A 72,089-nucleotide genomic window follows, 5' to 3' on the forward strand; every position below is an offset into this window, starting at 1 on the left:
ACTGGAAAAAAATATAGAGCAAAGTTGTAAGTCTTGTAGGTTTTGCTGTGGTGACCTTCAGATTCGAAATACGGAAATTGTTTATTTTCAGAGTATGGTGGGGCTCATTTTATAGAGCTTAGAATAAATTAGAATGTATGCAACATCATGAATGCTTCAGACAAAAACCCACAAATATTAATTTGTGTTGGAAGGGAGGGACACTGCTTTGTGCAATGTTATACACATCTGTTGTCTGCCCTGCAATCTTCCTTAAAACAAACTTGAATTGTTCTTATTTTCTTTTTCTTTTTTCAAACCATCTCTTTCATGTTCTGCTTTATTCCTAGCTATTAGCCTTGACTGTAATCATAAATTTACTTCACCTACTGATGAAATGTATCTTATGATCAAAAAATATTTGGGGATGAAAATCAGGCTCCACAAATAGTCAGCAGTCAGGAATCAACTTACCCAATCTCATCATGATGTAAAAATAGCATGCTAAAAAATACATACAGTGAATAATTAAGAAAGAAAGAGAAAAGGTACTGTCACAAGTGAAGTATTTGTTGGAAATCAAAATGTGAACTTTATGATTTGCTTGGCCGAATAATTGGAAACGTAATTGAAAGTGAGTTAAAAGACCAGCCTCACTTAGAGCTTTTAGATGAGTTGGGTATTTTAAGTCACTTGTTAACAGCTGCCATGATGTGTATTTTAGGTATGCTTACATACACAGATATTAAAACTTCAAATTATATATATAACTTTCTATATAAATTGAAAGCACACATTGTGTGTGTATATATATGCTTTCAATTTAATGCATAACTCAAAAGCTACCAAATCATTTATATCAAAACAATAAAAATTGTTTCAAACCTCTTGTGAACCTTTTTGTGTTTAACATAGTCTTTTATTTCCACCAGTCTTCCTATGCAAGGGGAAATGAATGTGGAATGCCAGTGTCATCATTTAATGCTTTTGACATGTAGCAGTCTCTACCCATATATTTGGTGGCTTTCTATGATGGGGCTACAGAATTGATGGATAAGGGTAAAGCAGTTGACGTCATCTACCTGGACTTGTGCAAAGCATTTGACACTGTCCCACACAACATCCTTCTCTCTAAACTGGAGAGATATCAATTTGATGGATGGACCACTCAGTGGATAAAGAACTGGCTGGACAGCCACACACAAAGAGTTGTGGTCAATGGCTCGATGTCCAGCTGGAGACCGGTAACGAGTGGTGTCCCTCAGGTATCGGTGTTGGGACCGGTCTTGTTTAACATCTTCGTCGCTGACATGGACAGTGGGATTGAGTGCGCCCTCAGCAAGTTTGCCGATGACACCAAGCTGTGTGGTCCGGTTGATATGCTGGAGGGAAGGGATGCCATCCAGAGGGACCTTGACACGCTTGTGAGGTGGGCTGATGCCAACCTTATGAAGTTCAACCACGACAAGTGCAAGGTCCTACACCTGGGTCAGAGCAAACCCAGGCACAGCTACAGACTGGGCAAAGAAGAGATTCAGAACGGCCCTGCAGAGAAGGACTTGGGGGTGCTGGTCGATAAGAAAATGAACATGAGCCCTCAGTGTGCGCTTGCAGCCCAGAAAGCCAACCGTATCCTGGGCTGCATCAAAAAAAGCATGACCAGAAGGTCGAAGGAGGTGATCCTGCCCATCTACTCTGCTCTTGTGAGACCTCACCTGCAGTACTGTGTGCAGTTCTGGTGTCCTCAACATAAAAAGTACATGGAACTGCTGGAACAAGTGCAGAGGAGGGCCACGAGGATGATCAGGGGACTGGAGCACCTCCCGTATGCAGACAGGCTGAGGAAGTTGGGGCTGTTCAGCCTGGAGAAGAGAAGGCTGCGTGGGGACCTCAGAGCAGCCTTCCAGTACCTGAAGGGGGCCTATAGGAATTCTGGGGAGGGACTCTTTGTCAGGGACTGTAGTGACATGACAAGGGGTAACGGGTTAAAACTTAAACAGGCGAAGTTTAGATTGGATATAAGGAGGAAATTCTTTCCTGTTAGGGTGGTGAGACACTGGAATCGGTTGCCCAGGGAGGTTGTGAGTGCTCCATCCCTGGCGGTGTTCAAGGCCAGGTTGGATGAAGCCTTGTGTGGGACGGTTTAGTGTGAGGTGTCCCTGTCCATGGCAGGGGCTTGGAACTAGATGATCTTGAGGTCCTTTCCAACCCTAACTATTCTATGATTCTATATGCAAAGATCAGGCGGTGGTTTTTTTCATATACCTATTGTGTTCTTTTCTAATAAACCTTTACCACAAAATACACATTACAGCAAATTTTTTTAAATATTATTATATATTATCTGTCTAACAATCTGACATAGACACTTAAGATTAAAAGAAAGACTTAGAATCTAGTATTTTCAAAAAATTTTCTTAATTCTTTGTATTACTCTAGTCTGTTTTAAATTTCTTTTGCTTTGCAGAATGTGAATAAGATGATTTGTATTAATTGTCCTTACTATAACAAAGAATCCCATATTGCTGATATTTCAGGAGTTTATATGCAGTCTTGATTTTGATTCACTGAATCTCACTCATTTTGTCTTGTGTCCTAAATGGAATCATATAAAGAAACTGCTCATGAAGACCTACAACCCACCTGTACATAACTGAAATTATTTGACTTAGAAGAGTGTAACTTAACAGTGTAGTGGTATACATATAAGTGAGAGCCTCAAAATCTCACCTACATAGCTATACAAGTATAGCTACAGTTCTTAAATAGCTGTTATTACCACAGAAGTGGAATTTTGCAGTATAAAACATGATGTGTCATAGGTATCTTGAATATTACCTTTATTAAAACATATCTTAAAATAGAAAAAATCGCAGTTTATAACACAGTGGATGTCAGAAGCTACATTAAAGAGTTTCATATTTCTTACGCATTTTAACCATGTGGGCCCTTTTGCATTATTTGCAGCTTTTGTGTGAGCTGACAGAGTAGGGGCAGAGTGGAAATGGAGATTGCTGAGGCGTTGGCAGGATAACTGCTACTTCACAAAATGATGATGTTGCATCTGCTGGGGCAGCGAGTTTGCTGCCTCTGTGGATGAGCCTGCAAGCCAGCCTTTTCCAGAAATCCTTCACCTGCTTGGCAGGTTGGAAGATGAATGCTAGCCCTGATTTTCCTGAGAGGTTTTTAACAAAAGTAGCTTTCATATAAGGCTTGATTTGTTAACAGAATCAGAATTACTGTGCATAAACCAGTTGCTGAGCATATCACTGCTTTGGTAGAGCCTAAAATCTCATTTTTTAGCTGCATTAGGAAGATGCTTTAAGCCTCTCTTTGATCTTTCTTTTCCTTTTATGCTTTCTTGTTTTGCCATCTCTAGAGAATTGTAGCTATCATCCACCATGTTTCTTATTACAACAGAAAGAAAAATGGAGCAGATCCCTTTTCTTCTCTAACAATGCCTACATAATGACATTTATAAAAGATAAATCTGGAATTATACACCCCAGCTACTAATAAGGGATTAAATATATTGCCACATGCAGAACTGTATTGTAAAGTGTCATTTTTATGCTAAAGTGCTCTTCAGAAAAGTTCAGAACAATTCAGAAATTGTTCATATACTTCACAAATATCATACCCATAGTAATGATTTCAGATATTACAGTACAGTGGACACATTGCTTTTTATCATGTGAACAAAGCATCCTGTGTTCAAAGAAAGCATATATTTGTTCAATATTTGGTTGGGGCACACACTGTCAAACACCTTTTTAAAGATCAAGTACTAGGAATGCAGCAGCAGTTCAAATTAAAAAAGACAAGCCCAAGCCCCCAAATCCTCAAAATAAGATTCAGAGCGGCCCTGCGGAGAAGGACTTGGGGGTGCTGCTCGATGAGAAAATGAACATGGCCGGCAGTGTGCGCTCACAGCCCAGAAAGCCAACGGTATCCTGGGCTGCATCAAAAGGAGTGTGACCAGCAGGTCGAAAGAGGTGATCCTGCCCCTCTACTCTGCTCTTGTGAGACCTCACCTGCAGTATTGTGTGCAGTTCTGGTGTCCTCAACATAAAAAGGACATGGAACTGCTGGAACAAGTGCAGACGAGGGCCACGAGGATGATCAGGGGACTGGAGCACCTCCCGTATGAAGACAGGCTGAGGAAGTTGGGGCTGTTCAGCCTGAAGAAGAGAAGGCTGCGTGGAGACCTCATAGCAGCCTTACAGTACCTGAAGGGGGCCTATAGGGATGCTGGGGAGGGACTCTTCATCAGGGACTGTAGTGACAGGACAAGGGGTAATGGGTTAAAACTTAAACAGGGGAAGTTTAGATTGGATATAAGGAGGAAATTTTTCCTGTTAGGGTGGTGAGACACTGGAATGGGTTGCCCAGGGAGGTTGTGAGTGCTCCATCCCTGGCGGTGTTCAAGTCCAGGTTGGATGAAGCCTTGCGTGGGATGGTTTAGTGTGAGGTGTCCCTGCCTATGGCAGGGGGGTTGGAACTAGATGATCTTGAGGTCCTTTCCAACCCTAACTATTCTATGGTTCTATGATTATTCACCTTAAAGCATATCACAGACCTTACAGCTCATGGAAAATGAGAAAGCCTTTTCTGGATCAATACCAGAGGAAAAAGAGATTGTAGGTCTTATCTAAGTTTGTCATATTAATTGTAAATTGTAAAGCTTTGCAAAATGAGAATACTTCAGTTTGTGGCACTCATTTTATGTTCGTAAAGCTGCATTTGGTGTATAAACATTTAACACTGGGACTGTACCATTTAGACTCTCTGTAGGCGCTGCCAGTGTCTTCTGTGAGCTGATCTTAAGTAGGCGCATAGTGAGGGGGGGGGCACAGCAGTGTATTCCCACTTCTGATATCTGGATGACAGAGTATGAATCATCTCTTAACAAAATCCCAAAGGAATTTTTGATTTTCAAGTTCATTGGATATTTGGGTTGCAAAAGAAACTTGGAATAAAGATATTCTAAACCTGGGAGGGGGACAGTCTGGAGAGGAGGTGTAGCAGTGCTCTGTCAATGCACAGGCAGATCTCAACCCCCAAGGACACAGTCCTTCAGCAAAACCGGGGTAAACCCCCAAGGTGTAGCTTAACAGGTAGAACTCCATGTGTTTCTCAGTGAGGTCTCTAGGATGGAGACACAGTACACTTAGTATCCATAGTAAGAGTATGTCCTTCTATATATTTTTAATTATTTACATTTGGGAATCTTAAAATGTGGGCATATTTTGTGATTTAGATTTTGTGTGTAGGAAAGCTTCCATATGGTCCTTCTTGTTATTGTGGGCAAATACTGATATGGCAATTAGTTTGGTTATTTAAATGGGAAATGTGTGGAGGATTGGCTTGTCGAAAAAGGTCAAAAGGTCACGTTCCCATCAACGAGCTGAAACAAGACATCTGTGCAGAACATGGTGCAAACCTCTCACACCAGATAATGAGGAAATGAAGGACACCGGCAAACAGCAACAAACTATGACCAATCACAGCCAAGGCCACTAAGTGATAAGTGCATGAGAAGGAGGATGGTGGGGGGGTGCACGGTGTAGCTGCAAAAATGTAGAAGCTATAAACCAATGATCTTGTAACATGTAAAAGCTATAAGCCAATGATCTCTCTGTAACCAAACTATAAACATGCAAGCAAGGTATATAAGTATCCATCTGCTTAGCAATAAACGAGACTTGTCGGTCATCATCTGATGAGCTCGTCTCCCGGCGATTCCCACAGAAATGGTCCTTTGAAGTGGAAACGGATAAATCCAGAGAACCTAAGCATCATTTACTATGAGTTGTTCTTGTTGAGTTTTAATCTTTCCAGATTAAAAAAAAAAAAGGTAAAATCCCTTTCAGGAAGTCTGGATTATTTCCCCATAACATGCCATTACAGATATAGAATTCAGACGATGTTGCAGTTTTAAACTTTTCCTATATTAAAAATGTAATATTCCTTCCAGGAGGTCTGGACACTTTACTCTTAATGTGCAACTGCAGGTATAGAATTCAGAGTGGGTTGTATTTGCAACCCTTGAAGGTCCTGAAGGACCTGCACTTTTCTGATACCGATAGGAAGAAGCAAAACTCCTTCTGTACTATTTAGCTACGAGGCATGGAGTGATCTTTTGTGATATCCAGTACTTGACTTGGAACACAAAAAGTAATTAGAAGCAGATAGAGATTGGTTTTGTCTGCATATGTTCTTCTACCATGTAGATAGTTTTGAAAGGGGTTGGAACTAGATTATCTAAAGATCCTTTCCAACCCTAACTCTCCTGTAATTCTGTGAATCAAAAATGTCCCATGCAATCACAAAAGTGCAAGTTCAGAAGGGTCTAAGAGCCTATGATTTAAAACGTGCTCAGTATGACAAACTGCAACATTTAACTTCAAGCTGAATGAATGTGTCTTCTGAGCTAAAACTGCTCTTCATGAATTGCTAAAGTTAGCTGTCATTATTTGCTTTTGACCTGCCAGAACTACCAGTTGCAACAGTATTACACAGCTGAGCTTCGTAACATCTCCGAGATGATCCATAATGTTGTAGATGAAGGTTTAGCTAGTCTGGTTTCCTCAGTTTGGGACTGGAAGAGTAAGTCATGGCTGTTGTGTCCTCTGTCTTTAGAAAGATTTTCATCCGTACATGAACTGGAAATTTTAATTTATTTTTTTTTTTTAATAAAAATCAGAAGACTGAGGAATTGCAATGAAACCATAGAACACACCTGCTTCATCAGAAGAATTATTTGTTTCAAGACAATAAAGCTTAATCTGTATCTGGAACATTTTTAAATGTGAAAGTATGATGAGTCAAATCTAATTACAGCATGACCCATTATTCAGTATTATTAGGTTTTATTAGCCCTCATTATACGCTCAATGAAACATCTGTAGCCTAAACAGCAAAATTTGCTTGAACAATTATATTGTTTAAAGAATGTACAACTGTGTAATCAACTTTTTGTAAATCTTTCAGGAAAAATAGCCACTGACAATTTGTTGGCATTTAACTCATCCACAGCCTCTTTCCTTTTATACAGAACATTAGTCCTAAAAAGGTTGAAACTTAGTCAGTGACCCGCACAAGTTTTTTTCCAAAGCATTTAAAAATCTTTAAAAGGTCAGAAAAAGAATATATCTGATGGCAGATTAATTAGCTAGTGTGAAAAAATAAGCAGCTGAGGATTTACTAAATTAATTGGGTAAACAGGGCAGTTGTAATACCTCTTGAAGCCACATGCGTTTATAGTTTAAAAGTGTAAGCATATGGAATTTCAGTAAATCTTAATATTTGCCATAATATGCCAAGATGCTTGAAAAGCAACCATTTCAAAGTTAAGGAAAATGTCTGAAGAACAGAAATAAAGAGTTACTTTGTAACAATCATCTTCTGCAGGAACTTTCTGGTTCAGGCACAGTCCCCATTATATGGCTGTCTCCCTGGCTCACCCCTGGTCACCAAAAACCCATCCCTCGGTAAACACTTAAAAGGATGTCCTGGGTTCAGCAGTAGCAGTCATTTTTCTCCTTTTTAGCAGCTAGTGCAGTGCTATGTTTTGATTTTTTTGGCCTGGGAACAGTGCTGATAACGCCGATGTTTTCAGTTGCTGCTCAAATGTTTGGTCTGGCCAAGGACTTTCTGAGTCTCATGCTCTGCCAGGGAGGAGGGGAAGCTGGGAGGAAGCAGAGACAGGACACCTGACCCAAACTAACCAAAGAGGTATTCCATACCACAGCACGTCATGCCCAGGATGTAATGGGGAGTTACTTCTGAAGGGAAGGGACTGCAGGTTTGGACAAGGTATCGGCTGGTGCTCGGCTGGGGGGAGTGGGGCGAGTTACTGGTCAGCTGGTGTTGAGGTGTTGTATTCTTTCCTCTTGTTATATCCTTTATCATTATTATCATTGGTGGTAGCAGTAGTGATTTGTGTTATACCTTAGTTACTAAACTGTTCTTATCTCAACCCGTGGGAGTTGCATTCTTTTCGATTCCCCTCTCTGTCCCTCCAGGAGCAGGGGGAGGGCAAGAAGGGGGGGGAGTGAGTGAACGAGGTTTGTGGTTGGGTTTAAACCACAACAAAGGGGAAGTGGCCAGGTGCAATCTTCCTCTCCAAAACATTTTTACTTCTACTTTAGTCAAGAGACAGAACTGTTCCTCCAACCAAAATAACTACTTTTGCCTTCACTTTTTTCACTCCCTTCAGGAGTTTTATGACACCTGATGTCATCTCTTAGAGATGTTAGATTTGAACTAATTTAATCCATTACTTTCTTAATGAAGGTGGCCTTTCCTCATTCTTCATCTACTGCAATGGGACTCCTTCAAGATCAAGACTCTCCATGAAATTTTATATTCTATTTCATTATTTAATTTTGACTATTTTAAAGTTTTCCAGTCATGAACCAAATGTCATGGAAAGCTCTCTTCCTTTCTTTTGGATAATGATTGTTAATTATGCTACATAATTTACATAAACAGTGAAAAAAAAAAACATGATTAGTAACTTAGTGGTACAGTAGTTAAAACTGCTTTCATACATACATACATGTATGTGTAATTTTAGCAGATTATTTTTAGATTCAGATGCTGCAACAACCTAAATTTAAATATAAGTAATAAATTAGTTCTGAAGTAGTCTAACAGTTGGTTTTGTCTTGGACCCTTTTTGGAGTATCTAACACTAACAAAAATTTTTACAGTCAATGATTATCTGGAAAAAGCAAGATAAAACACTGACAGGCACTAAAAGCTGGGGGGAAAAAGTCATAAATGGGAGTTTCTAAGCTCAGTTCAATTCTTACTGATGTCAGTAAAACCTTTTCACAATGCTGTGGAACAACCTCCTTACCAACAAAAGAAATTGAGATTAAAGATTAGATAAAAGATGTTTTTCTGAAGGGAATTGAGATCATTATAGCAGAGGACTGTGGAACAGTTTAGAATGCTTAAACTTTAGTAGATGTAGAAAATTTGAAACTTCCAGCAACAAAGAAGGCTACGAAAACTTTACTATGGATGCATAATACTGGCATAAGATTTTTGCAGGACAGTTTATTTATCCAAGACTCCTACTCACATCTGTGTTTTCTACAGAGCAATAGTTGATTAAATACAAAAACCAATACAAAATTGCTGCATGAATCTGGTGTGTTTTTCTATTACCTGGGCACAGAAACCAGTTAATTTTTCTATTACAATAAAAGTTCCAAACCTAGACTTTTTTCAATAAGATTTTTTTTCAATAAGTTTTGAAAATATTTAGATGCAGTTTCTCAATTCCTGGCTGAACTGTGACAATTTTGCTTTATCTTGGGTAATTTCCTTTACAATACTCTTGATACTATTTCATTTTTCACTCAAGTTTTCAAACCATTTCAGCAACTGCCCCTGTGAAGTAGGTTTTAATGAAGGTAGCAGGCAAAACTTCATAGTTCTAGGGATTGACTCAAGTAATGCTGCATTTTCTCAACATTATTTGATCTTCAGCTGAACTTTTACTTTAGAAGTTATTCATTTCCCTCTCCAAAATGTTTTTTCTAACAGCAGCAAAACAGTCATCCAAACACTGGGTATTTGAAAGAAGCGTTTTCCCTCTCTCATTCTGTCTCCATTGTAATTAAAATTAAATAAATAAAATGAAGCACAGCTCACATGCCAATGAATACATTTGAAAACATACATAATGGCCTCATAATGAGTGGGAAAAAGCAGTTGGCAGGACTTTAAATGAAAATAATAAGCAGAATTACTTGATTATGGTATCAGTCACTCAGAATCTAATAAACATTATTACCACCTTATATATAAATTAAGATTGAAACAAAAATGCCCAGAATACTGTTTTGCCCCAAACAGCAGCTCAGTCCCTAGACTCTCTCTGCATTTGCTGGAGATAATTTAGATCCAGGAGAAAGCTGTTCAAAGCAGGAATGTGATTTGGGCAGTTTGTATTACCTGTCATGACTAGGGAGACAAGAATATCATGTCACAGCTGAATTTTGATAGTGGGATTACACTGGTATTCTCTCCCAGATAATTTAAGACAGAAAAATACTATCTGGCTCCTGCAGAAGACAATAGGAGTTTTTCTGTGACAGTATTGGGAATAGCAATGTTTAAAGTGGTGATTAATCCTGCAGAGCGACCAAGAGATGAGTTTATTCCACACTATCTATCATTTCTTATTTCTGAAATGCAGTTTCATAGATTGGAGTATTGCACTCAATCCAGATTACAAATTTTTATAATTAACACAAGCTTCCACCAGAAAATGTAAAATTAGTTACTTTTGTTTTTCAAGAGACTGTCTTCAACTCTTCGGGTTTTCTTCCTTTTCATTTTCTTGGCATACTGCAAAAAGAATAGATAGACTACCCTGATGTCCTCATTGTCAGTACAGACCCATGCAGCCTTTCATATCAGTGTCCTGGAAACTGCAAAGAAATATAAATTGACAAAGGAGCTCATGCTGCACTGTAGTTACTTCTCCTGTTGAACTCGTTGGGTGAGTGATGCTGTCTTGTATTTGAAGGACCCAACAGTTTATATGCAAATTATTGTTTAGCTTTGCTTGTTAGTTACAGGAAGGAAAGGAAGAAGAACTTGGAAGCAGAAGGATGTAATCGTAATGAACACATGAAACAACAGAACAAAGTTTCTTAATAGTATTTTCGATAGAAAGCAATGATTCTAAAAATGTTCCCTGCTGTTGTATTCACCTTCTAAGAAACAAGGTTGTTTCAATAAACCTGAATGGAAACAATGTAGCTTAGAGAACTACTCAGAGAGGATGTATTCATAGCTATTGAAGTTATTCGCAAGGTAACTGCGTGTGCCTGCATTTTATTTCCTCTTCTTTCTTATGATTTTGATGTGGTTTGGTTTTGTTTGTTTAGAAATTTGATCTGGTTTTACAATTCTCAAGATAATTATGATGTGATATTCAATGCAACTTTTCTGGATGTTTAATGCAGTCAGTGATTCTCAAATAAAGATGAAAGGTTACTGATCCTGCGTACTACAGGATTTAAGATGCATACTCTTATCAAAATAAAGAAATGCAATTTTCTTTCATATTGTCAGTGGTATATATCTGTCTGTGTAATCGTTGCTTGTAAATTTGTCTAACACATTATCCCTTAAATACGACTCTCTCCTTGTGGATTGTTGTACTGGTTTTGGGTGGGATACAGTTAATTTCCTTCATAGTAGCTAGTGTGGGCTATGTTTTAGACTTGTGCTGGGAACAGTGTTGATAATAGAGGGATGTTCTAGTTATTGCTGAACAGTGCTTACACAAAGCCAAGGCCTTTTCTCTTGTGAATATAAGAATGAAACCTCTAACAAAAGTGTGTCTTTCTTTCTACCATACTCTCAGTGCAAAGAGCAAATTCATTTATTCCTTTAGAGTAGGCAACTATCATTCCTCTCCCAAACACTGATTTCAGGATTGATCTCTGTTCTAAGATGTTTCACAACTATGTTGCTAAGAAGGGTTTTCAATTACATTTAAATCAAAACCAAAACAAAGACCTGAAGGGTGATGTGATTGCAATTGAAATCACTGAGGTTTATCCGTTCACAATCATTTTATACTAACTTTACTTTCACAGAATCACAGAATCACAGAATCACAGAATCCCAAGGGTTGGAAGGGACCTCAAAAGATCATCTAGTCCAACCCCCCCACAAGAGCAGGGTAACCTACAGTACATCACACAGGAACTTGTCCAGGCGGGCCTTGAATATCTCCAGTGTAGGAGACTCCACAACCCCCCTGGGCAACCTGTTCCAGTGCTCTGTCACTCTTACAGTAAAGAAGTTCTTCCTGATGTTAACGTGGAACTTCCTATGCTCCAGTTTACACTCATTGCCCCTTGTCCTATCACTGGATATCACTGTAAAAAGCCTAGCTCCATCATCCTGACACCTACCCTTTACATATTTGTAAACATTGATGAGGTCACCCCTCAGTCTTCTCTTCTCCAAGCTAAAGAGACCCAGCTCCCTCAGCCTCTCCTCATAAGGGAGATGTTCCACTCCCTTAATCATCTTTGTGGCTCTGCGCTGGACTCCTTCAAGCAATTCCCTGTCCTTCTTGAACAGAGGGGCCCAGAACTGGACGCAATATTCCAGATGCGGCCTCACCAAGGCTGAGTAGAGGGGGAGGAGAACCTCTCTTGACCTACTAACCACTCCCTTTCTAATGCACCCTAAGATGCCATTTGCCTTCTTGGCCGCAAGAGCACATTGCTGGCTCATGGTCATCCTCCTATCCACCAGGACCCCCAGACCCCTTTCCCCTTCGGTCATGAAGAGAGATATGAGCCAAGTCTTTAGCCTGTTCCTGAAGGAATATTCTGCTTTTACACATCTCATGGAATGAAGCTCTTTTAACTTTACACCTGAATTTGAAAGTAAAGCACATATGCCAATTTCCAGCCTGTAATGCCTAGAGAGGTTAGTTGGTCCAGACTGCATCATCTCAGTTCTAAGGCTGCTCATGAGGAGGCATATTCTGGCTTTTTCCCACAAGGCTGCTCCCCAGGACACATTTCCAGCTACTCCTTATGGTGCAGATTATTTTCTGCCTTTTTATCACTTATGTATGTGCCACATTGCTTTAAATGGAGAAATGAGTTTGATATTCAAATAAATACATCTGTACCCTCCAATACAGTGTCTGGTGTCTGCACTGATACAGAGTTTTTCCTGATACATACCTAAGGATAATTAGCTAGTCCTAAGACTGTTCCTTCCAAGAATGACTGGATAAGGACCAATATTTTATATAGTGTATTGCTGTGTTTGGTGGCTGAATGCAAAGCACAAGTTCTGCCACTATACACATCTGAAACTTACTGGCTAAGAAGCCAAGACAGATTTTTTTAAAAGTGTGTAAGTATTTGGCAAATAAGGTAGTATTTTGATTTGCCTACCTTCTTCTTTAGCTAGTAAAAGATCACAGCACAGAAAATGGAGCATTCGAAATTGTAAGAACTTTTTCCACTTTTTGCTCACAGACTTGTTTTGAAGCAAGTTTAGAGGTGGCTTTAAAAGGTATTGGAGACACTACTTATAGCTGAAGACACGAAATGTAGAAAAAGCAAAAGGCTTTCTTTCTTTGATATTCTCCTGGAAGAGATCATCAGTACTTCTACAGGAAAGTTATTTTTGTATCATGGAATATTTTGAAGAGAGAGGTGGATCGACAGGTCTCAATCATAGATTCTGAAATACTTATCTGCCTACTAACTTGTAGGCAGACTTGCATGCTCTGTTTCCTTTCATAACATGAAGAATCCAGAGCCTCTATCAGTTCTACAGTTTTGTAAAACATTTTCTATGGGACTGGATGGATAATTGCCTTTCTGCTTATTCTTTTTTTTATGAACCAAACAAACCCCAGATGTAATCTCCTTCACATAACCAGTATTTCCACTTATTTAATTTACTTTCTTTCTAAACACATAAGGAGCAGACTGTGCAAACAACGAACACAGAACTTTTCCATTTTTAATAAACAGAATATTTTGGAGATAAACTGGAGGCACGGGAGGCACCCAGGGACAACAGTGCCTGGAGGTAAATGATTGAGAGGTATATTCTTACAAGGAATCTGTGGTCTTGCAGGTAAAACAGCTCAGAGAAATATATGTTCAGTTGTCTGTGAGGTTTACCCAGTGCTGTCTGAGAGTGAGATGCATGAAATTTCTGTCTTCGTTATCACTGAAGAAGGAGGAGCAGAAATCCTGTCCTTGCAGTGTCATTGAAATACACAAGAGTTAAAGGTTTAGCATCTTGATTAAAAGAGTCAAAGATAATTGGTGAAACTAAAGTATGTTATTTATGTATATAATGATATTATACCTATCTATCTCCAAATCCTGTGAAAATTCTGATTTATACTAGCTCAAAAGTTTGCTGCATGTGGAGGCAGGCAACAGCAATGAATGGACCTAAAACATGGAGTGTCCGCAGCCACCATAGAGACAGGGCAATGCCCACACTGTAAAGGTCTTACATGAAAAAGAACTTAATTTTGTTGGGTTTTTTTTTTGTTTTTGCATTTTTATTTAGTGACATGTCATTACATCTTTATTAAAAATTTTATTCTAAAAAAATGCTAACCAAACATTATGTTTGATTTCAAAACAATCACATTCTTATATTAAACATAATTCTATAATTTAGACTTGTGTACATAATAGTTTGTTCATAACTTCTTTAAACATTTTTGGTTTTGTCAGGGTGCCATGGCCACTGGTATTTGTTTTCATGAAGTTGATCCCGTCTTACCTTCCAACCATTTCAGACAGTCACATTTCAGTATAGAGATCCTTCTTCCTAAGGGACCACACAATGGCATTAAGGAGAGAATTATTTCATCTAACTAAAGATATCAACCAAGTTAACATTTATATTTGAGTGATTTTTCTATGTTTCTTGAAGTACCCATGGTCAATAAGAGCTTCTAGACCACTATCACACCTGCTTTAGATACCAGCGTGAGGTGGATCACACTTGTCAAGTGCTTCTAGTTTTGTTTTGGTTTTGTTTGGTTTTTTTTTTATAAATAGCTGAAGTGCAGTTAAATAAGTAGAATGAATAATAAATAAAAAGTGAAATGTAAAGTGTATGCTATATGGGTCATGAAAATGTAGTTTAAATGAGAAGGAGAAAAATAGAATCATAGAATCATAGAATAGTTAGGGTTGGAAAGGACCTCAAGATCATCTAGTTCCAACCCCCCTGCCATGGGCAGGGACACCTCACACTAAACCATCCCACAAAAGGCTTCCTCCAACCTGGCCTTGAACACCGCCAGGGATGGAGCACTCACAACCTCCCTGGGCAACCGATTCCAGTGCCCCACCACCCTAACAGGAAAGAATTTCCTCCTTATATCCAATTTAAACTTCCCCTGTTTAAGTTTTAACCCATTACCCCTTGTCATGTCACTACAGTCCCTGACAAAGAGTCCCTCCCCAGCATCCCTATAGGCCCCCTTCAGATACTGGAAGGCTGCTATGAGGTCTCCACACGGCCTTCTCTTCTCCAGGCTGAACAGCCCCAACTTCCTCAGCCTGTCTTCATACGGGAGGTGCTCCAGTCCCCTGATCATCCTCGTGGCCCTCCTCTGCACTTGTTCCAGCAGTTCCATGTCCTTTTTATGTTGAGGACACCAGAACTGCACACAATACTGCAGGTGAGGTCTCACAAGAGCAGAGTAGATGGGCAGGATCACCTCCTTCGACCTGCTGGTCACGCTCCTTTTGATGCAGCCCAGGATACGGTTGGCTTTCTGGGCTGCGAGCGCACACTGAAGCCGGCTCATGTTCATTTTCTCATCGACCAGCACCCCCAAGTCCTTCTCTGTAGGGCCGCTCTGAATCTCTTCTTTGCCCAATCTGTAGCTGTGCCTGGGATTGCTCTGACCCAGGTGTAGGACCTTGCACTTGTCGTGGTTGAACTTCATAAGGTTGGCATCAGCCCACCTTACAAGCGTGTCAAGGTCCCTCTGGATGGCATCCCTTCCCTCCAGCATATCAACCGGCCCACACAGCTTGGTGTCATCGGCAAACTTGCTGAGGGCGCACTCGATCCCACTGTCTGTGGAAGATTGGCTTGTCGAAAAAGGTCAAAATGTCACGTTCCCATCAATGAGCTGAAACAAGACATCTGTGTAGAACATGGTGCAGACTTCTCACGCCAGATAATGAGGAAATGAAGGACTCCAGCAAACAGCAACATACTATGACCAATCACAGCCAAGGACACTAAGTGATAAAGGCATGAGAAAGAGGATGGTGGGGGGGGGGGTGCACGGTGTAGCTGCAAAAATATAGAGCTTACGCAATGCCTTATTTGTGCCAGAACCGATCAAGTGCCTAGTATTTGCATATTTACTGTTATATTAACCGAAGGTAGAAGCCCAATAAACGAAGTTTGCTGTTAACTCATATTGAGTCGTCCAAGTCTTCCTTTCACGACAACTGTCCATGTCAGCAACGAAGATGTTAAACAAGACCGGTCCCAACACCGACCCCTGAGGGACACCACTCATTACCGGTCTCCAGCCGGACATCGAGCCATTGACCACAACTCTTTGTGTGCGGCCATCCAGCCAGATATTGAATAACTACTTATTTAGCACCTAAACCACTAGGATTAAATTTGGTTGGGTATTATTATTTCTTTATTTACAAAGTATCTGTTCATCATGTCTCCATTATTTTATCTTACTCCTGACTCCTGGAACTGCTCCTAGATTAAATTAATGACAGATTTTTAATTTCTGATTGTTTTTATTCAGAACAGTTGTCCTGAACTGAAACCTTTCCTTATCTTAATTCTTGTGAGTGGTGTCTCGTTTGTCTTGAAAATTAAAAGTCATCCACTAATGTAATGAGTAATCCAAGTAATCATTTAAGCATGAGTATCTATTAGCACTATGGGACATTATTAGCATCAAAATGTGGCCTGTGCTTAATGTTTTGACATAGTTTAGGACCTACCTTAAAGAAAATACTGCAACATGCAAAATGTCAGTAAAGCATTTAACTGTATATTCACTTAAAAATATATTTAAACATATTTGCTTAGTTTTACTGATTTTTAGTAGAGATGTACTTAAGAAGCTTCTATGTGCTTTGCAAATGTAACCAGATATGACCTTTTTATTAGGAAATAAAACAAGAAAAAAATGTTATGAAAGATACTAGCTTTCCTAGTTTTAGAAAGACTACATCCTAGTTTTAGGCTGAATCATAGTTAGGGTTGGAAAGGACCTTAAGATCAACTAGTTCCAACCCGCCTGCCATGGGTAGGGACACCTCCCACTAAACCTTGTTGCCTAAGGCTCTGTCCAACCTGGCCTTGAACACCACAAGGGATGAAGCATTCACAACTTGCTTAGGCAGCCCATTTCTGTGCCTCATCATCTTCACAGTAAAGTGAGACATATAGCTCAACAGCATATATTTCATACCCTAAATGATTTGCAACTTTCATACATTAAATGGTTTGAAAGTATTTCTTTAAAAAAAATCTCAGTGTGGAAAAGTAAGGCTAGACATAGGTTTCTATCTGTTTGAAAAAATATCTATCTTAGTAAAAATTCAATGAATTTTATTTATTAAAAAAAAACAGAAAAGATTTTTTTTTCATTTTACTTATAGAGAAATGGTATCTATGTTTTGATTGTGAGATAGTTTTCATACTAATAGGATCTACCTGTTTACTTTCCGTGTAAGATGGAAGAGAAGACAAGCTACTTTGAAAAACAAAAACAGAATATATGCCCACGTTTTTCAAAGTGGTGCAGTTTTATTAGCGTGCATTGAGGACTGAATGATAATTTTAGAATCTCTAAGTTTAATAGCTTTGTAGAAATAAAAAGAAACTAAAAAAGGTTAAGTGCCATAGACCCTTGTTTGTGGAACTCCTAAGCCATTATTTAACTTCTAATAACATTTACAATAGCTTACACAAGTTCTGTTCCTTTTATTCACTGAAGACTTCGTACAATATATATTACTGGTTGTTTGTTGATAAGCATGGAGAAATTAGTTTTATGTGTGTTTGCAATCTGTTGGATGTGGGGATGGATAAGTGTTGACAATGTGTAATAATGTACGGGATAACATATTTAAGAAACAGGAAGTGAAACTGGGAGAGAAGAATGAGAATATCTGAGAGCAGCAGCTCTGCAGACATGAAGGTCAGTGCAGAAGGAGCGTAGGCGCTCCAGGTGCCAAAGCAGACATTCCCCTACACCCCCATGGTGCAGACCATGGTGAGGCAGGCTGTGCGCCTGCAGCCCGTGGAGGACCCCACACAGGAGCAGGGAGATGCCGGAAGGAGGCTGTGGCCCCATGGGAAGCTTGTGCTGGAGCAGGTTTGCTGCAGGACTGGTGACCTCACAGGGGACCCAGGCTGGAGCAGTCTGTGCCTGAAGGGCTGCAGCCATGGAACGGACCCATGCTGGAGCAATGTGTGAAGAACTGCAGCCTGTGGGAAGGACTCACACGGAGGGACCCCATCCTGGATTAAGTGGAAGAATGCAAGGAGACCTTCCCTGAGGAGGAAGGAGCGTCAGAAACTGCATGTGATGGACTGACCATAATCCCCATTTCCCATCCCCCTGTGCCACTCGCAGTGAAGAGGTAGAGAAATCATGACTGAAGTTAAGCCCAAAAGAAGAGAGGGTTGGGTGGAGGTGTTTTTTACATTTTGTTTCATTTCTCATTATCCTACTCCAGGTGTATTGTAATAACTTAGACTAATTTCCCCAGGTAAAATCTGTTTTCCCCATGATGGTAATGAATGAGTGATCTCTCTTTGTCCTTATCTTGACTCATAAGACTTTTGTTGTATTTTTACTTCTCTTTTGAACTGAGGAGGGGAGTGATAGAGTGGCTTTGGTGAGCACCTGGTGTCCAGCCAAGAGCAACTCACTGCACAGTGTTTTGCTATATATAGCTATAAATCAGTGCTGTAAGAAGTAGCAAGCCAAGGACATCAACCCAATTTACAAAAGACAGCTATGCTAAACTGAATTAAGTTTAGGGTCAGGAATCATGGAGCAGAATAATGCAAACCAAGCTACTAGACCCTTCTGTTTCACTTAATCTGTGATGATAATGAGATATTACTGAATGTTAAATACATGGAAATTTGGGATTGGAAGGATAGCTCTCATGCTTTTTATAGCTTTAACAGAGACACCCAACAATTCCATGACCCATATGTTTACTACCACAGAAGACCTTCAATAGCCCCTCAATCTCAAATTAAAGGTAAAAAGAGTTGTTTTTTAAAATTTGGTGTCACAATGAATCCTTTTCCAGTGCAATCATTGCTCATTGCTGAAAATAATTTTCTTGCACTCATTCTTACCCTTCTTAGTTATTTCCTGAGTCTTAAAAAATCTGTTTTAAATTTAGCCTCATGAAGAACCATTTCAGAGCAATCACTGGATGTTGTTGAATATAATTTTCCTGCAGTCAGTCTAATTTGCGACCCTTCATAGCTATTCCTCAGTACTTTCCAATAAATCCAGTCCCACTACTCTTTGTTCCATTACTAGTATCCAAAAAGTATTAGAAACATGTTAGACTTCAAGTAATTTGCATTGCAAAATACTTAAATTGTAGGGAAATACATTTCTGAGGTATGTATTTCACAGAGGTTTATAAGCTAAGTAATAATGCAAGTGTCGTGAAAAAAAGAAGCAATTGTTGCTATATTTTGCAGTTTGTGTTAAGGTCTTTGTCTTCCTTCTTACTCCTACACTGATCTATAGTTACACAGTAGAACATTGCTAATCAGGACTTTGCTCATCCCCATACACTGCAGCTTGCAAGCACACAGAGAAATGATCTCTTCATGCTTTTCAGAAAAGATATAGCAATGCATAAAGATTTAGGAATTTGGTGCAGGCAAAAATACACTAAAAATATTTATATTCTAATTCTATTCACCAGGGGTTTATTGTTTCTTAATAGGTAGCTATTTTTAAATTTCAGTTTCTCTACACAAATATGCATCCTCCTAGGTGTACCATCTTGCAGATAGAGCTGGTAGTCATGCACACAGTTAAAATTAGTTGTCAATTCCCTATGGCTTCAGGTCTCACACTTTCTCTAGTCATTGTATCTAACAACAGTCATAACAACAATCATAACAAGTTTAGCAATCCCATCAGCATATTGTCTTTCACAGATGACCTATATTAGGGTTAAAATAACATTTTCAGTAATATTTCTGGTGAGGATTTTCCGCACTGAACTGGTCATACTGTCACAATAGAGTATTTCAAGGCCTTAGAGCAGAATTTTAGTAGGATTTTATTTTGGTGAAAAAGAAGTCTAGGAATCAAAGCAACACATTTAAGCATCTAAAAAAACTCACATAAAACTTATCAAATGGAAGTCAATAATTTAAAAGAAAAAACTAAGGCTACTGGAAACACTGTTTTTTTATTTTATAGTAGCTAGTCAAGCACCTGAGGTTGAAACTCAGGATTAATTCGTTCTAAGGGATGGCCAAATAATAGAAATCAAAGTTGTATTTTCTCTTGAATTATTTGATTTTTCCATTACTTTGGGCCAACTATTAGGGTTGTGGGCATTTTCCATACTGCCATGCTTAGAGCCAGTCAGGGTGCTCTCCGGAAAGGTGAATAAAACCATTAAAAAAAAAAAAAAAAAAAGATATTAAATATAAGGTGTATGCTAAACAGGCCATGAGAGTGTAGGTCAAACAAGGAGGAGAAAAATAGATACTGAATAGCTACTTACCTAGCAAATGATGCAAGCAGCCATCAAAATCAAAATTATATAGCATAGTAAAGACTTCATTATCCCATGTATGTGCAAAAGAAGAGTCAGCTAATGATAGGAATTAATAAAATAATATTTTTCTAGTATTTGTGTGCCTACCATTTCCATCTGAAATGTATTCTTTTCAAATAGGGTCCTGCATGTAATATATATGTGAGAAAAACTAATAGAGGTCTTCCCTCCTAAAAAGTGTCCCTTGACTGTAAAACTTTGACCTCCCCTAGTGTGTATATTAGGTTTTTTCCAGTTGTTAACTGGTGACAGTCTGTCAGTCCTTGGAATGAAGCCCTGGTGTCTGCAGGCTATTGACTAAGGAGATGCAAGGGGGGCAGTGCTGGGAACAGAGGTGGGCACCCACTGCCGTGTGCACTGATCCTGTCCCCCTGTGAGGATTCCGTGCAGGATCTGAGGACACCCTCTGCTTGAGGGGCTCTCAGATCTTGGGGAAGAGACCTGAATCCTTCCCAGCCATTGACTGCAGTTGTGTGGCTGCAGCACAGGGTTGTTTTAATTTCCCCTTACCCCACTGAGCATCTTCCTCCTCCCCTAACCATGCTGAATGACCCAAATGGGAGCTTCAGCATCCTAATGCTCCTGATAGTGCTTAAGAACCAGAGACCTAAATTCAGGACTAATTGAATTTCATTCCATTTGCCAGCTGCTACAGGCATTTTCCAAAGGCTCAAGTTAAGCACAGCTCCTCAAAAAATGACTTCAGTTATTAAAAATGGGAACCAAGTTGTTTTGTCTTGTTTTCTAGTTGCTCTTTTGTGCTATGGCCTGTACTTAATCTTCTGTGACATGTGGCCCAGTTTATTCACTGCTAATGAGAGGGATACATGGCTGTGGATATGACTATGATACCTGAATTTCCAGACTGGAGACTTGAAGGAAAACTGTGCTTTATTTCACTGTTGCTCCTCACTTCCCTGCAGTGTTTAATTTCTATGTTTGCACTTACTGGGAAGCTCAGCTCTGAAAGCCTTCTCTCTTCAATGCAGCACTGCCAGAATGTAAAATGGTGGCTGCATTGTCAATGTTTATGTATATGCACGTATGCACGCAAACACATATTTATTATATTCAGTATTATATTCAATATAAGTGGCTGAAGGTTAAAGGATAGGAGGTCTGTGACTGTTATTCCCATACCTGTTATAGAATCAGCTGAAATAAATTCTTTCTGTGCACTGTTTTTGAGATAAAACTAATATAGCATTCCTCTAATCCTGCTTGTTACTATGCATCCTCAGGAATTATTACTAGCACTGCTTACTTTTAAGAATCTGAACATAAATATTCATCAAAATAAAATAAAATATGGGTTTTTTTAGATTATGTGGGTTTTAGCAATGAAAGCACTGGGAGCTCTTAGTTTTGACATGTTTACTTTGCTCTGAGGGTAAATGTAAAATAGAATACATTTACCTATTTTATGTGTAAGCATTTATTCTTTAATGTTGAGAGAACGGGTTACAATTGTAAAACATAAGTCAAAGCAGGAATATGGATTAAAATATTCTTATATTAAATATCACAGTAGTAAAGCCAGCAAAACATAATGACTTTTTTGTCAGGTTTTGTTCAACAACTCCAAGGAAGGTTGCGCAATAAAATTTGTTGTTGTAATTATTATAGGGGCCAAGTTGCAATGTAGCACCTCTCATGGCCTCAGCTTGGGACTTAGAATTCCCTCTGCACCACGTTAGCTACATTAAATCACACATTGGCAATGGCATGCAGGCCTTTGTGTTTCTATTACATCAATGCCTTTGACCAAGATAAGAAAGGCTAGTTACACTTGGGAACTGTTTAGATAAAAAAAAGAAGGAATAATTCTTGCTCCAAAGATCTTCCAATCTTCTCTCCCAGTTCAGAAGGGAGTTAATTTATGCAGCTTCCATTAAAGCAAGTATTAGCCTTCTGAAATAAAGCACTAAAAAGGATAATTAGTACTAATGAAAGTCAGTACTAGCGCAATGAAAGAAAATGAGAATCATCCAAGATTGCAGATTTCTTTAAGACAAAGAGGTGTTTATAAACATTCCAAGAATGATAGGTAGGAATCATCCCTTGGGATCCTGATATTGGCTGCTCTGAGTGACTTGAATGTTTTAGAAATGCATTTAATTTGCTTTGTTTTTAAAGATGCACCTGTAAAATTAGCCCTTTGTTCTGTCCTATACTACATAACACATCTTTATTTTAGATTACTGAAGTCTTTTAAGCATTGACTGTTCGAATAACTGCAGATTTTTCTCAAACTGGTGTCTTCTCATTTTCCCATTCACAGCCACTTATGCCAACTTGCAGTGAGCCTTTCCTGACAACTTGCAGTGAGCCTTTCTTGACAACAGGAATGCATAACCTGGATTTTTACACTGGAAAAGATGTTTTATCTCGTACATCAGAAAAAAAAAAACAGAAGGATGTTTGGAAACCCTCCTTTTTAAATTTGGTCTCTTATCAAGGATTCAGTGGCCAACACAGAATGAAACCGTGACACACACTCAGTCACTCATTAATTTATTCTTTATGGCCAAGTAAAGCATTGCTGACTTATTCTTTCTGTTCCTAAGGTGTTTTAGTAGAGATAAGGTTGGGCAATATATAATAACTTGAATAAGAGCTGAGAAGAATTTAAATGTGCCCAGGACAACCAGAAACTGTGGCATCCCCCTAGGCGTGTCTCTAAGTGATGATGCCATGGCTCTCCTCTGCACCTGCTGGCACTATGCATGCCACCACCTCAAACCTCTGCTATTTGCTCACCAGAAATCTCTTACATAAATGTACTATAAATCTGATAGGTTTCGGTGTTGGTTTTGTAGGTTTGCAGATTTGTTTTGAGGTTGGGGGCTGAGTTTTTTGCTTTGTTTTATTTTAAAACTTTTTCTGGTTTTAGGAAAGGTTACCTTTGCATTTGACAACATGTGTTGAACAAGAGATTTTTTGGAAAACACATACATGGACAAGGGTTTAAATAATATACAATTACATGTCTGAAAATTAAGTTATTTAAAGGATTTGCAAAGCCTAGTAACTATAATACTCTACTGCTTTTTCATTCCTTGGAAAGCTGTGGTGACAGTTGAATTTAAACTATTCTACTGCATGTGGAGACAATAACTGTGAAGATAATACTTCAAGAAGGACACGTCTCCACTGTAAACCAGAAGGTAATAACAACACACCAACCAAGCTGTCAAATACATGTGGTGGTAATAGAGCATCTGGCAAAGGTTGAATCATAGAATCAACTAGGCTGGAAAAGTCCCTTTAGATCATCAAATCCAACCATTGCCCTAGGACTAGGACTGCTAAGTCCACCACTAAACCAGGTCACTGAGGGCCTTGTCTACATGGTTTTTGAACACTTCCAGGGACAGCAATTCCACATGATAATCCTGTTCCAATACCTGATCCCCCTTCTGGTGAAGAACTTTTTCTTAATATCCAACCTAAACCTCCCCTGGCACAGCTTGAGGGCATTACCTCTTGTCCTATCACTTGTTATTCGGGAAAAGACATCAGCCACTTCCTCTTTCTATCCTCTTCTCAGGCAATTGTAGAGAGCAATGAGGTCCAAAAGTGCTAACTCCAACCCTCCACCTTGCTTGGCTTACACAACAGTGAGAAACCCTATTCATCATTTTTTGGAGACCCTACTGATAGTCAAACCATATCAGCAAGTTACTTATTTTGGTTGTTTCATTAATCAGTTGTCAGAAAAAAGGACTGAAGTTAGAAAGGATGAAGATTGTGCCTAATCTTTTGAGAAGGCATGCACACAAAGATTTTCTCCTGGAGAGAGGTGGTTTTTAAAGAGTATCCCAAAGAAGGTGCATGACTTATTGACACAGTGGAGACAATGAGTTAAAAAAAGAACAGCTTTTGTATAGGAACAGTCTGCTCAGGCTACAGTGGACTCATCTTTGTGCTGAAAGAATATATAGAGTAAAACTGTGACTTGAAGTAACCCTTACAGACAGTTTAGCAGGCAGCTCATTAAAATAAAGCATGTCCGAGTGCTATTGCAAATGCTCTTGCATAGTTATTAAAGAGAGAGTTTTATCATGTTCCTGCGCTAAGGCTTTTGCTAAAGTAAAAGGGCAAAAAGATTTCACTCTTTCTGTGTTCCATACAAGGCATCCCTGGCATCTTTATTTCCTTTCAATACATTGAAAAGTTTAGTGATAACTTCATTAATTGAATGCATTCCCCAGCTGGTTTTGCTCTCCAGGTAAGCAGGGTGACTTGACAACTCTGTGTACGCAATGTCTTTGCAGCCTTGAGATCTTGTAGCCTTCTTCTGAACCTTTTCTGTGGCCATTTTCTGCTCTACTACAGATACAGTCTTTAACGTCAGCACGGTTAGAAGGACGAAGATGTCGCCTGCATCACTGCCTCTGCTTCCCTACTCCCTCCCACTGTCACAGTAGGTAGTGGTACTTATATCATGATAGGGGGTCCACCGTTTACCTGCATCTATAGGAAACAATGACAAAACCTTCCAATGCTCCTAAATTCTGCTTTGGAAAAGGATGTAGCTCACCCTAGACTGGAACTGAAAAGGGGTGATATAACAAAAATTTGCGATATACTTTGATGATATACTGTTCATATCTTAAGTCCTTGGTCTTTGCCCTCATCTCTAAGATGAATTGCATATTTTCTGCTTTGCTCACTCAGCTTTTCTTCAGCGATTCGCACATTAGTTGACATGAAGAAATGAACATTTTTAGTGCTTGGTTTGAATTTAACTAATGAAATGAGCAGTGAAGAGAAATTGTGGTTTTGCTCTCTGAAAGCCAGTACACATACAGTACAACTACCTGCTCAAACTAAACTACTTACACGGTCTTTTAAAACCAAAAATGATATAAAAGTGTTCATTTTTTTAGATTATAGTCTAGTCATCCACCAGTTATATTTACTATTTGGATTACTTTAATTTTAAATAGCTGGGTCCTGTTCTATACCAGTCTGTATGAATAGATAGCAATTGCATTTTTTATTTTTTTTTTTTTTAGAGAAAATGCATATCATATTTTAAAGATGTGGTCTCTCTTCATGCAAATTACAGTTGTAAATACTGTATTTTTCAAATAAATGAAAAGAATACACATTGAACATAAATTCCTGTTATGATCTGAGACATAAGATGGAGTTATTTCTATTCATAAGTTAGGAATCCTACTTCATGATGCATAAAGGTTTTTTCCAAACATTTCCAGCTTCTGTTTCCACAACTTCTCAATTTGTGCACTAACATGCACTAGTAGATTAGCTACACTGGTATTCAGCTAAGGAATCTAAATGGAAGAATAACGAGGAACATTATTTCAGGAGTAAATCAAATATAATACCTGTTAAAGAGTTATGCTATTTATTGAAGCTCTGCAGGCATCATAAGGCATTTCTCTGTCTGTTAGAAAGCTGGTGTGAAATAAGGCTATAACCAGCTTGCCTCTCCGATAATTTCAGAAGACTGAATTGTACAAGAAAACTACCACTATGACTTAAAATGTAATTACTGAAGATAATATAGCTTGCATCCTTACATGTAAACCCACTGATTTACCAGTAAATTATAACCAAGTGAGATCGGTTCTTTTGCTAGAAAGAAAGCAAGCTTGGTGGGGAGAGCACCAAACACTGTGGAGGAGTTAAGATTGATTTTTTACTCAATATGTAAACCATGAAAAGTGAAAAATGTCATTTATATAAGATCAATTTATATAAGCACAGTGAGTTAGCAATGCTTACATAAATGTCCACAAATTGGATAGTTTTCTTAGATCTTTGTTTCCCCCTACAATTTACCCTGCAATTAAATCTTTAGGATTAAACTTGTTTTGAGCATGAGGATTAAAAAAAACATTAACCAAATGAACACCTCAAGTGTCTGCCAACCATGATTTTCCTAAAAGTCTACAGTGTTTATCATCAGTACTACTTTTAATAAGATTTTACAATCCTCATGTCCTTGCATCCACCAATATAGTAGATCCTACACATTATAAAAGAGAAAGGTAGTGCAAAAAACTACAAACAACAACAACAACAACAAAAAAAAAAAAAACCACAGAGGCTTAGAATCTAAGAATCTGAATTATTATTTCACTTTGCCGTTGCATTCAAAGTAATCATAATGACTATTCTTAAATGGAATAATAAATACATTAATGAGAATAGTACAACATTAAATAGACTCTATGCATACTTTTTTCTCAACAGATCCAAAGCTAAATGTCAAGTGGTTGTTTCTTTGTAAGCAAAACATTTTTTGTATCAAGTAACAACATAAAAGTATAGCTTAGATACTAGAAGTTTCAATATTTATGTAAAAGCCAATTTTAAAAGAAAAATATTTGAATAGGTTTGAAAGCAACACTCATTTATGAACTTGGCTTCAACATTTCTTTCCTGATTATGCAAACATATTGTTTATTTTGTTTTGGTAGCTGCTAAAGTAAATTTTCAGAGGATTTAATTTATCGTCTGTGGTTTGTAACATTGTTTCTTCAAATAATATGAACTGATTTAGCATAAAATTATAGTTTATCTTTCATTGTAAAATTACTATTTAAAGAAAGACTCCTGAAATAATTTAAAATATATTTAAAATATTTATGATGTGGACACAACTCTTTTCAGGCTTTCTATATAATCACACCCTTATTTGATTTTTCTGCAAGCTCCCTAATACTGCATCTGGCACATATGTTGAGAAGAAAACAGTTTTGAAACTGTTTGCTTTTCTAGGATGATGAAGCTACTAAAAACAACACAACATACCTGCTACATTATAAAAGGGATTAAAGCCTTGTTTACATTTCTGAGAGTACACAGCTTACCTTTTTCTGAAATTTCAACATTCTGCCCTATAGCAGGAGGTGTTTCAAAAGAAGTAGCCCTCCAGAAAAAAATTTTGCCCATTTTTATTATTCAGCATGAAAAATAAGAAAATGGATAATACTAGTCTCATTCAAATAGAAAGAGCAATTCATAAATATGGAGTCAAATACCTCTTGAGGAATTTGTGTAAGTAAGCATAAACCATTAGAAATTCTAAGCTTCCTCAGCAAGATGAGAAATTTCCTAGCCTGTGTTGCTATTGCTAGGTAAGATGTACATCCAAGACTTCAAGACAAAGGGATTTCTGACACTGAATTTTCACTGAAACCCAAAATACTATTGCCTCCGCAGTCTGCCACATTATATCATTATGTGGGTTAATGTAGCACAAGGGTGACAGCAATTGTTGCCAGTTTCAGCAGCAAAGATTCTCAAGGTTCACCGGGTAGTGACCAGACCACTGATTGCAGGGATGCTGGAATTTCCTCACAAAGATTTCTTCTGGAAAAGCCATGTTTTAGTGTATCACAGGATTAATAATTAGAAGTGGCAAGTGGAAATGTAATTTCAGTGTTCAGAAGAAACTGAAATTAGAGAAAGGTAAAATTAAAATAGCATCTACCTTGACATTAGAGCAGGAAATGCATTCCAAATAGTTTTAAAATTAGTTGAAATCATACTTTTGGGAAATGACAACTTAAAAAACTGCAAAAACTGTTGTTACACTTTGCCAGATATTAAGGAAGCAGTCTTAACAAAAATACAAACCCAATGAAACAGAGTCCTAGAACGTTTTGGGTTTGAAAGGACTGTAAGATCACCTAGTTCCAACCCCCCTCCCATGGGCAAGGATGCTTCACCCCAGACCATGCTGTCCAAGGCTTGCAGGCTGGGTGTTCCTGCTCAGCAGGAATTCCCTTGCATGCTGCAGCAATCTGCAAAATACAGTGTATGACAAAATCTGGACAGAGGACTCCGTTCCTTAAAAAGTAACACAGAAACTAAGGCTTCCAAGGGTGACATGGTAGTACATGCGAACATTAATGTCTATCCAATTAAATTTAAATGAGTATATATCAAAACAATAAATATTTCATTCCTCTGAGGAAAGTAGAGTGAAAATATAAAAAATGTCTCTTCAAAATGAAAAGACGTAAGACAGTATCAAGAAAAAAATTCTCTGGGATGTCTCAATGGACAAAATAGATCATAATGGATGTCAGCTATTGGTCTTGGACCAATTAGGATCAGGATTATTAATCAGGATTCTGTTTCTCCTCTTATATTTTTGTTTTGTCACATTTTGCGTCAGTATTCTGCATGAAAGGGACCTCTGCTTAGCTTTAGGCAAGGTGTTACATAGTATTAAACGTCTGGTATGTCCTTTGGCACAGCCCCTAGCAAAATGTGGTGTGGAACTGTGTTGTCTTAGAAGTAGTTTCACACTCATAAAATTCAATTCTACTTTCTTCATTATTGCTTCAGGTTTGTGACTTCTAATTTCATTAATTATGATGCATTCCTGAGGTCATCTCTGTAGCGACTCTGGAGACAGAGAAGACTGACATCATCCATTCCTCACCCTTCCTTTCCTACGTATTTTGTTAAAAATGAATGGCTATGCAACATGTGCCAACCACGACATACTTGCAGATGGCCATAAGAAATCTCTTGTTTTTCTTTTTCTGCTTGTTCAGACTTGTCTGAGCTACAATCTATTCCTAAATATTCTGGAATAATTTTAAAGTGCCGTGTAATATTCCTGATTCTCAGCTGTTTTAAGCAGACCTTGAAACTCTTGGGGGATTTGCACAATGGTCAGATTTGTTCTATCCAGAATGTGTGGGTTTAAGATAATGAATATTCATACCTGGGCTTCCTTCCACTTTAGGGGAACAACAGAGAATTAAACTGGCAAGGTTTCCAGTTTCTGATGCTCCAGAGTGCTAGAGAGTTTTCCAGGTATTGGCAGTACCCATTAAAAAACAAACAAACAAACAAAAGCATAAGGATCGAGGTGCTGATCTTTTGATCACTTGCAGTGAAGCCATATCTTGGATATGCTGGATGCTTGCCTTCCCACATCTAAGTAGCTAGCATTTCGTAACTGTTTTAAAGTCTGAAAAGTTATTTCAGGGTTGTTGACTAGAACTCACAAAAGTTGTTTCTGGGAAAAAAAAAAAAATCCCCAAAACAACCAACCCCCTCCCCCACACAAAAAAAAACCCAACCAAGCAAGCAAAAACAACAACAACAAAAAAAACAAACCAACAAAAAAAACAAACAAACCAAAATAAACCACCCTAAAACAAAACAAAACAACAACAACAACAAAAAAAAAAAAACAACAAGGAAAAGATGCATTTCCAATGTTGGAATTTATTTTGAACCTGTCAGCTTTGACAGTCTATGGTTAAAACAGAGTGCAAAAGGAGAAAATGTGTTCCCAACCCTTAAATGATGCTTGAGACAGAGCAGAAACAAGCAAGTCTGCATAAAGGCTGATAAGCTTCTTAAATCCTGCAGGGTTTCTTGTACATCGCTATCTTTTTAAAAGGTTCATTTAAGCAAGTAATTTAGGGTTGTGAGCTTTTATTTTTTACTTCTCTAGATATACAGTCTAATGAGTTTAAACAGTACTGCAGTGCTTCATGTCTTTAGCCACACAAGCTTAATACCCTCAACTCATAGACGCACATAATTCATCCAATATTGTCTGTGCTAAAAAAAAGTGCTCTGAAAGAATGAGAGGAATTCTCTTCCTGTTAACCTCTCTTCATCTTCTCATTGGCCCTTATGCTAGTTTTTTCTTTCTCCTCGCTTCAAGTCATGTAGGTTGGGAAATGTTTTGTTAATCTGCTCTGTGTAGTAACTGACACACAGAGGCTTTGTTGCTAAATCTGGAATTGTCTGTTTAAGACTGTACTTACACAGTCTTTGCTGAGAGTCACACAACACTGATGGCAGTATCACAAGGCAGGCTGGAGGCTAAGCATGCTACCCGTACATCCAACCCTTGGGGCTGTATGTAGACAAGGAAGGAAAGGGAAAAGTTTGGTTCAAACTGCCTACAGTGTCCTCCAAGGCATATTTATCTGTTACATGACCACACCTGGAATATGTGCAGCCTTTAGCCACCATATCTGTCTTATCACTAATGATGTCAGGCAGATGAGAGATGTCAGTTTTCCCTGCAGGAGCCCCGTGCCCTGAGGACAGCTGCAGGAGCCCCGTGCCCTGAGGACAGCTGCAGGAAGAGTAGCCAACATCTAAGTGACTTGAACGCAGGCTGAATTCAGGAGGTTTTTCATGATTGTGAAAGTTTCTCAGCTTTGCTTTCAGTATTTGCCAAGAACAGTTGCACCTGAGGGTACATTGCCATGTGCATGTCGACGTTACTATTGGTCACAAATCAGATTCCCTTCTTAGGTGCTGGAAAATCACCACTGCCTACGCCAATTCAAAACAAGCTGTAGAACTGGCTCAAACCTGCACATATATGTTCCTACATGGGTGGATGATGACACTTATTATTAGCAAGGAATAAATGAAGGCAGTTGAGTGCACCCACTATTGGGTGTCTAGGGCACAAGATAGCAGCCAAATATTGGGTTTATTACATTATGTACATTGAGGTAGGAGGACAGAGTCCTCCTGGACAGTAAGCATGGGGCTTTCCTGCTTCTCTGTACTTAGATGGCTCCTCCTGACATCGCAATCCCCAATTCCCTCCTTCCTGAAGACCTCTTACTATGCAGTCAGTAGTCGTGATAAAGGTAAACAGTATCATATGCCACAGAGGTTCTGAGTGCAACCATCGAATATCTCTAGAAAAGGTTCCCTCTTTAATCACAGCAAAAGGTCTCAGTGAGGCAGACAAGTCTATTTGTGCAATTTCTTATGAGCTGTGAGAAAACTCCAAATTCTTGCACTTATAACAAAGCACATTACTTGGCGTCTAAACCAATGGTCACCTAGACAAAACACAGTGGTAACTAGAAGTTAGCACCTGCAAGCACTTATTTGTATCTTCTGAAAGTCACATCATACAAAATTGAATTTGAATCAGTTCAAGATTCAAAGATCAATACCAATTTATTATAATATGTGATGGTTTATTAGCAACTAATTGATCTTCCTGATACTTTGTATGCTCTGAATTGGGCTTTATTTACCTGAGAATAGGACTCATTAACTGCCTTATTGTGTGAGCAGAATGTAATTTTATGAGACTTTTCCAAATGTCCTACTATCTGGATTTTTCTGCACCTGGTTGATACAGAAAGTACAATACACACTAATGAAATGCTGCCTTGGTATTTTTCATGGTGAACTAATATTTAAAAGTGTATCAATAATTTTATCATATATGAAGGAGTAACACTTTGTTCCTCAAATATTTCAAAATTTGCTTATAGCTCATCTCATGGAAGATCTATCTCCTGTCAAAGAAGAAGAATCATTCTTGATTTAGTAGTGAGGCAGCATTAAATTTATATGCAGAATAATTCCATGGGGTGAGTATTACTGGCCCAGGCTCTATACAATCTTAATTCAAACATTTGGCAAAATTACTTTTATAACAAAAGAGTGCAAATATTTTCCATGTCAGGTGGCAAAAGTATCAACCCATGTCAATGAATGTAAAATCTTAGAAACTGTCATTCTTAAGAGTCATCAATTAATGGCATGTTCTCTTTTGATGCAGCAAAAATGCATCCTTTTGATCCACTGCGTAAACATCATTATTACAGACTTTGAGTAGTTTATTCTTTGTCAGAAAAGATGTTTCAGAGGATGGTCATGATCCTCTAGAGGATGTCAAAACTATAAGCAGATCTAGGTTGCTAAAATAATATTGCCTGTGAATGCCTACATCAGAAAAGTCCCCACAGGCTATGTCCAGTCCAGTCTATTGTTCTATATTTTTTAACGTACATTTGTGCTGGGACAAGAATCAGAAAAGAACAACAGTCCCAGGCAGGACCTGAGCCATAAGATCTGCTGTCTTCTGCTGTCACCAGCATGCACCTGGGCTTCTATCCCCATAACATGCTATAACATGCTGCTTTCCCATCATTACTCTGATAGCGTATCAGCCCACAGAGCAGCCCTTAGAAAAGCCCACATTACCCTTAATTAATTACACTTACAAAGATATACAAGAATTCTGGAAACTTATCATTAGTTCTGGAGTACAAAGTGTTTTGCCTTTAGGTAAAGAGCCACGCATGGACAGGAGACTGACATCAAGTTTTTGATGTTATCAGTCACTTGATAGCTACTGACTTGAAAGAAGGAAGCTGGCAGGAAAAGACAGGACCCATATGGAGCTTTGCCTCTCTGTGTCATGTGTAAATCCCAGGGATTAGTGAGAGAGAGCTAGTCATTCTGCCTAAAAACATCTGTGTTTTATATATACATATGTACATAGCAAAACATGTGGATACATGTTACTGTTTTGTGTTTCAAAGGGGAGTGTTAAGATTTAAGTAAATATCGGAATGTATAAAGGCAACACATGTATGTTATATTTTATAAATAAAGTCACTATTGCCATTTTGTTAGAAACCTGAGGAAATATTCTTCAGTATTGTTCTTTTCTCTTTTACAAGATAAGCCCTTCCAGGTCACCATTTCTAAGTGGAATTCTCTGCAGGTACATGTAGCTCACTTTAAAAATATAATACAGCATTTAGACTTGTATTTTCCATGAGAAGAATAAACTGTCTTTCACGCACAATGAGAGACAACTCTGTAATATTACACTATAAATTTACTTAGAGTAATACAAAGATCTGTGAATATGATCAAACAGGAATTTGACCTCTCCATAGAAATGTTTGCATTTTACAGAAGCTAAAAGCAATTAATGAAGATAAAAAAAGGCAAAGTGACATCTAAAAATGTATGCCAAGATTTAAAATATACTAAAAAATGGCACATGCAAAAGAGCTGAAAGCAACCAAGACTGGTGTTTATTGCCAAATTATATGAAAGCGCACAGATGTTCAATTATCAGCTATAAAATCCTATTCTGCTAAGCCTGAGAATAATTCTATAGTACTCACAGGTTTTTTAGGTCCTGACCTCTATAGCTATGACTGAACGCAACAGGATTCAGAAGCATTTAGGTATTCTGAAAAACCTTTCATATTCTGTTTACAGAAAGAAAGAAGCATTAATTCAGCAACAATAGATGAAAATTGCATTTGTATTTTTATAAACAGAATTGAATAAGGATTTATTGACAAGTCATGGACTCACTCATGCTGCATAATCGTAGTTAGTCTTAAAATTCATTTCCCTATATCATTAATTTTGTTTTCACTTGAAACTTAGACAAATTATTTCTATATGCAAAACCTACACACAGGATAATGCATGGAATAATTATGCCTTTGGAAGCTGGAAGACGATATCTTAGAAATGAACAGCACACACAAGATAGCTTGAGTCTTATATGATACTGTTATCTCAAGAAGATATGTCTTTCCTCAATGATAGTTTCTTCAGAGCTGTCTGATTAAGCTCTGAAGCTTGGAGTTTAAGGCCCAGAGTTTGGATAGATAAGCCTAACTGTCATTCAGACAGTGTTTCATCCCTGCTGAGACTCTACACAACTTCCCAAACTTTCGGTTCCTTCTTTTCTGTGTTCCAAAGGTGAGGCCAGCAGGTGAAAGGGACTCCAACTCAGTGCAAGTTATAAGGCATCCCGAGTGGCCCGCTCTCTGTGCATCCTCCTCTTGAGCACTTATCACAAAGCATACTTCAATCAGCTTCACAGCCAGTATAAAAAGGAAAAAATTGTATTTGCAAAAGTCACTCTGTTGTTGTCTCAAGAGTGTTAATAAGAGACACGCTACAGTTTTAGACAGATTTCCTGCTGCTGATGCATACAGACTGACATTTTTTGTACCTTTTGTAAACGCTCACTCTTGGGAGTTGTATGCATTTCTGTGAAAGAGCAGTACAGGTGGCTCTATCAATTACTTTAACACTGCACTGTTGTCAGAAATTTAAACTTTCTGACTTGGTAGCATCAGAGCATAGTAATAGGAAGGTGATAAGACAGAAATGCTTCCTCAGTGTCTGCTCTTTTGATGCATAAGCCCATCAGCTCTTGGCAGGCATGCTCTAGATCAGTCTGCAGCTCACTTTCTGCTTTTGCTATGATCTTTGCTGGAGTTCCTGCAGACACCCATATGGCTTGGGCTGCTGCCGTATGTTACTCCTTTGTGTAGCTGTTGGATGATGGAGTGAAGAAATGTTCAGCTGTATTTAGCAGTGTCAGTTCTTACATGCCTTTGGTTTTGGCCGACTACCTGCTTAGCCTGGTGTACTCTTGGCTTCCTCCACATGTCACATGATGATCCAACCCTGTCTTCCCTTTTTTTGGCTGTTTTTCTCAACAAATGTGTTCCAACACAGGGCTTTGTAGAAAACTATTTTACCTAGCATGCTGAATTTCGGTACTTTCAATTATTTTTGGGAATACAATAATGTCGCTGAAGGAAATGGAAAATAGTATTTAACAGAAAATTTCATCACAGAAGAGAGAATAAAAAAGAAGTGTATATCCCTGACAAATGCATGTGTGGTTAATTATTCATCAAAGCAATGCACCTGAGGTAAGAAGATGAACAAACTGAGCTTACCTAACATCGTAATTTTAGATACACTGAATACTACTTTGGAAGCACATAACACTTCACGCTATCTCGAAAGTTTAATATCTTGCCTTTTTTTTTTTTATTAATATAAAACTGCTGCATTTATTAATCATGAGGTTTGAACAAGTTCCACATCATATTCAAGTAGCTGAAAGCCAAGAGCCATCGTAAGACGAATTAGCATGAGTAAATTATGACTACTATATAGTGAGAATTAGAATGAAAAAAGCTCACTGGTATTTTAACAGCAATAGGTTTCCCAGATAGTTCAGAATGACCCTACAGTACATATAAAACTAGTAAATGATCCGCCGTATGGTTTTAAGTTAAATGACAAAACCCTGGAATCAGTCATCTGTCAGACGCTCGCCCTGCGACACACTTCCCCAGATGTCACCTTGGATCCTGGAAAACTTTCCCTGAAGAGATTTTTTTCCTAAAGAGGCTGACAAAATTTTCATGAAAATTTTTCCTTTTTTCTGGTAAAAAAGCTTCATCAGAAAATTCCTGTTTGTTTCTACTTACAGTAAACATATATAATGATTCAGAACACAAAGGAAAAAACAATATGCAGAAAGTATCATAAGAAAAATACAATTTCTTCTGCATATTTTTTCTTAGGAAATCTATATCCATCTGAGAGAAGACAGAATTATTCTGGCATGATGAAGTTTTAAAGTTCTGTTCAATATAATCATATTTAAATATATGGGTGTGTATACCTGAAATCAAAAGCTTCTGAATTTATTTTCTTCTCTAAAGTTTGCTTCAAACTGTCATTTTTGTGTCTGGGAACGACAGTTGCATACAGGCTTCAAGACACCATATTGTCGGCAACTATTTTTTAATAATTATTATTTTTTTATTTATTTAGAGATTATACAGTGCTATGTATATGCCCCTGAGACTGAAGGCAATAGATGGAGTTCACAAGTAATTTTAAAGTTGAAATATTTAGAAAAAGTGCAGGAACATGGCAACTCCTTTCTTATTTTGCATTTACATCTGAATAGCATTTCTACACTATAAAATAAACTACATATTAATCAACTATTATCAGAATATCTTGGCTGTGGGATTTTATTCTATGCCCTATTGTAAAGATTAAATACTCATAGTATAAATATAGACATTCTATTTTCTTCCAAACATTCTCATCAAACATTTCTAGATACAGTATAGTCTTAAGCTGCTGAGAGAGAAGATAATTTGTCCCTATAGTGAAATGATAGTATTTTAGTGTATGTCATCCTCTAGGCTTAAGAGTAATAAACCCAACAGCTTAGACTATCAGAGAATGAAAGAAACAACTGATAAACAAGAAATTATATCTAAGAACTTATTTCCCAGGAATGGGAGAGAGCAGTAAAAAATACTACCTCTGGGTAGTTTAAAATCACTAGAAGAATGTGAACAAAAGAAAAAACAACACTCACACACAAAAAAAAAAAAAAAACAAACACACACGCACACACACACAAGAACCCAACAAACTGGCAAAAGCTGGTTTTACCATTCTGCGCTTCAAAATAAACAACTCATTTTATGATAAGTTTCTTTAATATTGCTGTTTGTTTCACAACATGCAGCTGTTTAATGAGTGATGGCTTCCATAATGTTCCTTACTGTAATATAGTAATCTGACTGCAACAAAATGCTATGGAGAAGAGAAATAAAGACATAGAAAGATGAAAAACATGCGAATTTTGTGAAGGAAGAATATTAAAAAAAAAATTCAGCAAGGAAGTTTGCATATAGTAGATACCAATACGTGTCATGCTGTCCTTTTTCTTTCTTCGTTTTAATTACCCTGTTTAAATTAAGATTAATAAATCTATGTGTGTTTAAAATGATCTTAGAAAATGTATTAACCACTGTGATTGTTAATTTCTTGAAATCTGTTAGCAAAAATGCAAAGTCAGGTCCTCACATATGTAACTTGCCATATTTCCATTGACTTTGCATCATTGTTCTGTGAACAAACTGAACAATGACTTGTAATGAGTCCTCAGGAGATGAGTTATTGAGTGTACATTCATGGTAAATTGTAAAATTCTTTCATGTCTTCCCACCAAGCCCATATATACTTATGTGCATCATAGTATTATGAAAGTGCACATGACTTGCAGCTAGTTGGAAGGAATTGAGAAATCTAAGCAAAGTGAACCTTCTTTTTGTGTGAATTTTCTTTCTGCTTATAACACATAAAAGCATATATTCAATAAATGTGAATGTGAATGAAAATTGAATTTTCTTCCTTTTTATTCTGCTCATTCTTCCAGGAGGGGTTGTTTGGGTTTTGTTTTTTGTTTTCAGATAATAACCCACATTCAAACTCATATTTTGTTAAAATAAAAGATAACTTCTTCAATAGTGGCAAATGTGCATGTGTGGGTAGATTGTAAGGCACAGATAATAAGTATGAAAAAGCAGATAGGGTGGGTATTGTTCCTTCTTTGTTCTTTTATCAGGATAGCACATATTAAACTTACATTTTCATCTTAAATGTTCTGCCAGAGAATGACTTAAAAAAAAATTGGTTTATATGACTACATGGCTATATTTTACTATAATTAAACAATCTGTCAACTAGATTTCAAGCTTCTCTTATAAATTTGTTAGCAATATTTAATTGTTTGAACAATGCAAAATTTTCTTTGAAAAGAAAACAGAACAGAAATGGGAAAGGAGTTAAGAATTATTATAGAGTAGAGTCCAGGTTTTTTATTTTTCTGTATTTTTTACCCGTGATTTTAGTGTCTTATAACAAAGATACAACATTACTATGGAGACCAAATATCTTTGCAATTAATCTGCTTTTCTCAGAAATTTAGGCTTCATCCATTTTACCCACTGAACAGTGAAACTGAGAAGTGAAGATAGTGCAGTCTGGATCAAAGGAATAATGGGGAAAAAAATTATTCTGTTTTTCCTGAGGTATTCCTTGAAGTGTGCATGCTCATTGTAAAGCAAGATAAATCGGCAAAAAAGGGGAAAGTAAAAAACTAGCCTCAGGCAGCCTTACAATTTATATAGGTTTTATATATGGCTATGTTTTGTTCTGCTCAATGAAAGATAAAAAGAGTACAAAGCACATTTCAGTTGGTTGTTCTTTGCATGATTGTTCCCCACCACCAGTACCCACTTAAGGGAAAGGAGCAAAGGTTGGACTTTTGGAAGTGTAATTCAGGATAAGAGACTCTGAGAGCTAATCTGAAGAGAAATTTGGACAGAATTATTTTAAAGAGTGCTCAATACTACTTTTTCTATAAGCAGTTCTGGCACAAAGGAATGAGAAAGAATCTTTGTCATTGTACCCAGATATGTCACAGCCTCTTGGTCATTGTTATGTTAGTGCTCAAAAATCATGAGAAAAATTTAAAGCTGACATTTACACAGTTTAACATACAGTCTTTATTTGACTGATGGGGATTGAATACATGAAATTGGACTTTTTTTTTCTGGGAATGAATGATCTGATGATGAGAACACTTCAGGACACAGGAGAACTTTTACAACATAAAACCAGGTTGCCGTCCAGTTCTTTCAGTCCCTGTTGTTTTGGAAGTTAAAAATACCAGTTTAGTAAAACTAACCATAAAATACAGGTAGCCCAGAAGGACAACTCAGGTGATTGGGTCTCATGCTCTATACTTCAGTGGGTTCACAGTTGTGCCTGTTGTTTCATTAGTACAGCAAATGAAAGAGCTGGAAAGAAATCTCTTTCCTTTTTCCTAAGGACAAGGTTGTCTGAAGACCTTGGCTTGCTTGTGCATACCTCTAATTTTATTTTATTCAGCTAAAATTATCAAGTTGAAAATATTGAGCTAAATTTAACTTCTTTTGCTGATGTTTATTTTACGACTACCTAATGAGGCATTTTACCCCTGAAACTTTCAAACTGCTCTTTCAAAAAAGGATGTCTTGGCAAGCCTCTGTAAAAGGAGCAATGCAAGATAGTACACACCCTGGCCAGAGAAAAGCCATAATGGCATAACAGTGGGTGTAACTGATTCTGTTTGTGTACCAAAGGAAACTACTATTAACTCCACTGCTGACTAGATCAAAAGACACAAGAAGCCTTTTTCCTTCATGTTTTCTTTTTGACTTCTGAATGTCCCACTCTTGAAAGCCAGCAGACCTGCAGGGTTGGATCCAATAAGAACCTTTGCCTGTGAGTCTGTTTTTCCAGCAGCTGGGAACTGTTCGATGACAAAAAGAGTATAACCCAAGTCAGTAGCATCCTGAACAGGAGCTGAGTTGACCAAATTAGTCCCAAGCAAAGTAAGCTTCAAGCAGGAACACTAAGCTTCCTGTAGCCTAGCAGCTACTATTATCCAAAACAGAACTACAAAACAGGTACTACTAAAATTCAGAATAATAGAATGAAAGAAACAACATTTCTCTATATCACCTCTTAACTTGCAACACAACTGTTAGGGTCACCTTAGAAACTCAGACTGATAAAAAGTGAGAGATAAACTCCTTTGTGATAAAACTGAGACACAAAATTCTGGACAGAAAGAAGACAGTCTGCAATGCTACAGTCCACCTGCCCCAGGAGTAATACCAGTCTTTTCCTTCCAGGTACATTTTTAGAACATGTACAAGTGTTAATCCATCTCCAAAGCTGATTCAGTTCCACTTGCTGAGCACGTGTGTCCTACATGGATTTGATCAGCAGGGTTAAGTGGCACAGAATAAAACAAGAAGAGACAAAAGAGATTACTGACAGGTTGGGATTTTTTTGAGGAGGAATTGGTATAAGGTGAGATTCATGGTGACCTCATATCAGCTTTCCAAAACCCGAGGGGGACCTACAGGGGTGCTGGAGACCAACTCTTCATCAGCAACTGTAGAGATATGACAAGAGGTAATGGATTCAAACTAAAACAGGGGAAGTTCAGGTTAGATATAAGGAAGAAATTCTTTACTGTGAGGGTGGTAAGGCTCTGAACAGGTTGCCCAAAGAAGCAGCAGTGTTTAAGGGCAGGTTGGACAGAGCCTTGGGCAGCATGGTTGAGTGTGAGGCATCCCTGTCCACGGCATTGGGGTTGAAACTAGATGATCTTAAGGTTCTTTCCAACCCAAAGCATTTTATGATTCTATGATTCTGTGTTCTTGAAGGAAAGCAATTTTTGATTTTCTAAAGAAAATCAAAAGAATAATTTATCCATGCAACTTCTTAAAAGAGAACTGGAGAACTGTACACCATGAGGAATAGGGCAGAATAGAAAAGAGTGGAATAGAAAGGAACGTTTGGCCAGTTCTCCTCCAGTACTAAGAAACAAAAAAAGGACTACATCAGCAGATTATCTTGCTGCTTCTCTGATGTTTGAGGGTCAAAATCTCTTAGAGAAATGGAAAGGCTCATAAGCCATCTTCTTTAAGCTGTAACTAGGAAAAAAAGGATTTAGTTGCTGACTAGCTTAGAAAAGTATAAAACTTTATAGTGCTTTGGGCTGATAAAGAGAAAATAGAATACATATCCTCAGATTATATTTATCTGTCTATCTAACCAACCATCCATCTATTCATCCATACATATATATATACACACACACATATATATATATAAATATGCACATACACACACATATATATATGCACCTATGTCTCCTCAGTTGAAAGAACAGGCTGTGAGAGGCTGTGTTGAGAAGGACCTGTGCAAACATTATCTTAAATTCCTCTGATGTACCAACTTTGAAGTGAAAATCCCTTTACGTTTTACTAAAGAAAAATGGGAGGCTGAGCTAATTTACACAGCTCAGATTAAACACCCTCCCTCTCCTCTCCCCGTGTCTGCTTCTATAGCGAAGGGATGCTGAAACAAGGACTGGAAGTTGAGCATGCACAGGTTTTTATCTTGTGAGATGATCTGTAACGCCATCTTAAGCTACACAAAGACTTTTTAATTATGTGGATGTCCCAGATCTCTGCACTTCCAGGTCACAGCGAATTCCACCTACCTGGCTTGTAATAAGTCTGATAACATATTGAGGTGTCTCCCAGTTTGCAGAGCCATGCCTGTGATGGCTTTTTTGGTTTGCTTTAAATAAAATATTGCTATCTCTGAACTGAAATGTCATTCAGATACATCAGCCAGAATGAAATTGGGAAAATTAACAGCTTTATATGACCATAAGCTAACAAACTAATAAATGTTGATGGAAAGATTAGAGTGGCACCAGCACCTTATTACGATGTTAATACTCAGGGAAGTATAAAAAAAAACAAAGTAAGGATGCTACTGAATTAGTGGATGAACCTAGCTTTAAAAATCCCAGAAGGAATAAAAAATTAACCAGGAACAGACATAGATATCTTGATCTGATCTCCTTGTGACTTCTGTGATTGGTGCTGAGAAGCTTGACACACTGAAAGTAACACAGTAAATACAGACAGAGGCCCAAGACCACTGTTGTATGTACATGATACCTGCGCTCCATGGTAGCTGGCAGCTATGCTGTCTGCGTGGATTCTCTTTCCAGATTTCCTTTTTACTTCTGAAACTCCTTCTTCTTTCCATGATCATTTCTTTTTGTCTTTCTCCTCTTTTCAGCACCTTGATTCCCCTGTTTTCCAAATGTTAATAGTCTGTGTTCAGAAGCACTATGGGCAGTCAGTGTCCTAACTAGTATTTCTGCCTTATGTCTCTTTACATTGAAGGATTCAGGGCATCCCACATGCTGTAGGTAAAGAGAATCAGTGCAAGGAGTATTCTGGTAGTGTCTAAAGAATCATTTTCTCCTAGCAAAGTCAACTAAAGAATACTACTAGCAAGTAACAGTTTTGTAGCTGGCTGGCAGCATTATAATTGGGGTGTTCAATGACATACCTAGATGCAGACCATTAACATCACAAACTTTGTCACCTCTAGAATTAGGTAGCAGTATATTTATGAAGATTTTTCTGAATTCTAGAAATTTTCCAGGGTTTGACTATGGTGGGAATAATCAGCGGTATAGCGTGACAATTTAAATAGGAATAACAGAATCAGACTCTTGACAAATGCAATAAGCTACTGTATTTTTCAGCAGGAGCATATTTTGTAATTACATAAAGATTATTTACTTACCAAATCATATTTAAAAGTATGCTGTAATCCTTTCACATGCTCCTGAGCTGATCACTGTTAAATGGTATCTCAAATCTTGATTCAGGTTGACATCCTAAAACTTCAGTGAGCCATCTTATAAACTAAGGCTTTATCTCTACTCAATGACAAAAGCAGGCCTTTGTACATATAATAAACATCTATATAGGCTGTTCTTTAGTTACTGTCAATACATATTGGTGAGCATATGCAGAATAAGTTTGAACACGGAGATGTCTTACAACTGTCTTTAATTCTGTATCTATATTTAAAATCATCATAGGTTCTTCATACAATTATTTAATATGCACTTACATCATGCATAAATCTCAGCTCTGCATTGCATAAGACTTTTTTTTTTGTGTGTGTGTAGTAAGCTCCCATTTGACATTGAAAAGCTGCATTGCATATGGGTGATTTCATATTACAACGGTTTAAGTAGTATTACTTGCTTTGTGTACCAGATGCACATCCAATTTGTCTTGCAAACATGGAAGAGATAAAATCAAATGCAACTAATATCCAACACTTCTGTGTCCCTCCAGAGGATGGTCCCTGAAGAGACCTACTTTGGAATTTAAGGGCTTGTTGCCTAAGTATTTAATGCTGGTCTTTCGTGTTAATAAGCAACTGTGCATGCAAATTCACAGTAGTTAAGGTTCTTCTGTATCTAGTAGCACGTGCATTGGGAAAGACAGTTCTTGAGATCTGCTAATTAACACAGAAGCCCTGTATCATTACCTCTTGCTCCTATTCCTCTCTCTATTAGTGACATGCTCTGCAACCTGAGAGAATCTGTCTCTGTATATTCTTTCTGTTTTACCTATTATCTATGTAAAACTACATGAAAATGTTCATTATTTCACTTTGTGGCACCAGAACATTCACATCCTTCTGAATCTCCATCTCTAATTAGGGAAAGTGCAAAGAGCCCTAATGCTTTGTAAATAACGTGAAAATGACAAATTATTGCAGGGAGATGGCAATTGTAATGAATGCTTTTTTAATGAATAAGTCATCAAACAATGTACTCACCCGGTGATTAATTTTTTCTTGATGCTCACCTGAAAAAGAAATATTAAATTCCTCACTTTGGTTCATCAGAAGTATGATTATTTTTGCTTTTGTTCCTATTGAGTCCCTATTGAGTCATAGGCAATATCTGCAGATACACATATATATATATATAAATTAATATGGGGTTAATGTTGAGCCTCATTTGACCAATGTATGCGAAATGCCTTTTCCTGCCCATGTCCTCATCTTGCTTTCTGCACAATATTCTAATAATTATGAAAGATCTGACAGTTGCACCAAAGTGGAGGAAATATTTGTGGTAATAGCATATAATTTATGGAAGTGTGTGTCATTCATTTTGCATGTTTGCTTTCTGTTTCTAATTGGCAATATTGCCACTTAGGCACTCTGGATTTGCCATCCAGTGTGTCATGCATCAGCTGAGTAGGATAGCAGAGCTTCTGTGGGATGTTTCAGATTGTCTTGAGACATCAGCACAACAGCAATTATCTTCTCTACAACCAAAAATATACCTGCTCTCTTTTTTACACCCCAAAAAGACTGCAATAGATTTCTTAAGTGTGCATAAGAATTTGAAAAATGATCTTAAGCATATGGAAGTAACATTTTATAGCAGAGGCAGGAATGGGGAATAGGTATCTTATTCTTGGGCTATTTTCTTAATTATTATACTCTCTTGGGCAATTAGCTGAAGGTACAAATTTGATATATCTGTTCTGAATACTCAAACATCTCATTACAAGTGCAGGTACTTACTCTTGAACTGGATTGGATCCTAGCTGTATGTGCAAACTACAGCTATATTTCTTTCTTTTCAATTGCAAACTTTGCAGATGCAAGTATTTTCTTTAAAAAAAAAAAATCAGATTTCATTCTATTTAAATGTGCTTGCAAACTGTGCTAATATTTAAGGCTATATTGTCAATCACTTTTTTAATAGGCCTATAGATTTCCTCTTTTCATAATAATGAAATTAGCATATCAATGACCAATGACTCTTTATTATTCTCTTAATGACCTAGATTCTTAATTACATTATTTTTTTAACCCTTATTAAGGAAATTTCTCTCCCTTTCCACACTGAGATATCTAAACTGGATTTTTTTTTATATTATAATTGTACGGGATGTTAATCTATAATTGAAAACAATTTTTTCAAGCTATTTATAGGGGAATGTGTGGGGAAGAGAGGAAGATTTGTATTTAAACGTGTGATGAGGCCCTTACTGGTTTTACTGACATGTTCTGAAGGCTGGCATCCAGAAAGATGGAAAAGATGGAAATAGAACTCAAAAAACTGTAGCTTAAGGTCACCTTACCAGAATTAACCTTCAAATAGCTCAATTATATGTACAAAATTTACGTGTACATATAAAGATGTTTCAACATCAAATAAAGGGTCAAAACATCTAGGCATAATAAAGATATTCTGCTATTTAAAATTAAATAAACAACCTTTCAGAAGCATAAAGCAAAATATTTATGCATTATGATTTTAAGAGAAAAGGAGAATGTCAATGTATTATTCAGGTTGATTAGCAGAGATACTATCAATCTGGCAAATCAGTAGGAGACTTAGGAAAAAGTCTATTCTATTTATAGCAAGGCCTCCAGAGCAAGCTCTGCTTTTTTATATGAAGCAGCAAAATTACAACTGCAGAACAAGCATTTTGTGGATCTGTGGCATTTGGCAGGAGGTGGAAACTGGTTCAAGGCCAAAGAAATAACACCAAAGGTGCTGCTGTTGGGAGAAAAGAGAAAAAGCAAAAGGTAGTGATATACAGGAATTGTAAAAGAGTGGGTAGCCTCTGAAACCTAATTTTAACCAAAGTATAGAGAGGACATTGTGATGGAAACAGAGTTAAAATGGGGAGGCATGGGACAAGTTTTTGGCAAAGCAACAGGCAGCCGAACAGGCATGAAGAATGTTTCCAGCAGCAAGCTAACAAAATTTTCCTCGGCAAGGACTCATAGTATTTTCCACCAGCAGTGAATTGCTAATATTCTGAATATAGGTGAGGGATGATGGTCTATAAAATTCTGTTTTCCAGGTGTTGTTTTCCTTTAAATAGCATGCTAATGAAATGGGTGGCTGTTGGCTGGGCTGAAAGCAAACCTGAAACTGTAGAGGTCACAGCCTATATACATACAGAAAAGATTATTCCTGATTCCACGAAACCTCAGAGGTTAAAAGTGGGGTAGAAAGTAGCATGAAATAAGTAGACAAAGAGGGTGACACCCCAGTTTATAATGTTCTGATATGAAATTTTTTCACTCCAAAACCACATATATCTATCCTTCATCCTTCCCAAATGTGGTTAACAGATTCATTAGTCAAAATGTAATTGGTTGGGGGAACATGGAAATGCAGCTCAGCTATGAGTGCATATATTGTTGTTGCCACAGTTCTGTTAGGGGTAGATCCCAAATAAAAAGTGGATAAATTAAAATTGCAAAGGGAAAAGATGCTCTGTTAGGCACAAATAGGAACAACGTCTTTTTCTGGATTTCTTTCTTATTTCCTGAAAAACAATTAGAATTCCTAGTAACATGGTTTCATATTTGGGTTCCCTAAGAAACAAAAATAGAATGCCAGTGAAATAAAACCAGAAACAGTTAATTTTTGTCTGTGAGCCCAGAAAAATGTACGGATGATCATATAATGTCTGCTCTCATCAGCCAGATGAAATATGCACAGAATTTTGCAAACCTAGCTATCTCAAGCTGTTTCAACCTATCTGGCTTTGTTTTATTTTATCCTTAGATAGCAAATTTGCATCGTGCTTGTGCTACAAACAATCAGAACTCTAGCTCTGCTAGTAAATTCTAATCCTGACAAATCAGTTTCCATTACTCATACTTTTGTGAGAGTTTAATCTTTAAAATACAAAAATGCAAAGACAAATTTGCACTGTACTAATATCAAAAAAGGTAAATGACTTTCAAGTTTCATCATCAACAGTAAGGTAGAAAGTAGATCCCTGATTTGCTCCCTGCAAGAGCTAGCCTTGGCTCTTCAGGTCACAATTTAAAACTCTGGATCAGATGAATAACTTTACTGGTGTTACCTAAGCCTCAAAAAGGAGATAATATGTATTACTCTCAGGCTTCGAAGAGGAATTAAATGTCTCAAGCATATATCTATATATATCTATATCTATATAGATATATAGCATGTATATAGACCAATATATAGCATGTATCTAAACCTCACAGCAGCCTTCCAGTATCTGAAGGGGTAACGGGTTAAAACTTAAACTGGAAGTTCAGATTGGATATAAGGAAGAATTTCTTTACTGTAAGGGTGATGAGGCACTGGAATGGGTTGCCCAGGGAAGATGTGAATGCTCCACCCCTGGCGGTGTTCAAGGCCAGACTGGACGGAGCCTTGGGTGGCATGGTTTAGTGTGAGGTGTCCCTGTCCATGGCATTGGTGTTGGAACTAGATGATCTTGAGGTCCTTTCCAATCCTAACTATTCTATGACGCTATGATTCTATATCCCCTTTAAAACTACACAGTGCTTTGCCTTAACAGCAGAAAATTTTTCTTCCTTATTCTTTTTTTTAATTTATTTATTTAGATTAATGAATGCTTTTATTTCTTGTGTACTTACTGTATTTGAACAGATGGGAAGTAAGTTTCCCAAGCTGAGATATTTACTGCTCTTCCAATGCATGTGAACATTACTAGTGTATGAATTACACAGATGCATGTTCGGTGATTCTGACAGTCAGCTGAGCACACACTGTGCAGCTTAGACATATAACCCTATGTATCTGTCGTGGTTTAAATAAAAGTCAGCCATAAATCATGCAGTCGCTCTCTCACTTCCCCCCTTCTTGCCCTCCCTCTACTCCCAGAGGGACGGAGAGGAGAATAGGAAAGAATGCAACTCCCACGGGTTGAGATAAGAACAGTTTAGTAACTAAGGTATAACACAAATCACTACTGTTACCACCAATAATAATAATGATAAAGGAAATAACAAGGGAAGAGAATACAACACCTCACCACCAGCCGACCGATAAGTCGCCCAACCCCACCTGACCAAGCACCAACCAATACCTTGTCCAACCCTGCAGACCTAGCCCTTCTGGGTAACTCTCCGTTACATCCTGGGCATGACATGCTGTGGTATGAAATACTTCTTTGGCTAGTTTGGGTTAGGTGTCCTGTCTCTGCTTCTTCCCGGCTTCCCCTCCTCCCTGGCAGAGCATGAGGCTCAGAAAGTCCTTGGTCAGACTAAAACATTTGTGTTATCAGCTCTGTTCCCAGGCCAAAATTCAAAACACAGCGTTGCACCAGCTACTAAGGAGAAAAATGACTGCTACTGCTGAACCCAGGACAGTATCTTAGACATGTGTTAGTCTGTTATAATCCTGGAACACAATGGAATGAAATTTGAATTCAAGAAATTAATTTTTGACAGGATTTGTAGCTCTGGTTTAAAAATATCCGTTAGGGTATGAGCTTCATTTAAAGATGACTTTGAAGTGTTGACTTAGTAGAACCAAATACATGCCTAAATATATGAATTTGCTTTAAAGACTTGCTGAATTTATTCATTTAAACAATAAAAGACCTGAGCATCTGTGAAAAAGTTATAAATTGCAAGTGTGTAGTGCTCAAGGAATGATAAAAGATGCTGTGAGGAAGATATAAAGTTGACTGTGCACTAGTGCAATAAAAAAGTTATATGATCAATGAGATCATGTAATTTTGCAAGTTATTGATAGTAAATTCTGAATTTGTCTGCATGAAGAACCACACTGCAGATTCAGTGTGAGTGCTGTAGTCAGCTAACCTGATGATCATGTAACTTGTTTTATGTGGACTGTGATTTTTTTCTGTGTCATCTAACGAGACACAGAACATAAAGCAGGCTCCACCATCATTGTCTATCCTAGGGCAATCTTTGCAGTCTTCTGAACCAAACTGTGTAGGTTGTCTTCTGTGTCCTCCATGTACAGCACATTTCTGCCTTAGAGATTCTCATGATTTGCTTTTAAGATATGCCTAGTTAATTCTAACCAGAAAAAATTAGAGGAAAAGGTATTATTTTGCTGAAAATTTGTAACTTTTAAACACCCTGCATTAACTATATAGTGTTTTCTGGTCTACCTATATTTTCGAATATCTTCAGTTTTTAATTTAAAGTAATTGCATTGAAGTTCATAGATTCTGGTTTTTTAGGTTGCACGTTTCTGATGATCAACTGTAACTGCTGCTTTGGCAATTCAGGCATTATTTTTCTTTGGCTGTTATGGCAATTCACATTACCAATGAAGAAAATGAATGGTCCAGTGCCTCATATCCTTTTGCCTTCTACCATAATACCTGGACTGAAAACTGGGGTTTTTTTGTAACTAATTATTAGTGCTGTTTGTGCAATTCTGGAAGAAAATATTCTCTGCTAGCATGACATGAGGTCTTGCTGCTTTTTAAAAGAACAAATACATACAATTTCCCCTTAAAGATTTCTTCTTAAAGATTTCCTTTTAAATTCCAGTTCTTCAAGGAACAATTTCATTTAGAAAACATGAATCTAAAAATTGTTTTTAAATCAGGTGTTGCCTGTGTTCTATGAGTCTCTGCTTTTTATGATGCTGAAATCAAGGGCAATGCAAGCAGATGTAAAAGAATAAATTTTCACTGACATTGTCTTCTGTTACTATAGACTTGTGCAGTTTGACCTAAGTCTTCATGTGAAATCTTTTCAAAGCTGATTATTTCTGTTGGTAGACCTTAAACTTCAAGATGTTTGAGAGTGAATTGTGGTATGGAATGCCAAAGACTTCATTAAAATCTAAAAATTGCATATTAAAAGGTGGTGCTTTTTTTCTGTCAGCCTTTGTGGTATCTATGCTTATATTGAAAATCTGGTGAATGTGGGACCTTTTCATTTAAAAATCCCAAGCTTCTTTAGCCAGTTGTCTTTTTTTGCTGGTTAATGTGGGCCTATGGTAAACTGGTTATCACCAAAAGAAATAAAATACCTCACTAACTATTGGAGTAATTTAAATCACTCTCCTTTGATACTTAGTTCATAATGGCATCTTTTGGAGCACTTTTATTAGTCCCGTATTTTGTTAAAAAGATTAAATATCTTAGTGATAAATTCATCACCACAAATTTCTCACTGACTTAGATTTGCCAACAGATTTCCTTGGCTTCAGTCTATTTCTACAAGTGTCATTTTATTGTGGTGTGAGAAAATGTTCTATGTAATTGTGAATGTTTAATGTCCGTTATAACTTAGTAGTTTCTTTAATGCTAATCTACAAATGGTTCTTGGAAATATTTTATTATACTTTTTGTTCTTTTGTTATCACTATAGTGAGGGTCTTTTTCTTTGTTTATTCTTTATAGACACCGTTATTGGTATGAAACCACTACTTAGAAATGGGAATTGATGCAGTATTTCACTATCATTCGTTTCCTCACTTTCTTTGCTACTGTTCTTTCCTACTGTTAACAATTTATTTCATTTTGTTTCCTTCCAAATTCGTCTTTGCATTTCTTCCATTTTTTTTTCTTTTCATAAACTTTTGTTTCTTTTTTCTTTTTTCTTTTGTTTTTCATAATTGATCTTCAGTTTAAACACATACAATTTATACTAATTCAGATTTCAGGTCTTCTGTACCCTAGGGAAAGAATGCATATGACCTTCATAGACATAAATGGTCACCTCTTCTTTTTTTCAAGGTGTTTTGAGCGTTTCAATTATCTGAGGTATCTTTATGCAGGAATACCAGCTCAGCAGCTGTGCCCTGATAAGAAACAGAAACTAGTGTTTCTTTCTCTACTGTGCTGGGTGAGAAAAGATTACTAAAATTGTGCATTACTAAGCATATGCCAAACAGCAAAATACTGTTATATGAGGTTCATACATAATTATGAGTTTGATTATAGAAGTCTTTTAGTTTGGAAATGTACATTACTGGAAATCTTGTTTGGAAGTTTTGACTGTTGTTTGTGTCATAGTCTATGGTTGTGTCTACACTGCTAAGAGCAGCATGTGGTTGAGGGACTCCTATTGTCTTTGAACAAAGAAGATGTTGGGAATTGCCTAGCTATAGTAGCATAGTGACAATCACTGGCTCTGTCATCTCGCCTAAAAGCTGAGCAGAACTGCAAATGCAGAGGTAGGACTCTTCCGTGGCTGAAATAGTGTGATATTTCTGTATCAGGCTAGAGTCCACAGTAAGCAACAGCCTTTACCCTGATATAGAAGCTTTCTTCTCCCTGAGTTTTAATACTATTTTTCAATTATTTTAATTTTTAATTGTTTTAAAGAGCTTTCAAATGCTGATGTTCCTTTATTCCAAGAGCTTCAAAGCTGCATGCATTCAGCATTTTTCCTTCACAATTTGTTACTGTCACAGAAATGCATCTGCACATGCACTTATTCTTTTCCTCCACCCCCTTCCTTTCTATCTACCAGAAATCAAGCTCTGGTAGGGTCCCCAAGGCTTTCTTTCATGAAATAGTAATGGACTGCAGAAATAGAAAGGCTAAATAGAAAAAAGAATTGTATATTATTATTTAGTATATCACTTTTCTTCTCAAAAAGCTCAAAAAACAATGTAAAATGTTTGCAATAGAAATGACCAAACAGTTGCCAAGGTAACAGCTAAAGTAGTCAACGTCCTGCACAGAAGAAAAGAACCGAGCAAAAAAATCTTTAAATTAGGAAATAACAGAGAAGGGTTTCTGGTAATGCTGTTGCCATTCAAGATGCTCACATTTTCTCTCTGAGTTGTACCAGTGCTCCACAAAATATGCGCGATTATGATCAGGTAATTGACTGAATGAAGTGCTGTAGAAGCAATGTACAATCCCAGTGAAATTTATGAGTGTAAAGAATGAAGGACTATATGTGTTTTTTAATCTAAAAAATTATGAATCTGTCATCAGTTTGTTTTGTCTAATTTAAATAATCTCTGACTAGTCAGGCAGTTAAAAGTAAATAATTTCATAGGGTATTCCACACATGGAACCTCATACATCCAGTGTTTACAAAATACCATTCTCCTGGGAGATTTGAACCTATTCATTTTGAAAAAGCTGTTAGTGAACTAGAAAAGATTATGATTATTTATTCAAGATACAATGCCTTGTTATTGCTTACATTACTGTTTCATTTGGGAGCTGTTTTCATAGATCACAACTTCACTGTTTTGAGAGGACCGTCATCATGGGAGCAACAGAATCCCAAGCCCCTACTCTTTGTCTGCCTGTTTGTTTCAGCAGTGTGTATTTATATAGCCATACTTAAATCATAGGTGACAATATGAAGATCTATTTTGCAGCAGAAACTGGAGTTGAAGGTGGTTTATTTTTAAAGTGTGCTTGAAAAATAAGTGCTTCTTTTGTATGCCTTGTTATATATGCCCATTAGAGGCTACTTCTGTTCATTGCTCTCAAAATCATAGGTTATCAGAACTTTCAAAAATCCATATTATACTCTTCTGAAATGTACATAGTTTATATGAGATGGCAACAGAATTGCAAGCACCAGCACCACACCTTTAGTTCTTTACTAGTAGGTTAGTTCTGCAAATCTGTTAAAAAATTTGTTGCTACGTAACATACATACTCGTCCTGGATGCACATGTAAATTTGAGCTGATTCAAAGCCTAAAATCTTGAAATTTCAGTTCTGACATAGATTACCCAAAACTACTGAAATTATGTGATTGATTGTTTCAAAGCCAAAATCCTAAATAAACCAATATATAGAGAAAAAAATATCACCTTCTTCAGCTGGTGTGTGACAAGCAGTTCAATATAAAAACTAAAGTGAGAATGGGTTCATTCCAAACTATGGTGACACATATGCTTCTGGTTTAAAAGACAAGTTTTTCTGAGCAATGCATTTAGATGAACTACACTTACAAGATGTCTGCTAATACTGTTAAATATGAAGGGATAATTTGCTTTCTTCTCAAGAAGGAGATAGGTAACTGTGGATTCCCTCACTGAACAGATGGGAAGTTAAGGACACTAACTTTGATCCTGATCTGCAAACAAAGGGTTGTCCCCTGGACAGTCAATGTTCCATTGTTTTAAAGTTTGTTGCAAGTAGAAATGCTTCAAAGTTAACCAAAGGAAAATATTTTATATACAGACAGAAAAATGGTTTGTGGCTAGTTTACAGTTTTACTTCAGCGTTTAAATCTAGTCGTTAAAAATACTTGTTTTTGGAGAGAAATGCTATTTTTATTGTCAGAATTAATATACCCAACCTTACAACTGAGAATTTCTCCAAGGCAATTTTATCGTACCTTGAATAAATAATTTTTTGAGGTAATCTAATTCCTTAAAACTACCTAACTTGAGCAAAGCTAGTAAAATTAAAATACAAGCACCTCTTTACAGCATTCAAACCCTACTACATTATCACAGAGGTATAGAAAAAGGCAGAGGGGAAGACAGGCAGACAAATCCATTCACATCATCATCATTATTCACTGTGTTCAATCAACTTACAGTAGACGTATTAAAAAGATCTTATTTCCCCTCATTCAACTAACTTTCCATTTTCTTTTTAACAAGAATAGCCAGGGTTTCATTTTTTTTTTCTGTACCAGTTTCCTCTTCTGGCTGACAACTGTAGCTGTTATAACCAATCTCCTCTTTCCCCTTTTAAAGTCAAAATCTTTCACCTTTGCCTTTGGCACTAATTGGGAACAGGAACGAGCATTGCATTGGCCTGTATCTGCCAGGACAATAAATCAGACACGATGTGAGTATGCAAATAGATAATTGTCTGCTATGTATCATCATCTCTTGACAGACCTGAGAACAGTGAAACATTCTGGGACAGGGCCTCTAACCTCTTCACCTTTAGTAAACTCCAGGACTAATTCAATCACTTGAGAAGTTATACCAAAACTTGAACAAAACAGTCAAACGCAGATAAATCCGTTATTCTTAACTTCTAGCCTGAAGAATACTTATATGAAAGACAGCATAATAATTGTGCATTAACTTTTGATTTGATACCAGAATTGTTCCCATTTTGTGGATAGTGGTTGTTGTAATACAGCTTGTTTTACCTGCTTGAGGAAAGAGGCTCTGTTAGCCAAAGGAATGACTGAAATCAAACATGCATGTGTATGCTAAAAACAATGCCAGAATAGGCAGCGGTAAAAACTAATGGATAAGTATGGCTTTTAATGGTTTGTTTTCTCCCTTTGTATAAATGTGCCAACTGTTTCTCCTAATCTGACAACTCGCCATTTAATGAAGTGACTGAAACTGTTCATTAAGTCTTACTTTATAGCAGCAGCCATAGTTATTTTTGACTATGAAGGTATGTGGGGTTTAAACACATATTTGGTTTAGTTGGAGAATATCAAACACCTCAGATGAAATGTCTGCAAAATATTTGCAAAACAAAAGTAAACAGTGCTATCACACTCCAGGTCCAATTTTTCATGGTACTTTCTTTGCTTATTAAAGACACGCAGTTTCCTTGCAACTGCTGCTTCCTGCTGTAAATTATTTAAGTTCCTGTTCAATCATTTGCATTCAGTAGAACTTACTGTGATTTAAGTGCATATTCAGTTAAAACTTGTAATTAATCTAATAGGGACCAAAAAATCTGTTCTAAAAAGAGACTAAAAGAAATCAATGAAATGAGAACCTGCAGAATTCAGCAATATATAGATGACAACCCAACAGCACAATTTTTGAAGAAGGACCAGAAAAGGTGCAAATTACATAATTCTGGACTCATGTAGTCCTTCTGAGTCTAAGCATATTTCATACTTCTCATATGGCCCAGGAAGTTATAGGTAAGAGCAGGCAGATATAATTTAAACTGGTAAAGGAACACTGCAGTTGAGATAGTTTATTATTGTCCATAACAGCTAAGTTCTGCCTGAAACATGTTTCTGTAAGATAGGCCCTTCCTTTTTAAGCTGGATGTCTCTGACATGTTTTCTGCCTGGTGTGGGTGGTTTGCAAACACAGGACTGAAAGCAAGAAGTCAGGAACCTGACAGAGAAGTCCTCAAATGCGGTGTTGTGTGTGACAGTAACAATGGGAAGTGTTTAACACATAAGTCACATTCCCACTGGTTTAAAATCTAGTGAGTGGAATGTATAGAGGGATACAGCAAAATCAACAGTCCAATTTTGAGACAAATATGAAAAGCTGAATATGTGAAACCATGCTGTCAATTGAAGTAAGTGATGGAAAGATTGGCACAAGTTTGTTATGTATTAAATTACATAGATCCTTTTTGCATTACAGCAAGCGATATTAGGCAACTGTAGAACAGACATACAAGCTTTGGGATTCCATCTATCATTCAACATATTTGTTTGAAACAGAATTGTTCTTTTTTTTTTTTTTTCCCCTCACCTTGAAAAGCATTGGAAAAGGAGCTCTCTGCAGGTTTCCTTTCATCAGTTTCAGGCATGAAATGAATGAACCCTTGCCATTCCTGGTCTTTCATTTGGAAAAGTATCTGAGTGGTTAGCTGCTCTTTAGGCTTTACCATAAGAGTTGGGTAAAACAACCCCAACATTTTCAATTCTCTTTCACTGAAAAAAAATTAACTAACAAGGAGTCTATCAATGGCTTAATTACGTTTACTTAGTTACCTTTCCTTGTAAACATTTCCCAGGGACACTAATAAAATTAAGTAAAACATATTTGTTAAAAAAGAATTCTAAGCGCAATGTTGAACAATTACCAAGTAAATATTTGGAAATACGCTGAGCAGAAAATGAGCAAAGTTCGTTTAAATTCAGATTATAATCACAGTTGTTAGAAGCTGAGGCTAATATGATGACAGTATGATTTAGGAAGTGTACAGAATAGTGCAGCAGCAGCAGCAGAAACTACCCATAAATAATAAAGACTTGGCTTAGAGTGGGCTATAAGAATCAATTCCAATGGCCAGCTTAACCCATTCCACTGATGTGCCCATCACACTGAAGTTTCCTCAGGTCCAGAAATTACATTCCAGCAATGTCAAACTTGCTGTACGTGCAGTGTAAAATCCTCTGCATCTTCGCAAAATTTTGCACAATGGTCCCAGTAGTCCCCAAGGAAATAAGCTGATCCTGACCTGTATTTCTATTCCTACTTCCCCTTGATTTCTTAGCTTTGAGGTCACCCTTTCTGCTGTAGATTATTATGTTGAAGCAAGTCATTTATCAGCATAAATAAAGCAGGAAATAGTATTGGTCCAAGCAAGGGTGATGTGCCAATATCGTCATGTTGTATAAAATGAATTTCATTATCACCTAGAACCATCAGAACTTCAAAAAAATTCTTGTGTTAAAGTTCCTCTGAAATTTAATTTCAATAGAAATGTGGGCACAATCTCAGCAGCTTATATATTTTATTTTTAATAAGGGACTGCATTTGCTACCCAGAAAATGGGATCCTGATTTAATATTTTGAGGGGTGTGAACTTTGCTGCTACAATTGTTGCTTCCCCTACTGTGAAATTTTTGTAGCAATTTATTCTGTTTTAGAAGAATCACAAGGTCATAAACTGCAGTTTCACTGCAACAAATTTGTTAAATGAAACTAATAGGAAAGAAGTACAATTAGCTAAAAGCTTTAAATCAAATTTCAGAACTTGGCAGGCTTCCCATTACCAAAAACCAAGTGCTGAACTGAGAAAAATTCATTACAAAATTTGACAAGGACAGCAAGATGATTGTTAGCACATGGCCAATAAATGATTTGGTATCAATCCCACAGTCACACAAAGGAAAAAAGTATACTTACTACAAATTACTGAAATTAAAATATAAGACATTGTTTTTCTGTAGCTGTGATGTTTTACACTCTAATAACTCACTTCTTGAGCAACTTCATGGGAATGGAGTGGCAACTGCTTTTGGTATTATTCCCTACTTTTTTTTGCTGGCTCTTTGTGTATAAAGGGTAGTTACACACAGCTTTGGTTTTATATATGTGTGGGTGTGTATACAGATGAGTATACAGTTATATGTGTCTATATATAAGGAGTACTTTTAAGTAAAAATTCTTAATAAAAATTTGATTAAAGTGTCCTAAACTAATTAAAACAAAAGAAACTGACATTTTCAAAGATGCAAGAGCTAAGGATGGAGAGATTTCTCCAAGTCTGTAGTGAATTAAGTTAATGTGGCAGCTAGCGTGGGCTTGGGCTTGGTTGACAGTAGCATTAACATGTGAGTTTTGGGTAATCCTGTCAGCTATCAAGCAGCCAAGTTCTAAGAGCAGAGAAGAAAAATGAGGGCAAACCACCAGCTGATGGCTGTAAGCCTATGAGCACATAGAGAAACTGGTGCTCAAGACAGGCTTCAAGTGACCGTGGTGGTGACAGCCTGTGACTGGGCACTGAATGAAGATTCATAACTGGGTATTTACTGTCCCAGCCCACCATGAATGGTGTCTGGTGTATTACTTGTGAAAGCTGAAGGAAAATGGAGGATCCCACAGCAGGTGCAATGGAAAACACAGAAGGGAAGTGAAGCAAAGGGAAGCCAGCTGCAAGATGAGGTGAAGAAGGAAATGTAAAAAAAAAAAACCCACAAAAAATTGAAAGTTGATTTGGAGGCAGAGGTGATTGTGCAGTAATATGAAAATGAAGGATGAAAGCCTTGATTTTATTACATTTGATAGGGAGTCAAAGAGCAAACTAGATTTCTGTGTTGGGAGAGGAAGGGCAGGTCATGCCAGAGAAGGATCCAACAGACACATCCCCTATTCAAAAGTAATCAGCATGTGGTCCCTTGGCTAGTGACGATTACAGTGAGAGAAAAAAAAATATATTCTGAGGGAGAAAGATAGGACATTAGAAATGGAATAGAAAAGGGAAAACATTGAGGAGCAGGCTGATTTTATAAATAAGACAAATGTGATTGAGCTGTTGGCAAATACGTAGCAAACAGAAGATTGATGTCCTTCCTCCCAGCCATATCCATAAACATGATACACAGATGAGGTGGCTGGAGTGATAAAAGACAAATCAAGGAAAGACGTTGGAAAGGCAGCTGGAAGTGTAATGTTTTATGAATTTAAATTGAGCATGTCTGAGGATGCAACATCACCAGAAAAGACTGAAGAAAGAAGGAAATGAAAACAAACAGTACTAGATATCAGGGTCGATTGCACTAATGGGCTCTGCAGTCTTTCCTGTCTTCCATCCCTTTCCCCCTACATCCTCCCCTCCCACCCGGAAGGTTTGGCTGCCTGTGCTCATGGTCTGTTTTGCTATATAGTGCAGTCACAGACCAGGCTGCTGGAAAAACAGGGTTTAGGAAGCTATGTCGGGGGTTTTCTTCCATTTGTTCTGGGACTGGATAAGTAGACCATGGTTCTGTGTCCCTGCCTGTCAGGGCAGCTGGAGAGGGATTCTCCACAGGGGATGGCAAGCTGGGTGCCAAAGGTGATGACAAGGCAGTGCCCTCAACAGGACTTGTATTAGCTCTTCCCAGCAGTCTGCTCTGCTCCTACACAGCTGTGCAACCTCTCAATTGCCCTACAACACAGTCAGCCACACAAACCCTCACAAAAATGTTAGTGCTGTCTTCAGTGCCCCAGACTGTAGGGCTAAGAGTGAAAAAGATGCAAAATGCAGCATTTGAACATACAGAAGTGAAGCATGTTTCCTATGCAAAAACACTTAAATGAAACACTTTCAATGAAATTCAATGGGTTTTTTTCAAGTTCAATTTCACCTTGGTCAGAAAAGCACCAAATTTTCAATTTTGAGATCATGGCTGCTTAGCATATTGTTATACACGTAATCGAATACATACAGTGCCATTCAGACTGGAACTCACACAAGGGAACCAGAGCAGCAGCATTTGTTTCTGCTTCAATGCCAGCAAACTAAGGACTCAGGTGACAGAACTAGAAGAAATCTACCCTTAAATTAAGGCACTGTTTTACTAGGTTTTTAAAATGGTTTGTGGGCCATTGCAATGCTAAAAATACAAAATATGCAAAAAAGGTAGAATAAATTCCACTGGTCATAGAGGTGGCTTGTATATTAAAATCTTAAATGAAGTTAACAAACCAAACACCTCAGTGAGCTACTGGGAGCCTATGAGAACGCCTCTCAGCCCTAGGGCTCAGCTGTCTGCAATCTAGGGCCTGGTCTGGCACAACATGGCTCTGATTTGGCTCTGTCCTGCTAAGAAAGTTCTTGTTAAGGTAAAAAAAAAAGTATATGAGCTAAACCATGCAAGATAAAGAAATTAAAACAAAGAGGGTATTGGAAACAGAGACTCTGAAGACAGCAACAAGACAGCATGGAAGTGTAGTCCAAGGACCAAAGAGCAACTGTGGATAACCCTTTCGTTCTGACTGACAATAGTCTGGCCAGGGAAAGCTCTACTGCTCCTTCAGTGAAGTGGGAGTGAACATATCAATGCTTAACCTAGTAGCTCATTAGGCTTTGTTTCCCTGTTGTGTGCAATAGCTAATAAACAATTGCTTACTCTTAATTTGTGTATTTCCTGCTTCTCCCTATGCAAGATAAAATTCCACTGAAAGTGACCCAGAGAGAAGGTTACATATTAATTGGTGTTTCAATAGGTGCTATATTCTAACAACAAGAACCAAGTATTGGATCTATGTTACCAGTGACTCAAATAGGAGACCAACATTGACTGGGGTATGCTGAAAGAGATATAGAACCGGGAAATGCAACTGTAACAAGAGACTTTAATTGCCACAGACAGACTAGACAAATGTCACATCCGGATGTGAAGCAGAGGGTTTTTAGATACTATCAGTGGCACAGTATCTCCTGCAAGAAATAGAGATACAGCTGATTAGGGAGCCCACAATGGGAAATTCACAAGCTCTGTTTCAAAGTTCTCAAGACAATTAGGAACTAGGAATTGGAAATACCTATTGTAATAATAAAGGCCAACAGTCCATTGAACTGGAGTATTGAGCTTCAAAAAAAGGAAACTGGTGAAAATGAGAGAAATTGTTAAAAAGAAAGTTGCCAAAAGGGCAATTCAAGCAGTTAAATATTTACAAACAGTGAGAAGAAAATGCCTTACTGTAAGCACAGAAACAGTACATATGCTTATTAATGTCTTGAATAAGGTGAAAGCTGATGGCATATCCAAATGAGGAAAATACTTGAAAAAATTGTAATTTTTTTTTTTTTTTTTAATTCTGGCAAAGTAGATTTGAAAATACAATAAGAAGAACAAGTGAAGAACGAAGAATAAAAGAATCAAAATTAATATTAAACCCTTCTTCAAGAGCAGCAGGAGAACAAAACCTTCCAGAGAGTTCGAATGGCAAACTGGTGATCAGGGTGTATAAAAGGAAGGCACATGGAGGACAAAGCCATTCAAGGGAACTGAAATAGAGAAGTACTGATCAGTGTTCACTGCTGAAGAAAGTGGAAGGTTCCTGTGACCTGACCCTTTCTTTTGTGAGGAAGGGGTCAATAAAAATGTCTGTAATTTAGCTGTCTCTTGATGTGGCTGTGAAAACTGTACCACAAGGAACACTAAGAAATCTTCAGATCAAACAATATTCACCCAAAAGTTTTAAGAGTGCTCAAGGAGAAAAGCTGAATTACTAATAGTGTACTTGGTAAATCAGAGGCCCTGTGTAACTTCTAACTGAAACATTTCTTCATATACGAGGAATAAAGGGTGGCAAACCTAATGTTATTTTTAAACACGTTTGGGGAAAAGTCACTCTATAGTCCTTCAGTTCTGCTTCTGCTTTCCTTGGTCTTTTTGGTTTTTCAGCTACCTCTTTTCCCAACTGTGTCATAGGAATAGTATACAGAAGTACCAAAGCAGTATTGAAGAATATTCTTGTAGAATACTACTACAAAGAACAGGTTTTAACTGTGTCCTAAAAATAAAGAATTATCTTTAATTCTACTTCAGTTATTTACAAAAGAATCTGCAAGCTCAAAATGAGAAGGTTAAAATGCTGTATAACGTTCACCAATTTTAGATAGAGAATAACAGTCAAATGTCAGCCATTGAAATTAGGAACTTCATTTCTTCCTTAATTAGTTCAGAATTATGTAGACATATCAATATTTTGAGTTATTTCAGAAGAAATATTTTTAATGTGAAATATCTTGCATCCCACAAATAGTTTGATTTCAATGTACTGGAACAGTAACTACAATTTTCTAGAGTAAAGCACTAAAAGCTCATCATCAGCTTAGTCCACATGACAGGATGACAGCAATAAGAAAGTTCTTTTACCTATATTATACAAGTGGTTGTATAGTTTCCCAGTGCCTCTAATAATTTGCTTCAGTTCCCGTTCTCTCTTTTTGTAAATAAATGCTACCCTCTTGCCCTTTGTTCAGCAGTAGCAGTCATTTTCCTCCTTCTTAGTAGCTGGTGCAGTGCTGTGGTTTTCACTCTCAGCCTGAGAGCAACGCTGATAACACCAATTGTTTTTAATTGTTGTTAAGTAATGTTTATTCTGACCAAGGACTTTTCTGAGTCTCATGCTCTGCCAGGGAGGAGGGGAAGCCAGGAGGAAACAGAGAGAGGACACCTGACCCAAACTAACCAAGGAGGTATTCCATACCACAGCACGTCATGCCCAACATATAAACTGCAGGCAGTTACCCAGAAGGGCTACCAGGTCAGGTTGGGTATCGGTCGACGGGTGGTGAGCGGTTCTATTCTCTTCCCTTGTTATTTCCCTGATCATTATTATTATTGGTGGTAGCAGCAGTGGTTTGTGTTATACCTTAGTTACTAGACTGTATTTATCTCAACCTGTGGGAGTTACATCCTTTTGGTTCTCCTCCCCATCCCTCCAGGAGCGGGGGGAAGAAGGTGAGGGGGAGTTCTGGGCTGGTTCTGGATTGTTCTGGTTCTGTGTTTCTGGGTTGCTGGCTGGGCTTAAACCATGACACCTCTGCTCTTTTGAATATTAGATATTAATTGTGAAATACCTCATCATGCTTCAGAAGTCACAGACTACAGAAGATACAGAGTTTGTGTTGTGTATCCTAATGCTCCTACAGCAGCTTTCTGCCTGTTTAATGTCATGATATCAAACCACTCTGCAGCAGCCATCAAAGTCATTGCTCACTGACATCAGTAGGAATTGAATTTACCCCATAGAGGCTGTTTCTACTCTCACTGATGTCGTGGTTTAAACCCAACCACAAAAGCTCGTTCACTCACTCCCCCCCCCCCCCCCCATTTTCTCTTTCTCCCTCTTTCTTTCTTTCCCCGCCCCCTCCCCCCCCCCCCAACCCTTCCTGCTCCTGGAGGGATGGGGAGGAGAATCAAGAGAATGTAGCTCCCACGGGTTGAGATAAGAACAGCCCAGTAACTAAGGTGTAACACAAATCACTACTGCTACCACCAGTGATAATATTGATAAGAGAAAATAACAAGAGAAGAGAATACGATACCACCACCGAACGAGTTTGACCCCCCCAAAGAGAGAGTGTGTCCTTCCGGGTAACTCCCAGTTACCTCCCTGGTTATGACGTGCTGTGGTATGGAATACCTCTTTGGCTAGTTTGGGTCAGGTGTCCTGTCTCTGCTTCCTCCCAGCCTCCCCTCGTCCCCAGCAGAGCATGAGACTCACAGAGTCCTTGGCCAGAATAAACATTACTTAACAACAATTAAAAGCAATCGGTGTTGTCAGCTCTCTGTCCAAGCTGGAAGTCAAAACACAGAGCTTGCACCAGTTACAAAGAAGGAGCAAAATGGCTACTGGTAAATCCAGGACAACTGGCTTCTCCACTGAAAAGTCCTCCACTGGCTGAAGCTGGACTTGTGAGCACACAAATCTCCAGGTCAGCAGAAGTCTTACCATGGGCTGGGCTGAGGGAGGGTCAGGTCCATGATTAGGGTTCCCTGTGTCTCAGGGATTATATGGACTGTGGGACTCATTGATTTTGGAAAATAGAGTTCAGAAGAGATAGTCCAATAAGAAATTTGACGAATAAGAGCAAAGGGGAAACCTGTTCATCCTTTGCATTCAACAAAGGCTTGTTTAAAAAAAAAAAAAACTTAAAAAACAGAGGCTAATCTCTAAAAGAAAATTTTTTTAAAGATCCAGTGTCATTGTTCTCAGGCAGATTTTCATCATACCATTCTGTGTTGCAGAAGAGAGCTAATGTTACATTTCAGCTCTAAGGCGGTATCACTGGTTTCCTCTCTTTCATTTCGTTCCAGCCCTTGCTGGGAAGACACTGCATTGAGCACAATGAGGCATTGCCTTGCTGAAGACAGCAGGCTTTGCCGCTGCTGCTGAACTGGGCTTGCAGAGATCCCACGTTAGTTCTACCACTGCTTACCCCAGACTGGTGATGCCAGTTCTCCACATACAGCTGATCTTCTCTTACAGTGCTACAGGGACAGCAGAAGGCAGAGGACAAGATGAAAGGAGAAAACATTGAAAGGCAGCTGAAGAGGTGTTAAAAAAAGACTCCAATGTCAGATTCTACTAATCCAAAAAATTTATGAAAGGAGTTCTAATGTACTGTGGGCTTAGGCATTCATTATTTGTTTTGCTGGATGGGTCTCACTGAATACAGTTTAATTTTATATAACGGCTTTCAGATCTCTAAATGGTTTCTAGAAATAAATAGCAGGGAAAAAGCAAAAAAAAACCATAAGCATAGAAAAGGCAAAGAGGAGATAAATTTTTCAGATGAAATTTGAAAATTGAGTCAATGAGACAGATACAGAGAAATGCTCTCTGCAGTATATTTGTATTGCACAGAAGAGATATTTATGCATAAAAAGAGGTTTTTGCAATGTGACAGTTATCATGCTTTCTAGTCAGTGCCTTGCCTGACTGCGTTCACATGTGAAACTAGACCCCTGGGAAGCTGAAACAAAAAAGGGCCGTGTGAACTGGCAGAAAATTTTGCAGTGTAATCTGTTCTGCATCATCTCTGCTTCACTTGTACTGCTTCACTTGTACTACTGTGTAACCTGTATCATGACACACCGCAGATACTTGTTTATGCTTAGATCTTAATTTTTCTTGATTACATAATTCCTTTTCCGTTGATTGACCACAAGTTGTTATATCACAAAGCCAAGTAGAAATGCTTTAGAGAAATTCTTGACTGAAATGATACTACAGAGCTCTAGTAATAACCATATATTCAGTGCCATACGCTGGCAAAGATTATATGCTAATATTATCCATTTCCAATCACTTCATGCACAGCCACTCATTTATTCAGGAACTACTTGACAATTTTAAGCTCTTTTATGCTGTGCGTTTTACATCTGGGTAGCTGTGGCTGAATCCTGTATTCAGTTGCTTGAAAACGAGGCCAAGACTTTCTTTAGATTTATGCTTGCTCTTATTTGAAGGCCTATCAAGTACTGTTAAAAAAAACCCTGTCTTTAAAGCTCCAGTTCTGAGCACACTCTATTGAACAAATATAGTATGCTATATATATATATATAACATAGTTTTACTGTGTAAGAAACCTCATGTATGTCTGAACTCTGACAAAGTCATAAAAAGGGTGCAAGACATGGCGGTAGGCTGGAACTGCTATATGTACTCTCCTGGAATGTGAAACTGGCATAAGGCTTATTCCTTTGTGCAGGACAGTGGTAAAGCTATTTTTCTGCTCTATTACACCATGACAACATGGCCACCGGTTGGGAGGCAGGTGAGAGCAAACAGCAGTATCTCATATGTATGCAGGGAGAGGGAGATGGGCACTGTGTTTTGAATTTAGAAGATCTTGATACAGAACACGCAAGTGAACATGGCGAAGGAGTCAGTGTGGGTATCTCACATGCAGGAGCTGAGACCAACCAGGCTTGCATTTAAATATGTTCTAAATATATACAGATTTATCTGGTATTCAGGATTTCACTCTGAAGAGTCTTGCAATATTTTACACTGTCAACTCTTCATTAACTTTTCTATTAAGTCTTGTGTATTTAACTTAGAGATAATCTACAATCAGAAGTGGGGCTGCAGCTCACCCAGACATGCAGGAGCAACTTCAATCCTTATTTTCCATATTGATGTACTGACTCAAATTCTGTGCAGATTAGCCAACAGAAAATTTACTTAGTTCCTGGATGGGTTTTGCATTTCATGCCGAGCTCTGTACTGTAGCAGCATTTCTGTACCTGGACTAGCTAGCTTTCACCTAACATAGAAAAAATTACCTCTGTAATTATTTTTTTTTATTATTTACAAGGTAACATCTTTCATGATCATTCCTCTTAGTTTTTCTTTTCTAGTTTTCAAGGCAGTTTGCAAAGGAAATTTAGTGTTGTCATTTCTACTTTATCTATAAAAAAACTGAGACGAAGAGCAAATGCCTGCAGTCATATGGCAAGTCACTAACTGAACCAGAAACTGTACCCAGAAATTGTGCTTGCGGTCCAGATCCTGATCTTCTGAGCCATGCTGCTACCCACACATAGATTAAGAACTGTAAGTTTCCACAAAAATTAAAGTCTAAGGAGTCAACAGTAGCACTAAATTTGCATCTTAAATTTCACCTACCAATAAAATAAATGTATGGCATTCCCAAGCTGTAACTCACAAATTAATATTCTCTTCTAGTATACCAAAAAGGAAGGCAAAAAATAAAAATAAGCAAACCTTTACCTTTACTGCAGAGAGGTTTAAAAAAATCTGAAGCGTAAACACTGTTTCATACGTAACTGATCTTAAAATTCTGTAAATAGAATCGGTATTACAGAAAAAAATATACAGCATTTTATCACAGAATGAAAAACATATATCCTGAAAATGTATATGCCTCTGGTCCAACTTAGCCTTTAGAATGACATGCCTGAGGTACTACTGAAATCAGTGTTTGCTTGTAGCACAAGAAAATAAACATATGTATTTGGAAAAAGAAGCAGATCTGTCTTACATGATCTTAGTTCAAGCTTCAGTGTTTTTCCTACAGAAACTCACACACCTCAAGGCATTGCAAGAAGTTGCTTTTTCAGTAATACTTTTGATTTGAAAAAATCGTAAGAATTTGAATAGTGTTTCAATTTCACAGAAATTATTTAAGAGTAATTGTCATCTAGACACTGCATTGAAAGGAACTAACATTATAAAGCAGTATTATTCACCTGGTTGGTTTTTTTTTCAAAAGTATTTGTTGATTTTTAATGATTTTAGATGGAAAATAAAAACACTGAAATGTGTAGTTGTTTTGGTTTGGGTTGGGTTTCTTTTTTAATCAATATGTGAAACCAGCCATGTTATCCGGCTTTGGAGTAACAACTTTAGAGGAAGCAGCTGTCAACACACTGCTTTATTTCTCCTTACAGCGCTTGTTTACACCTGCTCTTGTGGGCAAAAAATGAAAAGTATTTCTTTCCCTTGCTGGAATATATGCATCTTGCCAAACAACCTTCACTGAACAGAATGCATGTAAATGTACAGAGAAGCAGTTCCCATGATGAGCTATTATGATGAATCAAAAGAAACCGCAGAGGCAGTACAATGGCAATTGAAAGTTTTTCTGTGGTGTCTCATATATTTGCACTTCAGAACAGAAACTAAATACATGAAGTGACGCACAGAAGTGCAGTGAAGTGTTTAAAATATGCACTGACGTTTTAAGAATATGCCTACAGAATATTAAATAAAGGCCGGAGTTCATATTGCTGCCGACTAGAACCAACTTCTGTTCTGCTTTAGAAGTGATGAATGTCTTGAAGGTTTGCGGCCACTGAAGCACACGCAGTAGCGTAAAGATAATTCCTGCAAAGGGCTATGGAATATTTTAAAACACGGTAGAAGTTCAGTTTTGGAAAATGGTGTCTAATTTTTAATAGCAGCCTTTCTCATCACTTAGAAAACCATACGTTGCAAAGAGGACAGGAATGATGCTGGTGGATGAGTATCTGAAACTTTAAATCCTCCTGTGATAAAGATGAGATCTTGATATTTAATCCCGCCTTTCTTTTCTTGGTTGGTTGCTCCTTGCCAGTTTCATTGTCATTCATCAATACAGTTGTGGAAGGAGGACTGTATCTGTGTTTGATTGCCACTGTCCCTTGCATCTCTCCATCAGTCATCCCTTACAGTACTTTCAGAGTACTATGATCTGTATGTTGATAACAGAATGTTTCCTTAAGCAAGTATTTCCAGTTGTACCAGCTGCTTTTAACTTATTTCACTTCTCTTTTGCCATATTGAACATCTTAATATATCCTTATTTCTATATTTCCTGTGTCATCTACAATTAACTGTGAGTGCAAACAGAGAAATTGGTAACTTCAGAAGTAGGTAGATTTTCCTACCTTTCTTTCTATTCCTCACCATCTTTGCTTTCACCCTTTTTCTTCTTCCATTTCTGAATTTCATCTTTGTTTCATTTCATCCTTCTCTGTTTTCCATTATTTCATTTACTTCTTTTTTTGTATCTCTTGCATCACTCTTTTTTTATCTCTCTAGTCTACCTTGCCTCCCCTGTTTTTTTCATCCCACACTGTGGCTCTTTGGCCACAATATAATTTTCTCTTTCTGGGGTGAAATTAACTTGTTCTAAAAGGGAACCTAGCTACAAATATGCCTCATGATAGAGACCCACTTTTCTCCCCATTCTGTGGTAATTAAGATTTTGTTTGCCTTCCTACCCTCCCCATAACTGCCTTCTATCTACTCAATTACTGAGTTTCCATTTCCTTTGGGCCTTTTCCCTTTTATTAATTTCTTTTACTTAACTGAAGTACTGCAGTAATACAATACCCTGCTTTATGTAGGTTGCTTCTTATAACTATTCGTCCTTTCCCCTCTTCTGTTATTCCAGATTTGCCATGAGTAGGGTCTGCAGATATCTGGGTCTGGTCATTACAAGCGGGTCCTGAAATTGCTGGACTGGTGACATCCACTTTGGCTGATGCTTCGTCATTTGCAGCCTGTGCCAGCCTTGGCCAGTACCACATTTTAGCACTGAAAAGCTGGCAGGTAACTGAGCTACCATAAGAAGCACTGAAAAAAAAAACCCTGAATACATATTTATGGTTTCAAATCTGTAAGGATGTTCATATAGTTACAAAATTTAGAGAGGCCAGAAAGGACTAGTAGATGATTTGTGGAAATCTGGTCTGTGCTTAAGGCTTAAGGACCTTCCAGAAATAGAATCATAGAATAGTTAGGGTTGGAAAGGACCTCAAGATCATCTAGTTCCAGCCCCCCTGCCATGGGCAGGGACACCTCACACTAAACCATCCCACACAAGGCTTCATCCAACCTGGCCTTGAACACCGCCAGGGATGGAGCACTCACAACCTCCCTGGGCAACCCATTCCAGTGTCTCACCACCCTGACAGGAAAGAATTTCCTCCTTATATCCAATTTAAACTTCCCCTGTTTAAGTTTTAACCCGTTACCCCTTGTCCTGTCACTACAGCCCCTGACGAAGAGTCCTTCCCCAGTATCCCTATAGGCCCCCTTGAGGTACTGGAAGGCTGCTATGAGGTCCCCACGCAGCCTTCTCTTCTCCAGGCTGAACAGCCCCAACTTCCTCAGCCTGTCTTCATACGGGAGGTGCTCCAGTCCCCTGATCATCCTCGTGGCCCTCCTCTGCACTTGTTCCAGCAGTTCCATGTCCTTTTTATGTTGAGGACACCAGAATTGCACACAATACTGCAGGTGAGGTCTCACAAGAGCAGAGTAGAGGGGCAGGATCACCTTTCGACCTGCTGCTCACGCTCCTTTTGATGCAGCCCAGGATACCGTTGGCTTTCTGGGCTGCGAGCGCACACTGCCGGCTCATGTTCATTTTCTCATCGACCAGCACCCCCAAGTCCTTTTCTGCAGGGCCGCTGTGAATCTCTTCTTTGCCCAGTCTTTGCTCTGACCCAGGTGTAGGACCTTGCACTTGTCATGGTTGAACTTCATGAGGTTGGCATCAGCCCACCTCACAAGCGTGTCAAGGTCCCTCTGGATGGCATCCCTTCCCTCCAGCATATCAACTGAAGCACACAGCTTGGTGTCATCTGCAAACTTGCTGAGGGCGCACTCAATCCCACTGTCCATGTCAGAGACGAAGATGTTGAACAAGACGGTCCCAACACCGATCCCTGAGGGACACCACTCGTTACTGGTCTCCAGAATGCCACTAAAGAAAGAAAAGAACATATTCTGGCTTCTACAACACACAAATACATTTCTCTCATTTACCCTATACTGACCCTAATGATTATGTTTGGTCACACTGTAGAAAGGCATCTGATACAGTTTTTGAAGACAAGACATAAGGACTTATCACTCCCCCATTAGTTTGCTTCAGAGGTTGATGATAGCTAATAGTTGCTCCAGTGATTTAAGGTCAATTCAGGTTTCATGCCCTAGCTCTTGTGATATTTTCACATGCTAGATGAAAGAGACTGCTATTACTTATCTTTTCATTTAGATATTTTTTCACTATATTCAAGTATACAGATGACAGAAGGTCTTTCTGATCTGAAAAAAACAAAACCCAAATGTCTCATTAATCGCTTTTGCCATCACATCACAATGAAAGCTGATTTTCAGTTGCCTGTCCAGCATAAATAACTCATGAATTATTTCCAGTCACTGACTTCCAGAACACATATAATCTGGGATATTTTTTTTTTAACAGGCAAATAACAAAAATTAATTATAATAGTGGATGCACAAAATCTTTTCAGTTTCTGAAGATCAGTAAAATTTTGTTGTAATGGCAAAGATGATAATTAGTGAAATAAATGCACTTCTGAACACAAATATGCAGTTTGTTTGCTATGATTACGAGTCAAAAAGAGTATGATCTAAAGCACAGCTAAAAGCTATTAAAATTCTGCTTTTTTTCACAGCATCAGCTGATGCTCATAACAGTTTTTTTTTTAAATATTGGTTCTATATTCCAGTGTTTACAGAAATACATACCTAAAAATGAATTAAATTACCTTTGAAAAAAAAAAGGTATGTCACCCCTGATAGGCCAAAATTAGTAATTTGTAGCCATTTGATGCATTACACATAATTTTAGGCTAACCCTACAGGTAGTTCAGAACATATTATTTATAATTCTTGCGTATGGAGAGGGTTATGAAGCTACTTTGAGAAATAAGAGTAAAGCCAATTTAAAATTTATCCTTTAACTAAGAGCTATAGAATTTTAGGCACTCAAAAAGATTCACAGTTAACATTGAGATAATTGAATATACAGTTTTATCTGACCAGAATTACCTGGAAATGAACGAAGAAAAAGGGCCCTAAAAGTCTCAGACTAGGTGGTCAAAATTGGGGTGTGCATCTTCATCTGGAAATAGAAAATCAAACTTCCATCAGCTAACTCACTCATGCATTATGAAGAGTAACTGTCATTGTCATTTACTGTTTTGAATAACCAAAAGTGTTCACTAAATAGAAAAAGGCTACATGTTTAACAGTATTAATAAAACAAGACATCCCTTACTAGATACCAACACCCAGCTAGTTCTCCGAAAGCAAAGAACGTAGTATGACTTTATGTACTTTATTTCAAAAAAATCCACAGGGATCCAGTACCATACCTGTGAAAGATTAATTTCATAACCTGATATTGTGATATAGATTTAAAATAGTAACGGGGTTGATTTTATTTAAAGGCAACTGCTATGCTGATAAGGCTAAATAGACTGATTTTTACATCAATTAATAAATTTCTTTTTGGAGTATATGGCTATTATGCAAAGCCTATTGTTTGCATCTGTATATCTGTGTTTTCATCAGTTTAATCAAATAGGTTCAATAACATCACATATAGATGCTAATAGAAGCTGTAGTCATCTTGAAAAACAGTGCTCATCTGAAACCCTATAAGGGTATGTGTAGTGATATGTCATAATTATACATGTATAAGCAAAAACCTTTTTTGAGGAAAACAACTAAGTTAAAGTAAAACCAGAACCATATTTTTTTAGCCTGATCCTACTGCCAAGAGCAACAATTAAATTAAGTGTAAATTTGTAAGTATATGCCTTTTGCAGAGGGTTAGTAAATGATAAATATTTAAATGACTTTTAGATGGTAATAGCGGTTAGTTCTACAGAGCTTAGAATCCTGTAGATTAAAATAGCCTTACTACCTGTTTATCATAGACTTCTGCAGATAAGCTTGTAAAGATCTTTAGCTCATTCCATGGATCTGTTTTGAGTAATCTAATCCGAATGGTTTGACAAAAATCAAAGATCCACCTGAGCTTTGTTGGTGCATATAGGGAATGCTTGCTTGCAGCTACAGCTCATATGGCCAGTATCACATCTGTAACAGTTTCTGAGTATCAACCATGACAAGTGCAATGTCCTACACCTGGGTCGGAGCAATCCCAGGCACAGCTACAGACTGGGCAAAGAAGAGATTCAGAGCGGCCCTGCAGAAAAGGACTTGGGGGTGCTGGTCGATGAGAAAATGAACATGAGCCGGCAGTGTGCGCTCGCAGCCCAGAAAGCCAACCATATCCTGGGCTGCATCAAAAGGAGCGTGACCAACAGGTCGAAGGAAGTGATCCTGCCCCTCTACTCTGCTCTTGTGAGACCTCACCTGCAGTATTGTGTGCAGTTCTGGTGTCCTCAACATAAAAAGGACATGGAACTGCTGGAACAAGTGCAGAGGAGGGCCACGAGGATGATCAGGGGACTGGAGCACCTCCCGTATGAAGACAGGCTGAGGAAGTTGGGGCTGTTCAGCCTGGAGAAGAGAAGGCTGCGTGGGGACCTCATAGCAGCCTTCCAGTACCTCAAGGGGGCCTATAGGGATACTGGGGAAGGACTCTTCGTCAGGGGCTGTAGTGACAGGACAAGGGGTAACGGGTTAAAACTTAAACAGGGGAAGTTTAAATTGGATATAAGGAGGAAATTCTTTCCTGTCAGGGTGGTGAGACACTGGAATGGGTTGCCCAGGGAGGTTGTGAGTACTCCATCCCTGGCGGTGTTCAAGGCCAGGCTGGATGAAGCCTTGTGTGGGATGGTTTAGTGTGAGGTGTCCCTGCCCATGGCAGGGGGGCTGGAACTAGATGATCTTGAGGTCCTTTCCAACCCTAACTATTCTATGATTCTATTATCATGAACAAATTCCAGTTCAAGTAATTAGGTTTGGCCCACAACAAAAGTCAAGAGTGCGGCTCAAGCTGAGGCCTCTGAAACCAGAGGAAGACTTTAAGAGCTCGGCCCATGTTATGCATTTATAACTAGTATTAATGATTTAGTAACTCATTATAAATTATGTATAAGTGTCCTCTTACTACAGAGTGTAATCTTTATGAATATTACGAATTTCATATATATTTTTTAATATTTGAGATCGGGCATTTAGCAAAAGGATGAAGTAAACAATAAAATGGCTATTGCCTGGCAGCATGCTCTGTGAGTACAGATTGCATTCCCGACAAGAGCGCCAGGCAATGTATTTCGTTGCAATCCCATGACAGGGTGACTGCTGAAAAAGACTGCATGTATTACATGCTCTGATGCTGGCACTGCAGGGATGTCCCTGATTCGGATGTGTTTTGAAAACAGATGTTCCCAAATGGAACCAAGGGCTAAAGGTGTTTCCCTGTGACACGGTGCCACCGCGCGATCCCGCACATCACATCTGTGATGCAAGTAGCAGTGATTTCATATGAGGATTTTTCTTTGGATATTTTACTATGATTGCTTAAGAGACAGAAGCAGTACGTATTTTTTTGTATGATTATTGAGATTTTAAGTTCAAAATGGTTGTAAACTGAGCCAGTCATATTTCCTGGCAGCAAAGTTCTTCCCCTTGGGCTGTTTTAGCAGGACTGCAGCCAGGAGGTAAAGGGGAGAAGTCCTTCTTTTTTATTTGGCACTTCCAACACCCATATGGACTGCTGCATACGGTCTGGGGCTCCCCAGTACAGAAAAGCGGCTGGCAGACTGAAGTAAGTCCAGTGAAGGGCGACCAGGGTGGTGAGGGGCTGGAGCACATATAGTACAATGAGAGGCTGGGATACCTGGGTGCCTTCAGCCTTAACAAAAGAAAGGTAACTTACTGCTGTCTTCCATTGCTTAATGGTAGGGCGTAGAGAAGGCAGAATCAAATTCTTCTCAAAGGTAACACAGTGGTTGGATAACAGGCAAAACACACAAGCTGCAATCTGTGGA

Source organism: Lathamus discolor, chromosome 1 (assembly GCF_037157495.1).
Source record: "Lathamus discolor isolate bLatDis1 chromosome 1, bLatDis1.hap1, whole genome shotgun sequence".
Taxonomy (NCBI): Eukaryota; Metazoa; Chordata; class Aves; order Psittaciformes; family Psittacidae; genus Lathamus; species Lathamus discolor.